This window comes from Lolium perenne, chromosome 3 (assembly GCF_019359855.2).
Source record: "Lolium perenne isolate Kyuss_39 chromosome 3, Kyuss_2.0, whole genome shotgun sequence".
NCBI lineage: Eukaryota > Viridiplantae > Streptophyta > Magnoliopsida > Poales > Poaceae > Lolium > Lolium perenne.
In genome coordinates this window covers 21,469,021-21,540,895 of record NC_067246.2, presented here as the reverse complement: position 1 = coordinate 21,540,895, position 71,875 = coordinate 21,469,021, and the positions used below count along the sequence as shown (strand labels likewise).

The 71,875-nt window shown below is 48.7% G+C and overlaps 2 protein-coding genes and 1 pseudogene across 2 annotated transcripts; 2 read left to right on the top strand and 1 right to left on the bottom strand.

The window, feature by feature from the left end:
- The first annotated feature begins 21,380 nt into the window (after positions 1-21,380).
- LOC139837486 (uncharacterized) lies at positions 21,381-22,402 on the top strand. The gene is made up of 2 exons (XM_071826915.1): positions 21,381-22,248; positions 22,356-22,402. The coding sequence occupies exons 1-2, from the start codon at positions 21,381-21,383 to the stop codon at positions 22,400-22,402; spliced, it is 915 nt and encodes a 304-aa protein (XP_071683016.1).
- A 4,105-nt stretch (positions 22,403-26,507) lies between these two features.
- On the bottom strand, positions 26,508-27,086 carry LOC139837813 (uncharacterized). The gene has a single exon (XM_071827100.1). It carries the CDS (start codon positions 27,084-27,086, stop codon positions 26,508-26,510), a length of 579 nt encoding a protein of 192 aa, XP_071683201.1.
- A 26,559-nt stretch (positions 27,087-53,645) lies between these two features.
- Positions 53,646-60,195, top strand: LOC127339140 (receptor like protein 24-like; annotated as a pseudogene).
- Positions 60,196-71,875: the final 11,680 nt, after the last annotated feature.

Below are 71,875 nucleotides of genomic sequence, written 5' to 3'. Positions count from 1 at the left end.
ATGATTTGAATTGAGTTTGATTGTTTCCAAAAGTGCTAAAAGGTGTTTAGTATCCATTTACAACCAATGGTGCAAACCAAAATGGTCTAGGTTTGAGATTTGCAAAAATGGCATAGGCCATATGTGTGTGTTGGATTTATTTTTATTATTTCTTTTCTAAATTCTTTTTCTTTGTTCTTGGATGATCATGAGATCTTGGTTAGGGTTTTTAGAGTAGAAGAGAACACTCAACCAAGCATCAAGGCAAAAGCACACTCAAACAATAAAAAAAAGGGAACTATATGCATAGACCTATATGATGATAAAAAGTTTTTGTTGGCTCTGAGTTTTGGATTCTTGAAATCTCTCTCTTGTTCTTCTTATTCAAAAGTTGGGATGTTACAAACCCTTCCCCCTTACAAAAGATCTCGTCCCGAGATCTAAAGAAAAACTTAGGTACTAAAGAGATCTGGGTATTCCTTCTTCATGTCCTCTTCGCGCTCCCAGGTGGCTTCTTCTTCGGTGTGATTACTCCATTGTATCTTCAGGAACTTGATACTTCTGGTGCGGGTGGTCCTGAAAGCTTCTTCAAGGATGCGAATAGGCACTTCACGGTATGTCAAGTCCTGGTTGATATCAATAGCTCAGTGGTCGATGTTCTTGAACACTTCGGTCTTCTCCGGCACTTCTAGGCACTTCCGAAGTAGTGAGATGTGAAACACATTGTGCACCGCGGACATTTCTTCCGGTAGTTCAAGTTGATATGAAACTTCTCCTCGGCGACTCAGCACTTTGAAGGGTCCGACATATCTGGGGGCGAGCTTTCCTCTGAGTTGGAACCTCTGCATTCCTTTGAGGGGTGAGACCTTGAGATACACAAAATCTCCGATTTCGAATGTCATCTCTCGGCGTCTCTTGTCGGCGTAGCTCTTCTGTCTTGACTGAGCGGTCTTGAGGTATTCACGGATCTTGTGCACCTTCTCTTCGGCTTCTCGGAGAACATCTGGGCCGAAGACTTGGCTATCTCCGATTTCCGACCAGTTCAAAGGGGTACGACACTTTCTTCCGTATAGGGCTTCAAAGGGGGCCATCTGTAAGCTGGCTTGATAACTGTTGTTGTAGGAGAATTCTGCATAAGGTAGGCAGTCTTCCCATTTGGATCCATACTCTAGCACACAGGCTCTCAACATATCTTCTAGTATCTGGTTGACTCTCTCGGTCTGTCCGTCAGTCTGTGGATGATAAGCTGTGCTGAAATTCAGACGGGTTCCTAGTCCTTCATGCACTTTCTGCCAGAATCTTGAGGTGAATTGGGATCCTCTATCTGACACAATTGACTTTGGGGTTCCATGCAGGGCGACGATTCTGGAGATATATAACTCAGCTAACTTGGGGCCTTGATAGGTGGTCTTGACAGGGATAAAATGGGCTACCTTAGTCAATCTATCGACTACTACCCAAATGGAATCATTTCCTCTGCTAGATTTGGGCAATCCAGTGATAAAATCCATTCCTACTGAATCCCACTTCCATTCCGGAATCTGTAACGGTTGCAACAATCCTGCGGGTCGCTGGTGTTCTGCCTTGACTCTCTGACAGATATCACACTTGGCGATGTAGCTTCCAATCTCTCGCTTCATTCCATGCCACCAGAATTGTTCTTTCAAATCTTGATACATCTTGGTTCCACCGGGATGAATGGAATATAGGGTGTCGTGAGCTTCCTTCAGAATGACTTGCTTCAACTCTGAATCTGATGGTACACAAAGGCGTCCGTTGTACCAAAGAACTCCTTCTTCATCAACGGTGAATCCAGGTGCTTTTCCTGCAGCTATCTGACTCTTGATTCCGTCAATGCTGGTATTTCCCTTCTGGGCTTCCTTTATCTGACTCATCAATGTGGGTTGGAGCTCAATGCTGGCTAAGAATCCTTCGCTCACTAGCTCTAGTCTGAACTGTTCAAACTCTTGATACAGGCTGGGTTGTTCTATTGCGAGCATGGAGTTCAACTGGCACGGCAGTCTGCTCAAAGCATCCGCTACCACATTGGCCTTGCCGGGGTGGTAGTGAATCTCCATGTCGTAATCCTTGATTAATTCTATCCATCTGCGCTGTCTCATATTCAGCTCCTTCTGGGTGAAAATATACTTCAAGCTCTTGTGATCTGAATATATCTCGCATCGATTACCCATGAGGTAATGACGCCAAACTTTCAGGGCTAAGACTACGGCTGCTAACTCCAGGTCATGAGTTGGGTAGTTCTGCTCATGTTGCTTCAGTTGCCTTGACAGATATGATATCACCTTGCCGTCTTGCATTAACACACATCCAAGACCAATCTTGGATGCATCACAATAGACGTCAAATGGCTTAGTGATATCGGGCATGATCAGGATTGGGGCTGTGGTCAATCTTCTCTTGAGTTGCTGAAAACTCTCTTCACATTTATCAGTCCATTCAAACTTCTTATCCTTCTTCAACAGTTGGGTCATTGGCCTAGCTATACTTGAAAAGCCTTCCACAAATCTGCGGTAATATCCGGCTAATCCAAGAAAAGCGCGGACCTCGGTCTGGGTGGTTGGGGCTTTCCATTCGGTAACGGTCTTGATCTTAGCGGGATCTACGGCAATACCTCCGGTAGACAAGATATGTCCCAGGAATCCTACTTCCTTCAACCAAAACTCACATTTGCTGAACTTGGCATACAACTGATACTGTCTAAGGGTTTCTAGGATAATCTCCAAATGTTGCTCATGTTCTTCTTCGGATTTGGAGTAGATAAGGATGTCGTCGATGAAGACCACAACAAACTTATCCAAAAAGTCCATAAAGATCTTATTCATGAGATTCATGAAATAAGCAGGGGCATTGGTCAATCCAAATGACATGACATTGTACTCGTACAATCCATATCGAGTGGTAAAGGCAGTTTTAGGAATATCTGTGGCACGGATCTTTAGTTGGTGGTAACCAGTCCTAAGATCAATCTTAGAGAACACTTTGGCACCGGCCAGCTGGTCAAACAGGTCTTCTATCTTTGGCAGGGGGTACTTGTTCTTGATGGTCACATCGTTAAGCTTACGGTAATCAGTACATAAACGAGTGGCACCGTCTTTCTTATCCACAAATAATACTAGGGATCTCCAGGGCGAGGCACTTGGTTGTATCAAACCTTTGGCTAGCATATCATCCAATTGCTTCTTTAGTTCGATTAACTCTGCGGGGTTCATGCTATAGGCTCTCTGGGCTATCGGTCCGGTTCCAGGGATTAACTCAATGATAAACTCGATATCCCGATCTGGGGGCATACCAGGTAATTCATCCGGAAACACATCAGGGTATCGACAGACGACCCTAATCTGATCCAAGGTTGGCTGGGCTATACTTTGGTTGCAGGTAAACTTTCTGGGCAGCCTTTCAGATACATGTTCTACTAATATTCCGGTGCTACTAGTCATGGTGATGGCCTTCTTGGCACAATCAATTAATCCATGATGTTTCGACATCCAATCCATACCCAGTACTACTTCCAAACCTTTTGTTCCTAGAACAATCAAATTTGCATAAAAATCTACTTTATGCATTCTGATAGGCACATCTTTGCAAATTTTTCTAGCTTTTGTAGTCGACCCGGGTATTTGGACTATCATGACATGCTTCAAACTGATTGGTTGAATTTTACTTGTGCATGCAAAGTCTTCAGTGACAAATGAATGTGATGCCCCGGAATCAAACAACACTCTTGCTGGTATTGAGTTAACAGAGAACATACCCAGCACCACGTCTGGTGCTTCCTGGGCTTCCTCGGCGTTCATGTGGTAGAGGCGACCGTTGCGGTTGTTGGGGTTGTTGGGGGTGAACTTCTTGCCGGTGGAGACACGGCGTTGCTGCTGAGCAGGTGCAGCGGCGTTGGTGGCATTCTTGGCTAACCTTTTGGGGCACTCATTGGAGTAGTGTCCCACGACTCCACACTCGTAACAAGTGATGGTGGACTTGTCCTTGGGGGTGACAGGGATGGCGTTGCTCCCAGTCCTCGGAGCGGTGTTGGTGTTGCTGTTGTTGTTGTTGGTGTTGGGGGCTCTTGGCGGAGCGCGGTTGACGTTGTTGTTGTTGTTGTAGTTGCTGTTGTTGTGGTGGTGGCCTCCTGTCTGGGTGTCCTCCACTCCGGTTCTCAAAACCCGGACGTGAAGTCCGCATCCTGGGCTTGTTGTTTCTTGGGGCAAAACCTCCGCTTGAGCTGGGGCGATACTTCTGAGGGTTACTGGGCCCACTTTGGTGCATCATGCGGCGTTTGCGGTTCTCGTTGGCTTGGTGAAGTTTGCCTTCCATCTGGATGGCTGAGTCCACCAGGGCTTCTAAGTCAGCAAAGGGAATGTTGACCAGCACAGTCTGCATCTCATCATGCAGTCCGTTCAGGAATCTTTCCTTCCTTTTCTCGGTGGTGTCAGTTTCATCGGGGGCGTACCTTGACAGGGTAAGGAACCTGTCGCGGTATTCAACCACCGACATCCGGCCTTGCTTCAATTCACGGAATTCATCCCTCATCTTCTTTATCAGACCCGGGGGTACGTGATACTTGCTGAACTTGAGCTTGAAATCTGCCCAAGTCATCATCTGTCCGGCGTTCATAGCACGGGTGCTTGTCCACCAGGCTCTGGCTGGTCCGGCTAGGTAATGGGTGGCAAACAAGACTTGTTCTGCAGGTTCGACTCCCGCAACTTCCAGATTGTTCTCCATTGTCTGGAGCCAGTCATCTGCATCGAGAGGTTCTTCAGTTTTGCTGAACACAGGGGGATTGGTGTTTTGAAAGTTCTTGAGTTTTGACCCAGGGTGATCATGGTTTCCATGGCCTTGGTTATTGTTGGCTAGCTGTTGCAGTGCAGCAAGATTGGCCTGTCTTTCGGCTCTTTCATTCTCTCGATCTTCCATTAAGGTCTGCAGCAGTTGCATCATGGCATCTTGGCTGTTGTTGCGAGTTGGAGGGGCCATCTGAACATGGAAATAGCTCATAAGATGAGAGGGAAATTTCTATGGCTTATTTTGAGTTGGTTCAGAAATTTAAATCTTGAATGCTTGGGATGGTAAACACAAACACACATTCATTCATTCAAACATCACATATTACAAGCTAATACCTCCATGGTTTTAAGAACCATTTACTCACGCTACGATACAAAGGACGGGATACAAACTCACACCTACTCAAGTGACCAAGTGCAACTACTCATCATCCACATCGATCGGTATAAAGTCATCTTCTCCGGCCTCCAGGAATTCGTAGTCCTCCACGTCAGTGTTCTCATCCTCTTCGAAGTCATCATCATCGCTCATGAAGGCTGCTCCTCCCTGAATGTCTTCACCCTCTTCTTCCATTTCCCTCAACTGGTTCTCTTGGGTCTGAACAGTTGCCTCCAAGGATGCTATCTTTGCGCGGAGGCGCGCAATGGTAGCGTCCTTCTTGGCACGCTGCTGGCGGAGTGACCTGCGGTCCTTTGCAAGTATCTTGATAGCATCGGCATGTTCAGCTAGGTGGAGGTGAGTCTGGTTGGCGTAGACGCGGGAGTTGTCCAGCTCCTTCTGGGTCTCGTGCAGCATAAAGTCCAGGTGCTCCACGTGGTGCTTCAGCTCGGGGTGTGACTGTAGGTCCATGGGCCCTCCAATGGCGTCATGCCTTGCAAAGTGCGCGAAGCAATGACCTTGGATTGCCACCACATTCTGCCCGCACAGACGGGCAAGTGCTTCCTGAAGAGCACGAGCGAGTCCATCCAGCCAGTTGCTTTCTCTGATGGAAAAGAGGATCCTCTCTGAGGTAGGAGGCTCCATCTTGCCCCTCAGGTCAGCGGTGATAACCCATCGAAGCTCCCCTCCGGCTAGTCGTTGACTTGGATTCCGTGAAACTCCGGGTGCGGGCGTCCCAGAAACTCAGATAGGGAATCTAAGTCCCTTTCGAAGATCAGACTCCCGCCATTCCCCAGCTGGTAAAACCTAGTGTTGATTGGCTCCATCTGAAAGCGAAATGGATGAGTATGTTAGAGATGTGCGAGTGGATCAAAATTTTATGTAGAATTGCAAGGTGAAGCATGAATTTCCTCTTTTGATAAAAGTCTTCAGGGTAAGAGAGTAAATAAGTTTTTTGTAAATAATCCCTTTATTTGTTTTTGAAACTAAGTTTTCAGACGTCCATTCTAACTAGGGTCTCCTAAGGTCAAACAATGGCTCTGATACCAACTTGTCAACACCCGGATTTTTAAGTCCAGATGCCTATTATGCCATACATCGCAATCCCAGGAAGATTGTTGTTGCGAGACATAACAGCTGATATCACAAGTCATCATTCATTACAAACCATAATCGTCTTACAAAAGGGGATCACATGATCCAATATTACACAAATAGTTGAGCTACTGCTCAATGCACACATTACACAGCGGAAGCGAAGTAGTAGTGGACTAGTCTAAATCCACAGGCCAACGCTTGACGTCAGAAGAACTCCTAGTTGTTGTAGCCGTCCTGCTGGCCATCATCTTCATACTGCTGCTCCTCTTCATAGTCTGGCCATTTGAATAGCCAGGGACACAGCCGTGAGTACTTTAAAGTACTTGCAAACTAATACTAGTGTAAGTACTACCAATTTTAGTAATGGGGTGCTAAGTTCTAGGTTCCTTTGCATAAAGCCTGTTTTATTTCATAAGCATTTATCAAAGGACTCTCCACATGCTAACTAACTCACGGGGGAACATTAGTGTCATTCCCACGACTTAGTTGTGATTCAAAAAAAAAATCAAGTCAACCTTCAAATCATCAACCCTTTTTCAAGAAAACTTCTGACAAAGGAACAGTATGGCCTTTCCAACCGTCCGTAACCGTGGACGCGGCTATTCGAATAGGTTTACACTCTGCAGAGGTTGCACACTTGTGCCACAACATTTGATTACATCCGTCAGGGATAACCCTGAATCATCGTAACTCAGTACGCGGATCATCAACCATAACCTTTCACTTACATACCCTAGTATAGGCACCTCTCCCCATGAGCTTGGCCTCCCAGTGAAGACCAACTGTCAACCTGGGAACTGCACAGGGCTTGGCCGTACAATTCACCTCAATTCACATCATTTCTCAACAACGGAGGCAGCCTCGGCATAACCCCTATGATGCTTGTTCAGAGGGAACCCATACTAAGATGTATAAACTTCTAGTTAAGCCCTACCCATAATCAGGTATTGTGGGGGTACTCAAAAATCGGAAAGGTATCGCATTCAAACCAATATCAGTTTTATATATAAAGAACAAAAAATCACTATCTTCTCTTGGTCACTTTCACCTTCAAAATTCATTCAATGGAATGAATCGTCATTCCAAGGTTTCAAATTCAAACACCAGTCACCTGTTCCCATCTAGAGTAGCTACTTGTTATTTGTTAGTACCAGCAACTAGTCTTGATGAGTGCTACTTAACTCATAAGCTTCTTAGGCTAAGTTTGATACTCTTGTACTATTCTATACTTAGACCAAAGTTAACTATAAAAGTAAGCTTTAATAAATAAAGTAAAAACTTTGCAAGGATAAAACTTGGGATGGGATCAGGAAACATAAAGTAGTATGTGAATGTGCCTTGCCCTGATAGAGCTTTGCACTTTGCAAGAATATTAGCTTGCCTTGGTTGGTGTACTGATCAAAGTGGTCTTCTTCTCCTTGGAAGTATGCCTCCTCCTCCTCTTGATACTCTTCCGTACTAGCGTCTAAAATACGAATACGGGGTACACAATCATCATACCAAACTTAAGTACTCAACTAAGCACACTCAGGATTCACACCACTTAACTAGCATCACACCTTACTAATAAGTTGGTGGTGGGGTTTCTCATTAAATAAGAAAAATAATTTCCTCTCATACCAAAATAGGTGTTATTTTTAAAAGCTTAGAGAAATAAATTCCTCTTATTATCTTATTAAGATTTAATTTCCTTCATGAATAATATATGACCTAGGTTGACCAAAGTCAACCTCTTCATACTTATCATTTAAGAAAAAGATTTAAATGAGGTGAGCACCTCATGCATTTTAATCCTAATCAAGGGAAAGATTTAAATCATCAACAAATCATATGAGACCTAAAGGACCAGAGTCTTTATCTCCTTTTGAGTTGTTGGTGACAAGATTTAAATGGGGTAAAATTCCCATGAGAAATTTAAATAGTTTTGGACAATATCTTTGACCCTAAATAGCCATATAGTCCTTTAATTCAACTAAGCCATGATCATTCAAAGTAAGCATGGCATATTTTTGCAGAAACAATTAGTGCAAGTGAAATGTGATTTATAGGAGTTGGAATCAACTCAAAAGCATTTTTGGTTGATTTTTAATAATTTTTATAAGGCAGAAAAGTCCCTGCCTTGTTTATTTTCTCACTTTAATTCTATAAACAAAATTGAGGTGAGGCCAGTGGGGTTGGATAGAGCTTTTCACAAGCTTTCCAAATATATAAAATTTGTAAAATTTGGCCGGGTAGATTTGGCCCTATTAAATTTTGAAAAAGAAACCAGCAATGAATTTTGGAATTAACTGAAAATTCGAATTTGAATTTAAACGGCTGGCGGGAAAAAGATGGGCCGGCCCAGCTCCGTGCTGGCGCGCGGTGGGCTGCCTGACAGGCGGGACCCACCTGTCAGCGCGAATAACTTACCGAAACGGTACGCTGCTCGCTGGTCGTTGGATCAGGCGCGGATCGGACGGGCGAGCTTCGTCGTCGTCGTTGGCGAGAGGCGGGCGCTGGCACGGCGGAGGTAGGGGGTCGGAGCGGCCGTCGGAGCTCCGGCGGTCGTCGGTGATGTGCGCAGGGACCGTGTCGTTGACGAGGAGGCGCCTGGAAGCAGTGGCGTCGCCTGAGGTGGTCTCCTTCTCCGGCGAGCTTCGGGTACTGGCGGCGGCGACGATCAAGCAATTGGTGGACTCCGGTGGCTAATCGATTCAATTGAGGTGGCGAGGAGTGCTGTGGGGATGAGGGGAAGAGATTGGCGTGCTCAAATCAGTGGGAGAGGCCCTCCTTTTATAGCCGAAGGAGGTGGCCGTGGGGCGGAGCTAGGGTCGCCGTCGTCGTCGCCGTTCCAGGGCTGCGAAGAGGCAAGGTATGGGCGCGGCGTGTTGCTGGTGTCCTGGCGATGACGAATCGCTTGATCGTGGCGCGGCAGGGGCTCAGTGGCGATGGGAAGCTTGACAGGAAGGGGCATGGCCGTGGCGGGTCTCGTCGACGGTGACGACGACCACAGCGTTCCCGCGGCCAAGTGGCCATGTCTGGACGGTGCACGGTGACGTCGTGAGTCGATTTGTGCAGAGAGTCAGGGCGGAGGTGACGCGGGTGAGTGGGGCGACGTCGTGTCCTGGCGTGCCCGTGGCGTTCGCCGTGCGCGCTCTGGCGCGAGCGTGCGCGTCACTGGCACGTCTGGGCGTCGCGTTTTCTGGCGAGTGTGGTGCACGATTTCGTCGAGGGCCGTGTCGGGCATGATCAGGGGAGTGAGGGGGGTCTGCTAGACATGGTGGTGCACACGGGATGGGAGAGGAGGAGAGGATGGCATGAGGGTGACATGGTGGCCGGCATGGCGACGATCTTGGCCATGGTGGCCAAGTGGGGGTGGTGCAGGGGCCTGGCACTGGTGCTGAGGTGGTCAGGGGAGGCAGAGGTGGTCAGGTGGACTTGGTCCACTTTGGAAAATTCAGTATGGGCACCATTTTGATTACTGCCCACCAGGTGCTCGACATAATGCCCGAAAGAGAAATATTTTCGAATTTTTGAAAGAATTTTGGTGGAGTTGATTTGAATAAAGATAGGAGTAGAATGGTGGTGGTGGTGGTCAAAATGGTGTAGGTTTGCAAAATCACAAAAATGTGGTCATCTTCACTTTACTCTCACATAGCATCTGGTCCTCTTTACCATGGTCAACCTAGTCAACTCTAGGGATGATGGTCAACACCAAAATTGTTCATCATCACTTGGTCTTGGATGAGGTGATCATGGTTTACCAAGTTTGGTTGAGGATCCAGAAGATAAAAGGGGGCAAAGTGGGGAAGAAAATAAAATGTGACCAAATGGCCAACATTTCATGTGAGTTCATATTTGGTTCAAAAATGATTTGAATTGAGTTTGATTGTTTCCAAAAGTGCTAAAAGGTGTTTAGTATCCATTTACAACCAATGGTGCAAACCAAAATGGTCTAGGTTTGAGATTTGCAAAAATGGCATAGGCCATATGTGTGTGTTGGATTTATTTTTATTATTTCTTTTCTAAATTCTTTTTCTTTGTTCTTGGATGATCATGAGATCTTGGTTAGGGTTTTTAGAGTAGAAGAGAACACTCAACCAAGCATCAAGGCAAAAGCACACTCAAACAATAAAAAAAAGGGAACTATATGCATAGACCTATATGATGATAAAAAGTTTTTGTTGGCTCTGAGTTTTGGATTCTTGAAATCTCTCTCTTGTTCTTCTTATTCAAAAGTTGGGATGTTACAGTTTCCATGGTATCACCCCGGAGAAGCCAAGTTATCCATTGGGAAAGATCAATCTCGACGTTCAGTTTGGAACCCGAGAGAATTACAGGAGAGAGAAATTAGAGTTCGAAGTTGTGGACTTCCCGTCACAGTATCATGCTCTGCTAGGACGACCCGCTTATGCCAGATTTATGGCGGTACCACATTACACATACTTATTGTGGAGGCTCCCTGGACCCAAGGGCCCAATCACAGTAAAAGGCAGTTTCGCGCTGGCAGATAAGTGCGACAAGGATTTTCATCGGTTGTCAGAGACTTTCGGGATGCAAGCAGAATATATGGCGTCAAAGCTAACAACTGATTACGATGTATTACCTGATGGAGGGAGGCCGCTGAAGGAGCCAACCTTTGACACCACCAAGAACTCGAAGGAAGTACAAATTCACCCGACAGATCCCAAGAAGACGACAGCTATCGCAACAAATATGGATAGCGCATAGGAAAGCGCGCTCGTCGAGTTCCTCCGTGAGCACTGGGAAATCTTCGCATGGTGTCCAGCCGACATGCCAGGAGTACCCAGGGAACTTGCCGAGCACCCTCTTAATGTGGATCCAGTGGCTAGGCCAATTAAACAACCTTTGCGGCGTTTTTTGGAACCAAACCGCAAAGCTATGCTGTCGGAAATTAATCGACTTCGAGAGGCAAACTTCATCAAGGAACTGCATACAGAAGCCACATGGGTTGCTAACCCAGTCCTGGTCCTGAAGAAAAACACTGACGTCCTTCGCATGTGCGTCGACTTCACGTGTCTCAATAAACATTGTCCAAAGGATCACTTTCCCCTCCCGAGGATCGATCAAATTATCGACTCCACAGCGGGATGCGAACGTCTTTCCTTCCTGGACGCGTATTCTGGCTACAACCAGATCCGCTTAAAAGAAGAGGATGAGGTCAAAACAGCTTTCATAACACCTTACAGTGTGTTCTGCTATAAAACGATGCCTTTCGGGTTAAAAAACGCGGGAGCTACTTATCAAAGGATGATGCAAAAGTGTCTTGCCGCGCAGATCGGCAGGAACGTCCAAGTATATATCGATGATGTCGTAATTACAACAAAGCAGGGGTTATCTTTAATCGATGATCTCAAGGAAACCTTCGACAACCTCGACAAGTTTCGCCTCAAGCTAAACTCGACGAAGTGTTCCTTTGGCGTTCCTGCGGGAGAGCTCCTTGGATACTTGGTATCAGCCAGAGAAATTGAGGCGAATCCTGAGAAGATACAAGCAATTGTGACAATGAGAAAGCCGACAAAGCTCAAGGAGATACAACAGCTGACAGGACGTGTCGCGGCTCTGAGCAGATTTGTCGCCAGGCTAGGAGAAAAAGCGCTGCCCTTTTATGCGCTGATCAAGTAAGGAGAAAAGTTCGAATGGAACGAAGAAGCAGATAGGGCATTTGAGCACCTCAAGCGCACAATCTCGACACCTCCAATACTGGTGGCGCCCAAGGAAAAGGAACCTCTCCTGTTATATATCGCGGCCACACCTCAGGTGGTCAGCACGGTACTTGTGGTAGAAAGAGAAGAAGAAGGGAAACTTCATGCAGTCCAAAGACAGGTATATTTCATCAGTGAAGTTTTATCGCCTTCAAAACAGCGGTACCCGCACTATCAGAAGTTAGCGTATGGAGTGTTTACAACCGCAAGAAAGTTGCGACACTATTTTTCGGCGCATCCGATAATAGTGGTCAATGAGGCGCCTTTATCAAACATCCTAAACAATCCAGAAGCTACAGGCCGTGTCTCCCTTTGGGGAATAGAGCTTTCCCCTCGGGACATCACGTATGAAAAACGAAAAGCAATAAAGTCGCAAATTTTGCCAGACTTCGTCGCAGAGTGGATGGAGCTGCAAAATACGGGACCCCCAGATTTGTCGAGTACCTGGACCATGAACTTCGACGGGTCCAAGAGGTTAGAAGGAGCTGGAGCAGGCGTGATATTAGTGTTACCTCAAGGAGATAAGATGAAATATGTGCTGCAGATGACGTTTTCCAATGCATCCAATAATGAGGCGGAGTATGAAGCGCTCATACATGGGATGAAGATGGCGAAGGCCTGTGGAGCAACCCGATTAAAAAATTTCGGCGACTCCCAACTGGTGGCTCAACAGGTGATGAATCAGTGTGATGCAATCAATGACAGCATGATAGCATACAAGGAGGTATACAATGAACTCAAGAAACTCTTTGATGGATGTGAAGTAAACCATATTAGTAGACTCAGCAATGATGAAGCCGATGTTTTGGCAAACATCGGATCGCAATGCTTAGCAATACCACCTGGCGTATTTTGGGAGGAGATAAGCGAAAGATCAACTAAAGCAAAGAAACCGTCGAAACAGTCAAAGAAGAAGGAGAAGCTTGAGAAAGACTCGGGGGATCCAGCAGAATCAGAAGCAAACACATGGGGAGTAGAAGATTAATCACATGAGGTGATGATGGTACAAGTTCCTTGGATGCAGGTTTACGTAGCATATATCCTAAGGAAAGAGATACCCGAAGATCCGGTAGAAGCAAGGAGGGTTATTCGACGATCCAAAGCTTTTACTGTGGTCAAAGGAGAGTTGTACAAGCGAAGTATATCGGGAGTATTGCAGAGATGCGTTACACCCGAAGAAGGAAGAGTTATCCTGAAGGATGTACACAAGGGAGTGTGCGGACACCACGCAAGCAGTCGAGCAATAACAGCCAAGGTTTTCAGGGCAGGATTCTATTGGCTAACTACAATAGAAGATGCGAAGGACATAGTGCGCACTTGTGATGCCTGCCAAAGATTTGCGGCAAAACCTCATTCTCCGGCAGCAGAGCTGATGCCAATACCTCTATCATGGCCTTTTGCACAGTGGGGTCTCGATATGGTGGGGAAATTACATAAAGCGTGGCCAGGAGGATACGTATATATGCTCATGGCTGTCGACAAGTTTACTAAGTGGATTGAGGCAAAACCAATAACTTCGCCAGATGCAGCATCGGTGGTAAGCTTCGTTAAGGGCATCGTCTTTCGATTTGGCGTCCCTCACAGCATTGTCACGAACAACGGCAGCAATTTTACCTCCAAGGAGTTCAAGGCATATTGCGAGGAGGTAGGCATCAAACTACACTTTGCATCAGTTGCGCACCCGCAAACCAATGGTCAAGTCGTGAAAGCAAACGGCATCATCTGAAATGGTATCAAAAAACGATCGCTAACACCTCTGGAGAAAGCTCGACACACTTGGCCAGAGGAGTTGCCTAGCGTGTTATGGAGTATACGGACAACACCCAATACAGCAACGCAGGAAACTCCGTTCTTCTTGGTCCATGGAGCCGAGGCAGTGCTCCCGGTAGAAATAGAACACAATTCTCCGAGAGTGGCGGAATACGATGAAGAAACTTCAAGAAAGGCGCTAGAGGACGATGTCGATGCACTCGACGAAGCTAGAGATGAGGTGCTGTCAAGAGTTACCAAGTACCAGCAAGACCTGAAAAACTATCATAGTCGACGTTTGCGTCCAAGGTCTTTTCAAGTTGGCGACCTAGTTCTTCGACTTACCCAGGACAGCCATGAAAAATTCGAGTCACCATGGGTGGGACCATACATCGTCACAGAGGTGATCGCAGGAGGAGCGTACAGAATAAAGGACAAGAAGACAGGGATCGCAGAGCCAAACCCATGGAACGTGGCGCAGCTTCGGCGTTTTTACGCGTAGAAGTCAAAATAGAAATATGCATGTAAACATACAATGTACTGAAAAGCCCGCGAGTTTTCAGGCGCACTCTTTTCCTTTCAGGGCACCGAGTGGGGCTGGAAGGTTTTTAATGAGGCGGGCTCGCGATGCTGCAATATAGTAAAGATATTGGTGATATACATCTTTTTCTTCGACAGGCTCGGGGGCTTGCAACTCGCAAATTGAACAATATATACTCGGTCCTTACAATATAAACTCAACTCATTTGCTTTGGTTTAAACACCTCGCAAATAACATACATACGCCCACCGAAACACTCAGGGGCTAAAGGAGGAGAAAAAATAAATACAACTAGTTTTGACTATACATAGTTCTCGCAATATACACAAGATCTCTCTTTGATTTCAGGAAAAATCCGATAGCAGGGAAAAGGTTTTCACGTATCCTTTATCAGGTCATCTATATTGATCCTTTCATCTTCCGCAGAAGCACCCATGGAATCAGCGTAATGGTTCTCTGTAAAGTATGCAGCATCCATCCGAAGAAGATCTTCAATCATCTTTTCGGCTACGGGTGTCACCGCATCGTTGATCTTGTCGACGTTCCTCCTCCGTTTTCTTAATCGAGCGTGGCAAAGATCAACAACATTGGACATATCAAGTTTCGGGTAGCAGATTTGGAGCATGATCATACAGAACCTAGCACCAGCCATTAACTGAGCCTTCACAAATCCATGGATCCGACGAACACTCTTAAACTTGTTCATCAATTCAGGAAGAGTTTTAGGTTGAAGATTCCGAGAAAACATGGCATTGTAAACCATGGCCAGTGTTTTTGTGCAGAAGTCAAGATATTCCGGAACCTGAGAAGCACGATCCTGAAATCGTACAATCTGTCGGGTCCGGTCCGGGGAAGACCAAAAGCTGGCGTTGTTTTGCTGAGCAAGTCGAATAAGAACCTCGGATCTCGCATCAACGCGTTGGTCTTCGGCAGTAGCATCCAAGAAGGAACCTAACCGAATCAGGAAATATGATGAGGATAGAAAAACTTATACACAGATAGGAAAAGAATGCAAAGGGCGAAACTTACCCGCCATATCCAGACTTGCGTCAGTCATTAGTTCAAGCATATAATTTTCTCGAGAGGTGGCTTGTAAGGCCTCGGCAACCGCAGCCTCTTTCAATTCTAAAGCCTCTCGAGCCTGCTGAAGAGCCATCTTTTCCCGCTCAGAAGATTTGTGGGATTGGTCCATGACAATAAGGGATTGTTTTTTCATGGCTTGAAGTTGTTATCGAAGTTCAGCTAATTCTAGTTGATTCAGGTTCAAAGATGAGGAATCGTCCAGCAAAACATCGTCAGCTATCCGTTTAGAGCGAGAAGTGGCAGGAGAAGCAGATGACGGTCCAGCAGTCTTAGAGTAATTATCAAACACCAACTGGAAGAAAAGAAAAAGTCGACATCAATTACCACAAAAGGATTCTTTTTCATTCATAAATTGGGATATTTACATAAGTCGGGATCCATTACAAAAGGTCGACTCCTAGTGAGTCGACAAGTAGTCATACATCATGAAGATATTGGCAACTACCAAAAAAGAAAGAAAACGAATGGAGGGGTAAGTTGGTCTACTTGACCTCCGGCTTGGCGGTGCTGGAGGAAGCAGCTGGTTTGTATCCAAGGAAGGAGAGAATCTTCTTAGAGTGCGGCTTGGCAGCCTTCACCAAGGACTTCCACTTCTCCTTGTTTATTCCCTTCGTTTCACCAGCTTTCGCCCAGTCGACGTTTTGCTGGCTTTCGGCAACCAGGGCTATGGTTCCTTCGACCCCAACCTTCAAATTTTCCTGCCGAAAAGCCAATCCAAGATCTTCCTGGGGAAGGAAGCGCCTGGCAAGCTCAGAGAAAGTAGTTGGTTGTGTTTGCTTGGGGAAGAAGTAGGGGAAGCGGCGCGTGAACGCGGTCCGCGCATCGACAATACTGTTGCGCGCCAGATCCCCGTGAAGTTCAAGGATGGAGAGGGCGTCGAGAAGACGATCATCCTCAGCTTCCTGAAGGGCAAAATCTTCACCCATTTTTCCTGCTGAAACAAGATTTGGGTTCATCAAAAAATATGCGGAGAGCCAATCCTAAAAGAAGCTCGAGAAGTGATCAAAGAACTTACTGACGAAGCGCCGATTTTGCGACTCTAAGCGGCCTATGATGGCCTCTTCACGCGCAATCTGCTGAGTCGTCGACTCGCTCAAAGCATTTTCAGCATGATGGAGCTTCTTCCGAAGATCTCCAACAGAGGCGGCGTCTTGCTCAGCTTTTTTGCGAGCCTTTTCACTTTAATCAAGTTTGACAACAAGATCGTCAGCACGTTTGTTGGCTTTGGCAAGAGCCTCTGGCGGAAGGAGAAGATGCAGGAATTTTAAGTCAAAATACAACACAGTTTAGTCAAGGAAAATTAACAATATCCTATCTGCAGGAAGCAAGATTTACCTTTCAGATCCTTGACAGTATCACGATACCCAATAAATTGAGTACCGAGATTCATGAAATGTTTCATCAGAGGCTGCAAAAATAAAGTCGACAGACAGGCTCAGAAGGGAAAACCCCGACAAATAATAAACAATATAGTTGCAAGAAAAACTTACATCATCCAAGGGAGGAGTCGTCGAACTCCAGGCCAAAAAATCGTGGCTCTCGCCAAGCCCAATCCTTGGTCTTTTTGGCGAAGAGGCTCGGGGGCTGGCGACAGGAGTCGACGTTTCCAGATCTTGGTGAGGGGGAGGCGAGTTTTCCTCCACAGCACGGCGCGCTTCTGAAAGAACTAAAGTATTTGACGTGCTCATTGGAGCCGTCACGTTAACAGCGGGTTCTTCTTCTTCGTCTTCGCCACTATCAAAAAAGAAACATGAGAATATTTACAAGGAATGTGCAAAAGTAAGGGACAGCGTAAACTTACGAGCTAATAATGGCATTTTCATAAGGACAGAAGCCACTTTCTTCCTCGGGAGAAGTTTTCTCGGTAGGTGACCCACTGGGTTTGGAGGTGCCGCAGTCTTCGACTTCATCCCTTTTTCGCTTGTTCTTTGGAGAAACAGCGGAAGGGGGACAACGCACGGATTCAGAAGCTTCTGATTCCGTGTCTTTTTCAGAGGAAGCCGCGGATTTGTGAGATCCCGCGACTTCTGCTTCGGGGTGAGAGGATTCTTGCGACTCATCAGTAATGACGGTGCGCTCATCCACTTCTCCACCCTCAGGAAGGGGAGGAAGAGAAGAAAGAGGTTGATGGTTCTATCGAATAAGCAACAAGTAAATATAAGGATACAAAAAAACAATATGGCAGTCGAGAAAAGTAACAGAGCACAACTCGAAGGAAAAGATTACTTACTTTGGGAAGGGCGTGGCTGCCGCTGTATGGCTCCACGCGACAAGAGGTTGGAACCTTGTCCTTCTTGCTTAGCGATGAAAAACGTCGGACAAGTTTCTCCAAGTCTTTCACAGAGAGGTCCTTGGATAAGCGGTCGACATCTTCTTCGCCAGCATACATCCAGAGGGGGTTTTTGCGAGCCTGTAAAAGCTGCACCCTGATCCTAAGGAAGTGGGCAGTGCTTTGAACACCCGATAGTTCTTTACCGCGGGTGTTTTGAAGCTCGTGGATGCGCTTCATAAGAGCATTTGTCGCCGTTTTTTCTTCCTCGGAAGCTTCAGCGTCCCACGACCGGCGCCGAAGGATTTTCGCGGCACCATCAAAGGGAGCGATATTGTATTCTTGCAAGTCGACATGCTCCTCCTGAATGTATAACCATCTCCGGCGCCATCCTTGAATGGAGTCAGGGAATTTGACGTCGAAGTAGTCAACTTCGGGTCGGACGCAGATAACAACGCCGCCCACGTTGTAGGCGACGCTGCGAGAGTTGTTGCGCTGGAGATAAAAGATGCGTTTCCACAGGCCCCAATGAGGATGGGTCCCGAGAAAGCATTCGCAAAGCGTGATGAAAATCGAGATATGGAGGATAGAGTTGGGAGTCAGCTGATGTAGCTGAATCCCATAAACAAAGAGCAGCCCACGAAGAAACTCGTGGATGGGGGTGGACAAGCCGCGAATAAGGTGGTCAACGAAGGTTATCCGGTATCCAATGCGAGGCGCAGGGAAACTTTCATCGCCGGGGAATATTAGTGCTTCTTCCTTCTTCAGCAGCCCCAGCGTCTTGAGGGTCTTCAGATCTTGGTTGGAGATCTTAGATCTCTCCCACCCAGAAATCTCTGCAGGCTCCATCGATGGATTGGTTCCTGGAGCAGTGTGTCTAAGGAGTTTCGTGCGCGGTGGCATCAAAGCGAACCTTGGAGGAGGGCAGTAGCGCGTGAGCTTGAAGCAACAATGGTGATTTGGGAGAGAGAGAGGAAAAACGAGCGGCGCGGCGAAGGGGATGAATGAGGATGAAAAGGGGAATTTATAAACAATTCGCCGAACCGTCGCGCCGTTGGATGAAATAAAAATGGATCTTATGCCCTACACGTGTCTACAGGGGTAAAAATGTATATTTACTTTGAAGTCGTGGGACAGGCGGTACAGCGCGCGTGCCAGAAAAAGCGGAAGACGTGTGTCCCCCACTCCCACGACGTGTCAAAGGAACAGAGGTTTGGACCCACATATCAGAGACATGACTGGACTCGCGCCTTCCCAATACAAAGTTCGTGGCTATCGTCAGCATCGACGTCGTCATTGGAAAATTTCGAGAACTGTCGAGGTTTCCAATAAGATAACTTCGAGAGCCTTTGATCAAATACAAGTATTTGTTCAAATGCTCGGGGGTTACTCTTATCCGAAGTTGAATGATAACTTCTGATAAGAGGATGGCACAAAAGGCATAGGTATATGGTTGTTCAATGGAGATGCAAAGTTGAGCCTACATCCAAGTATAAATACTTGACTGTAGCCTCGGGGGCTACTCCCATCAGGAGCGCTGGTCGCGCACCCGATAAAATAAAGGTGGAGCAGAAGTCGTGATTTTCAAAATATAGAGTGAAGCAAGCAGTGCAAGTTGAGCCTACAGCCAAGTATAAATACTCGACTGTAACCTCGGGGGCTACTCCCATCGGGAGCGCTGGTCGCGCACCCGATAAAAAAGTGAAGCCGACAATATAACGACAAGATAGCAAAAAGGTGAGCCTACAACCAAGTACAAGCACTTGGCTGTAGCCTGGGGGCTACTCCCATCGGGAACGCTGTTCGCGTACCCGATGAAGTTTAAAGGAGCCATATTGAGTATATTCGAGTTAAAACATAACTCTTCATATACTCTCATCGGGAAGTCAAGATAATAAGTCTCATATGACTCGAGTAAATATGCCATTCCAACAGCCGAAAAAGGCACTCGACAATATATTCTCAGAGCGCGTCCGTCGCGAATAAATCTCTGAATGCCGTAATACTTTACGAAGGTAAGACCCTGGGATCCGTCCTGCGTGGCGTGGTATCGCACATGAATGCGCTCTGCTACTTTTTTCCGTATCAACAGATGCGAAGAAAAATCCTAACGGACGCGTTAGGTACCCGATAAAATATGACTGGAGTTCGGCATATGGTAAGACCTTAAGCGGCACATGTCGAATTACACCAGTATACCGAGGTCAAGTCCAGGGACTTGACCTTGAAGTAGGTTTTTGCGGGATTGCCAAGAGAGCAGTTAACTGGTACCTGATCCGTCAGATGAACCAGCCCCATCTACCATTTTCCCTGTACAATATATGATGAAAATTATATATAGTGACTCGAAGAAATCATGTGTTAATTATACTGATGGAGATTTTATTTGACTCTTCGATTCAAGCAAAATCTCGGGGGCTGCCGAAGATGGTACTCGGGGTTTATTGAAGGCCCAGAACCCGAAGAATACGAAGCCCAGAAGCCTACTAAAGCATCGACTATGGCAAGAAGAGATAGATTAGGAATAAAAGAGATTTGTAACTTTACGGGTCAAACTCAAAGAGTCTCCCGGAATTTGTAACTTGTACATCACGAAACCCTCGGCTCCGCTTCCTATATAAAGGGGAGCCGAGGGAGAAAGAGAGGATCGATTCCATTGTCAACATAACCTTAGTTTTCTAGCAGTCGAGTACTTTTCCGGCTGAAACCCTCGAGATCTACTTGCCCTCTACTTCCACGAAAATCCTAGTCTACAACTTGTAGGCATTGACAAGTTAATACCTTGTCACTAACCCTAGATCGGATTAATCCCGAGTAGAACAAGAAATTGAGTAGGGGAAAGGGAAGAGAGAGGGAGGCGGCATCCATGCCGGCCTCCACCTACCGGCGATGCTCCGGGAAGTGGCCTCCGCCTCCGCCTCCGGGTCGAGGACTCAGCAGCTAGGGCATCGTGGCCAGTCCGCTCGCCGGCGGCGCGCCCACCCGCAAGGGGAACTCGCGCACCGGCGAGAGGATCGGCTACGGCGCCGCCCGCCTCCCCGCGCGACGGCCAGCTCCGGCAGCCACCGTCGCTGCTCCTCGAGCTGCCGTTTTGGGTGAGTGAGGGTGAGTGAGAGAGAGGCAGAGAGAGGAGAGAGTGAGGGTTAGGGTTTTCGGGTGTCTCCCGTCCATGTTTTGTCTGGCCGAAAGCGGCGCACAACCGTCTGATTTGATCCGATGGCCAAAAGCCATCCAGCCCCGTCTCGGGCCCAAAAGGAGAGAAAGAGAGGCCGGGCCGGTTGCTGGGCTCGGCCCATGTAGCGACGCGGGTCCATTTTTGGCCTCCCAGCGAATTTCCTTTTAACAAAGAATCAGAAAAGAGCCCATCTGGGTTGCTTTGCCTATTTTTTCCAGTAATAGTTTTCTGTTTTAATTTCTAGAAATAGTTTAGTAAGAAGAATAAAAGTGAGATATGGAATTTTTTCCTGTGGGTTAAAATTCGAAAATTAAGTTAAGTTTCCGCTGTGCTAGTTAAGTTGAAGTCATATTTTTTTTTCTATTTTAATTGGAACCAACAGGAAAATTGAATTAGGAAATGAGAGTTTTTTATTGGGTATGATGATTTTATTTAATGACCAACGTTGTTAATAAAATTGTATTCCGCAAGATTCAGTATTATCATTATTGGTTCTATTTCTTCCCAACGGTGATGTAGAATTAATATTGAGAAGTGCCATGTTTTAATTTGACCAACGTTGAATTGACTCATTTTGATGGAAATTTTGTTTCAGGAAATCCTATGAGTTTCATCTCGGCTATTGAGCCCCTCAATGGAGGGAACTATGGCTCATGGCGAGAGAAGGTTGAGATGGGGCTTGCTTTGCTTGACCTCGACTTGGCACTGATAGACACTTGTCCCATAGAACCTAAGGACCCCGTGAGGGGCGGCAAAGAAAGTGAAGTTGACTTCAACAAAAGGGTTCAGGACCATGGACCAATAAGAATGAAGTACGATCTTGACCGTGCTAAGTGGGACTCGTCCAACAGAAAGTGCTTGATGGTGATCAAGAGATCCATTTTGGAGGCAATAAGGGGAGCAATCCCACAATGTGACACCACCAGTGAGTACCTGAAAAAGGTAGAGAGCCAGTTTACTGGGTCTTCCAAGGCCTATGCTAGCACTCTCATAAGAAAGCTTGTCACTACAAAGTACACTGGTGGTGGAGTAAGGGATCACATATTGAGGATGAGCAATATGTCTTCCAAGCTCAAGTCTATGGAGATGGAGCTTCCAGAACAGTTCATCATCTATCTAATCTTTGCCTCACTCCCAAAAGAATTTGAGACCTTTGTTGTGAACTACAATGCACATCCAGAAAAGTGGGCTATTGAGAAGATGATTGCCATGTGTGTGCAAGAAGAAGAGAGGATCAAGGGCCAATCTGGTGATTCTGTCAATTACCTAAGCCCAATCAAGAAGAGGAACTTTCAGAGTTCCAAGCCACAAGGGAAACCTCAGTGGAATCCCCCTTCTTCTAAGCCGCATGGAAAGGCTCAAGATCACCAGCAGCATGAGGAGGTGGCCAAGGACACTTGCAAGTGGTGCAAGGAAAAGGGCCACTACCAGAAAGACTGTGTGGCATTCCTGAAACATCTGTGCAAGAAAGGTGAGGATTTAATTACATTTGTAGATGAATCCTTATTTTTAAGTTATGCAAAATCTACTTGGTGGATTGACTCAGGTGCAACTGTTCATGTTGCAAATTCATTACAGGGATTCTGTATGAGACAGACCCTGCAAAGAGGAGAAAGATGTATTAAAGTTGCAAACGGCGTCCAAGCTGAAGTCGAAGCCATTGGAGAACTCCCATTAGTATTAGAAAATGGCTTTGTACTTTTATTAGTAGATGTACTTTATGTACCCTCTTTTCATTGAAACTTAATAAGTGTATCGCGCTTAGATGATGATGGTTTTGCTTGCCATTTTGGTGATGGTCAATGTAAGATCAAGTTTAATAATGAGATTGTTGGTCTTGCCTTCAGACAAGACAAGATTTATTGGTTGTCACTTTGTGATGAGAATGTGAATGTTTTAAGCGCTGATAATGAGAATGCCTCCACGTCCCTGAATGAAAATAATAAGCGGAAGAGAATTGATGAAGTCTCTTCGAAATTATGGCACTGTCGTTTAGGCCATATTTCGAGGGGGGGGGGAATAGAACGCTTAGTAAAAGAATCAATCCTTCCGCCTATGGAATTTTCGAATTTAGAACAATGCATCGATTGCATTAAAGGAAAGTTTGTAAAGAACATTAAGAAGGGCGCCAAAAGAAGAATAGGAGTTTTAGAAATAATTCATACAGATATATGCGGTCCGTTTTCTGTGAAATCTGTGGATGGCTATGATTCCTTCATAACATTCACGGATGATTATTCACATTATGGTTATATTTATCCAATTAAAGAGCGTTCAGAAGCATTGGATAAATTCAAGATATTTAAGGCTGAAGTAGAAAATCAACATAGTTTAAAGATTAAAATAGTAAGGTCTGACCGTGGTGGGGAGTACTACGGTCGGCACACCCCATATGGCCAAGTTCCTGGACCCTTTGCAAGGTTTATACAGGAACATGGCATAGTTGCCCAGTATTCTACACCGGGCGAGCCTCAGCAGAATAGAGTAGCTGAAAAACGAAACCGTACCCTGATGGATATGGTGAGAAGCATGTTAAGTTACTCCACTTTACCGGTTAGTTTGTGGATGGAGGCGTTAAAAACCGCTATTCACATACTTAATCGAGTTCCTAGTAAGTCGGTGTCTAAAACACCATATGAGTTGTGGACTAGTCGAGAACCTTCACTCAATTATTTGCGAGTGTGGGGCTGTCCAGCTGAGGCCAAACTCTTCAACCCAAACATTGGGAAATTAGATCCTAAGGCAGTAAGTTGCCATTTTATTGGCTATCCAGACAAGTCAAAAGGTTATCGTTTCTATTGTCCAAACAGACTTACTAAGTTTGTAGAAACAAAACATGCAGTGTTTTCTGGAGGATGAGATGATTAGGTGGAGCATGGTATCCCGAGAAATCAACCTTGAGGAGAAGCGGGTGTATGCACCCACTCCGATGATCCAAGAACCATTTTTCTTGATACCTGCTGCTGCTGCACCGACACAGGACAATGTCACTGCGACACCTGTTGTTAGTTCTCCTGTGGCAACAACGAATGAAAATGGAGAGAATGTTACCACACATGAGGAAGAGCTGCAACAGCCCCACATAGAAAATGCGCCAGATGTTGAGAACCTTAGAAGGTCTCAAAGACCAAGAAAGCCAGCTATTCCTGGCGATTTTGAAATCTATGTCAGTGAAGAAGTTCAAATGGAGGGTGATCCCACCACATTTGAAGAAGCCTCAAGAAGTGCTCACTCATCGAAGTGGCTTGAAGCCATGGTTGATGAAATGAGATCAATGAGTAGCAACAAAGTCTGGGATTTAGAAGAAATTCCTAAAGGAGCCAAAACAGTAGGTTGTAAATGGGTTTACAAAATAAAGTGTGACTCTAGAGGGAATGTTGAAAGATATAAAGCACGACTTGTTGCAAAGGGTTTCACTCAAAGAGAAGGAATAGACTATAATGAGACATTTTCTCCGGTCTCATGTAAGGGTTCTTTTAGAATCATAATGGCTTTAGTGGCACACTATGATTTAGAATTGCATCAGATGTATGTGAAGACGGTTTTCCTAAATGGAGACTTGGAGGAAAATGTTTACATGGCACAACCCAAGGGTTTTGTCGTGGAAGGAAAAGAACATATGGGATGCCGTCTGAAGAAATCCATTTATGGATTAAAACAAGCCTCCAGGCAATGGTACTTGAAGTTCCATGAGACAATAAAAGTTTTGGATTTAATGAGAATAGAGAGGACAATTGCCAGGTGGGTGGTTGTACCCCCAGCCCACCAGAGTTCAAACCCCAGGTTTGACATCTCTGTGTCTCATAAAGGTGGAATATTCATTCAGTGGGAGGCGACGTTCCCGTCGACAGCGAGGCGCCAGTGGTGACTTCGTCGATTTCAAGATCCAATCCGCCGGCTCAGTCTTTCGGAGGTGCTCATAGGGGTAGGGTGTGCGTGTGTGCGTTCATAGGGGTGAGTGTATGCACGTGTATGTGAGCGCTTGCGTTTGTACTCTGTTTCTCAAAAAAAAAAGGACAATTGCGTATATGCAAAGTTTAAGAACGGGAAATTCATTTTCCTTATCCTATATGTGGATGACATTCTGCTCGCTAGTAGTGATGTTAGTCTACTATTGGAGACGAAGAAGTTTTTGTCCTCGAACTTCGATATGAAAGATCTTGGTGAAGCTTCATTCGTTCTAGGAATTGAAATTTACCGAGATAGACAAAGAGGGGTTTTAGGACAATCGCAAAAGGCATACTTAGAGAAGGTTCTAAAGAAGTATGGTATACATGCGAGTAATTCCACACCTGCTCCTATAGTCAAGGGCGATAGATTTTGGAACTTTCAATGTCCCAGGAACCAATATGAGATCGATCAAATGGAAGCGGTTCCATATGCTTCAGCTGTCGGAAGCCTAATGTATGCTCAAGTATGTACGTGCCCTGACTTAGCTTTTGTTACCGGGGTACTTAGCAGATTCCAAAGTAATCCAGGAATAGATCACTGGAAAATGTTGAAGAAGGCATTGCGTTATGCGCAAGGCACAAAAGGCTTCATGCTAACATACAGAAGAACTAATTCCCTTGAGATAGAAGGGTATTCAGATGCAGACTATGCGGGAGATGTAGATGAAAGAAAATCCACATCAGGTTATGTATTCACTCTCGCAGGTGGAGCTATATCGTGGAAAAGCTTCAAGCAAACTATCACGGCACCCGCCTTCACCTTAGGCGTCTTACAGTTGCTCAAGTTTGATATGTAATTCGCCTTTTTTTATCACTACAGACTTTTGAGACTTTTAAACGGCTGTGTGCATCTTAACTATGCAGAGGTCGGGTGTAATTCCTTCCTTAAGTAATAAAGCGCCCATTATTTAAAAAAAATGTCTAATAGAAGATGGTTACATGGCCGTGTTGATTTTGCGGAATAATCAATTTGAAGGTGTGCTGCCTAATAATATCAAAGATCAATGTTAGCTTCACACATTAGACTTGAACAACAACAAGATTGAAGGGAATCTTCCAATGATATTTACCAAGTATTTGCAGCTTGAGTTCCTTGACTTCGGGAATAATCACATGGTAGGTACTTTTCCATCATGGCTAGGGAAGCTCCCCGGACTCTGTACCCTCATCTTGAGATCCAACAAATTCTATGGCCCCATGGTTGGTGATCTTTTTTTCGAGAAAACGCAATGACATTGCGTTTCTTTTCATTGCAAAGAAGAGTTTGATACAGACATGTGCCTCGAAGGAGGCTTATCCCAGTCTGTTGGCAAGATGGCACGAAGGCCAAGTGCTCCAGCTCTAGCCCAAAGCGTCGCCTCAACCCTGAACTGCCCGTTCACGCGTTGGACCGAAGGCCTTTCTCCGTCGAAGACGCAGGAGTTGGGTGTTTCCAGATCAGCCAGGGAACAAGGAGCATCGTGGTGGCAAGACCTTTGCGCATTGGCTTAGGCATCGCCTGCCTCGCGGCGATCCACCAATCACTGAGGGAGGGTTCGCTATCGGGAGGTCTGCAGGTGAGCCTTAGCGAAGCCAGAGTGTCGTTCCAGACCTGCCTCGAGAAGGGGCATGCCAGCACCAGGTGCTGCATTGATTCAGGCTCTTGGTCGCAAAGGAGGCACCTGGGGTGGTGCTGCAGGCCGCGTCGTTGCAGTCGCTCAGCAATCCAGCAGCTGTCCTTGAAAGCAAGCCAGTGGAAGAACTTGACTCGCGGCGGCGCCCAAGTTTTCCAAATCAGCTTCTAAGCACCGCAGGGTCTGGATCCATGGAACAAGCTCAGGTAGCAGGATTTGGTGAAATAGGTGCCGCTGGCGTTCCATCGCCAAATTATGTGGTCAGGTTGGTCAGTTAGAGCGAATTGCTCCACCTTCCTCCAGAGCACCAGGTACTGACCAAGGTCGCGAATGCCGATGACGCTGTGGATATCGTGCGCCCAGCAATGCGCGTGTAGCCCATCCACGATCGACGTTGCCTTCTGACGCCTCTTAGAGACGCAGGCATATAGTTTCGGGGCAATCTGGCTGACAGAGCAGCCATCGATCCACCGGTCTTTCCAGAGCCTGTCGGTTCGCCCATCGCCGGCGATCATGAAAGTGGAGGCGAAGAACAGGCAATGATCCTGCTGAGTGAATTGCAATTCAAAGCCACTCCAAGTTCTGTCTTGGTCCGTTCGACTATACCAAAGCCAGCGCAAACGCAGAGCCAGCCCGGCCCTCTCCATGTCGCGAACGCCGAGACCACCGAGCGAGATTGGCTGGCTGACGGTGCACCAGTTGACGTGGCAGTGTCCACCGCTAGCCTCGGCACGCCCCTCCCACATGAATCCGCGATGTATCTTCTCTCGCAGCTTGAGTACTCACTTTGGTGGTTGCAGCACAAGGATTTGGTGTAGGGGAATCGCAGCCAGAATAGCCTTGACGAGTGTGAGCGTCCCAGATCGGTCCATGAGCCTAGACTTCCAGGTAGGTAGTTTTGCCGCGATCTTGGCCACTAGAGGCTGAAACTAAGCTCTGGTAGGGCGCCACAATGTGAGCAGTATGCCAAGGTAAGTCAGTGGCAGGTCCGCCAACTGGCATCCCATAGTGTTAGTGTTCACCGCGGCAGCGTCAGGCTCGCAATTGATCATGGTTGCCGAGCTCTTGTCGTAGTTAGCCAGTAGGCCGGATGCTCTACCGAACAAGTGAAGAATCGACTTGACGGCGTTGAAATCAGCTCCAGTGGGATGACAAAACATCACCACGTTGTCGGCGTAGAGGGAGACCACCGGGATTGCTTTAATCAGATGCAGCGCCTGCAGGATGCCAACATCGGCGGCGTGCTTGATCAGTCTCCCAAGGGTGTCGACGGCCAGCACAAATGACTGCGGCGAAAGGGGGTCCCCTTGCCGCAGCCCGCAGCGGTGCCAAATTGGCGGCTCAGGGCAACCGTTCAGCAGGACGCGTGTGCTTGCAGATGACAGCAAGATTGCAATCCAATCCAAGAACTTATCGCCAAATCCATACCGCCGGAGGACCTCAAATAAGAAAGCCCAGGATATTGTGTCAAAAGCCTTGGCGAGATCGAGTTTCAGCATGACTCTCAGCGTGTGCAGCTGATGCACCAGGCGCATGGACTAACGGACGAGCACGCAATTGTTGTGCAGGCTGGGGCCTCCGATGAAGGCGTTCTAGTTCCTGCTCATGAGGCCGTTAAGTTTGGCGCCAAGCGCAGCGACAGAACCTTCGCCACGACCTTTCCAATTAGGTGCACCAGGCTGATGGGGCGGAAGTCGCCAAGTGTCTTGGCATCTGGGCGCTTTGGCAGTAAGGTGAGCAGGGCTTGGTTGAGCCTGTGGAATTCTCGGCCACGGAGGTCATTCAACTAGTGGAAGATGGCGAGCATGCCTTGCTTCACCAAGGGCCAGCAAGCATGCAGAAACTCGGCAGTGAAGCCGTCGGGTCCGGGCGCTTTGCGTGCAGGTAGGCATTTGACGGCAGCCCAGATCTCCGCCTCGGTGAATGGTTCATCGAGCTCGGCTAGGTCGGTAGACGGTGTAATGAGCTGCTCAAGGTTGACGGTGCGATCTCGCGCGCTCTCAGAACCTAGCAAGGTGTCGAAGTGGGCGAAGGTCACCTCAGCCATCTCCGTGGGTTGGTCAAGCACATGATTTCCCACCATAATGTTGTGTAATTGATTCTTCTACCGTCGGAACGAGCACTGCTGGTGGAAGAACGCAGTATTGACATCACCATCCTTCAGGTTTTCGATTCTAGCTCTTTGACGTGCGATCGTGCGCTCAAGGGACGCAAGGCCAAGGTGAGAGAGCTTCAGCTCATGTTGCGTTAGTGTGCGGCACTCCCTGGCTTTGTCAAACCGTAGGATGAGCTTTCTGCAGATTGCAAGTTTGTGGCGCACGCTTCCAACCGATTTAGCAGCCCAACTTGTTAGCTTCCTAGCCGTTGCCTGCATCTTCAACAATAGCCGCTCGAAGGGGTCGACGCTGTTCATAGATTTCCACGCCTCTGCCACCGCTTCCTTGAAGCCATCGAGGCATAGCCAGAATTCCTCAAAGTGGAATCGGCGGTGCACCGGAGGCGTGGGGGGGGGGGGGGGGCAGTCCAGCAGGAGGGGACTGTGATCGGAGACGATGGACAGTCCACAGAACGCAATCGAGCAGTACCAGCGTCGGTGGGTCTTGTCCGTTGGTCCAGGTATAGCGACGACCAATTAGGTACACCTCCTTTAGCGCGAGATCATTGATGCAGCGCCTGAAACAACCCATCATGCGTCTGTCCAGGCGGTCGTTGTTCTTGTCCTCATCCCGATAGATCAGATTGAAGTCGCCGCAAAGCATCCATGGGCCGGGGCACTGGGGATGAAGGTCGTGCAATTCTCGAAGGAACTTGATCTTGTCAGCATCCTCCTGCGGTCCATAGACCACGGAGAGCCATCAGGGCATGGTGCGGGTGGTAGAGACCTTGGCGGAGAGGGTGTTCGTGGTGAATATGGGATCAGTGATGGACACTGTCCTACTCTGCCACGCTAGAAGAATGCCGCTGCGGGTTCCATCCGCAGGTAAGTAGGTAAAATCGTCGAAGCTAGGCCCTAGCGTTTCCAAGATCAAGCCCGAGCAGAAAAGGTTGATCTTAGTTTCTTGGAAGCATACAATGGAGGCATTAGTAGTTGCAAGCAACGCCCGGATGGCCAGCCGGCGTGCCTTGGAATTCAGCACGCGCATGTTCCAGATCATGATCTTGAGGTTCTGATCTAACATGGGGAATGAGATCGACGTCGTGTGGAGCGGTGCGCGGCTACGCCTGCAGCGGGCAGCCAGGCAGCAGCGTGCATGCATGGCGGCGCTGCAGGGTCTACGTACGGGGATCTCTCTGTCGACAATGGCAGCAATGGCGCGCAGGATATCAAGCGGGATTGGCATCGCAAACACCTTGTCGTAGGCCCTTATCGTCTCGTCCGTGATCTTCTCGTTGAGGTTCGAGCAAGCCCAGTGTGCGCAGGACTTGGACATGGGCGCATGGTTCTGCCGTGGGTGGCGCAGTGGTGCACGTGGCGCACTTGGAAGCTGATCGGCCACGTCTTGGGGAGAAGACAAGTGGCCTGCATGGTCGCCGGCCTCCCAGGGGTGGGCAGAGCAGCACCCAGCTTGCTGGTAGCGGCGGTGAGGAATTCGCCTAGCGTCTAGGATATATGATGGCTGTTGCTGCTGCGGACGCATGCGTTACCGTGGAACACGACGCACGCATCACCACATGTGGGGACTTCAACTTGCTTGGCGTCGCGCTGTTTTGGTGCAGATCTCCTGGCCCGTCCGCCTCAAGATGGGCCGGTGGGTCATGGGCCTGAGTTTCCTCCACTAGAGAAGCTAGGAACCGTGGCCAGAGAGCAAGCAACAGCGGCAGCGGAGGTCGTTCATGCAGTCGCGCACGGCGTGCCCCGGCTCCAGGCAGCAGAAGCAGAGGCCCGCTTCTGCCTCCGGCGAAGGGCCGCGGCGTTGATGTTGCGCGTCGGCGTCCTGCCGAGGACGGTGCCGCTGATGGTTCCTGCGCCGTGGCCGCTCCCAACCCTCCGCGTCCGCGCCGCCAGGTGCTGCATCGACATCGCGATGGACCTCAAAGCGGGGGCCGAGGCGGGTGGAGGCGGGTGCGCACCGAGGCTGTGGCGTGCGAGCCACCTCGCTGTAGCTGCGCGAGCCGCGGCTGGAGGAACCGTCGTCGGAGGACAGCCACCTGTCGTCGATTCTAGCTGCTATCGCCGGAGGACATGGCACCGGAGGAGGGAGGGGAGGGACGGGAAGGAACCTACCGTCAGTGCTCGTCGGCGGCGTGGCTACAGGCTGCGAGTGCGGGGGCGCGGGCTGCGTCTAGAATCGTGCAGCATCTCTCCCGTCCTCTTTCATAGAGTAACTTCTTCTGGGTGGTGAACTTCACGGAGATGACAAATATGGAGAAGCCTTCTCTACCTTGCAGATTTTTGATCATGCCTCGAACAATTTCTCTGGCAATTTAAGTTCAAAATTGTTTGTGGGGTTGAAATCAATGATGGCAGAGTCCAATACCACGGGCGAAATTGTCGGTGCTTTCAACAGGACAAAATATCAAGATATTGTGGCGATAACATATAAAAGTATCTATAGGACATTCGGTAAGATCTTGACAACTTTGACGTTAATTGACCTATCAGATAATGCATTTGATGGATTTAGTGGCGGATATTCCTAGAGTAACTCCTGAGGAGAATATTATTCTAACTGCTACCTTCATCAAGAAGGAAGTGTTAGATGCTATTACGAAAATGGAACATAATAAAGCACCAGGATCAGACGGGTTCCCAGTTGAATTTTATCAGTTCTTCTGGGAGGTAATTAAAATCGACCTTATGGCTTTGTTTGTACAATTGCAACACGGAGAGTTGCCGCTTTACAAACTAAATTTTGGAATCATTGCGTTGATACCAAAAAAAGACGATGCAATACAAATTCAACAATATAGACCGATATATCTGCTCAATGTAAGCTTTAAGATCTTTATGAAAGTGGGCACTAATAGAATTACGAGTATTGCACCCAAAGTCATAAAACCTACCCAGACATCGTTTATGCTAGGGCGGCATATATTAGAAGAAGGAGTTGTAGTGCTGCATGAAACCATCCATGAGCTTTATCGGAAGAAAATGGATGGTGTGCTTTTCAAGATTGATTTTATGAAAGGATTCTCCCAAAAATGGTGTCAATTGATAAGTCAATTTGTTGAGGGAGGGTCTTGGGAATAAGGGTTAATGACGACATTGGTCATTATTTCCAAGCTATGAAAGGACTGAGACAAGGCGACCCTCTGTCTCCGCTTCTTTTTAATATAGTCGCAAACATGTTAGCCATTTTAATTGCTCGAACGAAAGAAGATGGCCAAGTAGGGGGACTTGTACCTCATTTACTAGAGGGAGGAGTCTCATTACTACAGTATGCTGATGATACAATTTTATTCATGGAACACGATCTAGAGAAGGATGTAAACATGAAGCTTATACTTTGGATCTTTGAGCAATTGTCTGGGCTAAAAATAAATTTTCACAAAAGTGATTTTTTTTTTTGCTTTGGTAAGGCCAAAGAGGTGGAAGAGCAGTACAGAAAGATCTTCAGCTGTGAAACTGGATCACTTCCTTTCAAATATCTCGGCATCCCAATTCATCATAGACAACTTTTGAACAAGGAGTGGAGTTCCGTCGAAACTCGTTTTGAACGAAAATTGGGATGCTGGCAAGGCAAACTTCTTTCATATGGAGATACGCTTGTTTTGATAAATCCAGTGTTAACAAGCCTACCGATGTTCATGCTATTTTTTTCTTGAAATATCTAAAGGGGTTAGGAAAAGATTAGACTTTTATCGATCTCGTTTTTTCTGGCAGAACGATCAGCTAAAACGAAAGTACAGATTGACTAAATGGAACATCATGTGTGGACCCAAGGAGCAAGGAGGGTTAGGGTGGAAGTCTTGGAACTAAAAAAAATAGATGCTTGTTAAGTAAATGGCTATATAAACTTTTTAACGAAGAAGTTTGGCAAGAATTATTACATAATAAATATCTTAAAAACAAAACTTTTTTTTTTGAAACTAAACTTTGTCATAGGTGATCGCGAAACGTACAGACTCTCCCTTTTGGAAAGAACTCTTGGGAGCACGGGCGGACGCCCCTGTTACCCGGCGCTTGCCCGGGCTTCATCGCCGTCTTGCTTCGTGCGCCACAACGCTCTAGCTTGCAAGTCTCGATCGAGCTGGGGGCAAAACCGATTGGCGTGGTCGCGGGTCTGGGCGTGGTAGGCTTCAACGCATTGGGCCTGAGAGGTCGCCGGTTGGGCCGTAACTAGCTCGCACTGTCGCACCAAGCCAGCGCTCGGTTCCGTCCTGCAAACAGCGACCGCATCTCGTCGAGTCGTGTGTTGGTTCTAGAAGCTTGCAGTCATACACACTCAGCTAGTCTAAACTTGAATCGCACCTAGCTATAGCTACACGGAAGCAGCTGGATGGATTATGGACTGTACGTGAATCATGCTACCCAGCCCTTACTTGAATAACCTATTATAAAAAAATGTATTACAAATAAAATTTTAAAATATCAAAAACATTACAAATAAAATTTCGCGTGCATATCCGGGCATACTATGTTCGCACATAAGTTTTTGGGTAAAAAAAACATTTTATGTGGCATGTGTACAAAATATTTTTAAAAAATACCCCGTAAATAGTCATGTTGGAGCATAAAAGATGACTTTTTTTGCACGAGACAATTTTTTTTTCCAAATTGGATTTCCCTCGCTTGAATCAATTTTCTTGGCGTGAACTCTGCGACACAATCTTACGAACAACGAAGGAAAACACTCGTCGGAGACAAACTTTTTGATTGAGGGTCTGTCCTGCTTCTTTACTTCTTTGATTAAATTTTCGTTGTGTTACAAGCAAAAAAGCGACGTCGGTGGTGAGCTTCCTAGGGTGGAGCGCGCAGCCGCATCTGGTGGCCACAAGCGCCGGTGAGGGGTGACACATGATGCTACGGGAAGGACGCTCGACGGGCTATGGCCGAGCACCCGCGAAGCCAGGAAATACACACAGTGGGGGCCGCACATTGCGCATAATCTTATAAAGAAAAGCATGTATAAAATATATAGGCGGTAACCATGGTTGTAGCAAAATATGCAGTGTTATATCCCATGTTTGAAGCATTGACTAGTTATTGATAGCATCTTTCAAATTTTAGGACCATACAAGATGCTTATGACAACCACAACCGTAACCGAATGTGGTAAATTAGGAGGAGGAGCATGAGGTGGCAAATGTGTTTAACCTGGATGAGATAATGTGTGATCCGAAAGAAATCAATGAATATCATCCTGATATACAAGACCAAGTGAAAAGAGCATACCTTTTGAAGGTCTAACCCAATGGTATTATATCTCAACGGGTTCAAGCCATAAAGAAGAGGAGGAAACATTTACCTCGTAGGCCTAGGGCTAATTAGGACATCATTGGTACTATCTCGCGTGAGAAACTTTTTAGTTGCCTGATGCGCCCAGGCTTCGATAAATTCCTGGATCCATGACTGGTCTCTTCTGCTGCCGGAGGCGCAACGAGAGCCTATGCATGCTGGATGCCGCCGGCTGAAAGCGGTGACACAGGCTATATACAGCCAGGCTGGTTGGCAGCCTACTAAACGACTTCAAGATGCATAAACATGTCTCTTTTCTATTCCGTTGGCTAGTTCATGTGTACACGTTGTATGATCCGTGAGTTATAAAACTTGATGCTTTGATACTTTGGGTAAAGTGTGTTGTGTGCATCGATTGATGCAGAGGCCGAGGCCAGTTTCCCATTTCAAAAATGAAAAACCACTTGCAGTAGGCAATCTTAGTAATTTGGGGAGTTTGGAAATAGAATCATCTATCCAGAACAGCAACTACGCTAAAGAAATGGTATAAAAACCTTCAAAAGGAGGCCAGGCTGCAGGAAGACGTTGCCACTGAAGTCATTTTCCAACTCGACCTTGCCCAAGAAGAAAGGGAGTTGTCAGCTTATGAAAGGTTGCTCAGACAATTCCTAAAGGCTAGATTGCTTGGCATTGCTGCCACTCAAAGAGCAAAATGGAAACGAAGAACCAGACTTTCATGGATTAAAGTTGGAGATGTAAACACAAGAGTTTTTCACCTTAGAGCAAACGGAAGAAGGAAAAAACTACATTACCTCTCTTAAGACATAATGGAATTGTTGTGACTGATCATGATGCCAAAGCACATATTCTTCATCAGCACTTTGCAATTTGCTTGGCAGTACTGGGTACAGACAAATGGGCCTAAACTGAAATACTCTTCAAATTGATCCAGTCAACCTCTCTCATTTGTGTTAGATGTATATTTGTATACTTGTATTTTCTCCACTTGTTAGGGGGCTTTCTGTATATTTGCACCTGTACCTGTACTATATATTGTGGCCTTTGGCCCCCTGGTAATACAAGTTGTCTATTACCAAACTGACTGCTCAGTCTGTTGAGTGTGTTTTTCTCGGATACAGTGATGAACATAAGGACTATCGCTGTTGGGACCCCGTTGGTCGTCGGATGCGCATCTCTCGTGACGTCACATTTGATGAGACGCGTCCCTTCTATCCTCGCCCCACCTCTGGTACCTACCCGGTGGATGATATATCTTTTCTTCTATTTCCTGATGCACCTCCCGCTGTCCCTTCTCCTCGACCTCTTAGTTCTGATGCGCCCCCTTCGACCTCGGCGCCATCCTCTCCTCCGTCTAGTTCCCCTAGTTCTGCTCGTTCTCCGGCTTCGGACCCTTCCTCTGCTGTTCCTTCTTCCTCTTCTTTCGATGAGTCGTCCTCCGCCGATGAGCTTTCCTCTTCACGGCCTGTTCGTCAGCATCGTGCTCCAGACCATTACTCTCCTATTCAGTATGGTCTCTCTGTTGCCTCCGAGCCGACTTCTTATCGGGATGCTGAGCGTCATCCTGAATGGCAGCTTGCCATGGCTGAGGAGATTGCTGCGCTTGAGCGCACTAGCACCTGGGATCTTGTTTCTCCCCCTCCTGGTGTTCGTCCTATCACGTGTAAGTGGGTCTATAAAATTAAGACCCGCTCTGATGGATCTCTTGAGCGCTATAAAGCGCGTCTTGTGGCTCGTGGCTTTCAGCAGGAGCACGGCCTGACTATGATGAGACTTTTGCCCCTGTGGCTCATATGACCACTGTGCGTACTCTTCTTGCTGTCGCTTCTGTTCGACACTGGTCTGTGTCTCAGCTTGATGTTCAGAACGCTTTTCTTAATGGCTAGTTGAGTGAGGAGGTTTATATGCAGCCTCCTCCTGGGTATTCTGTTCCCGATGGGATGGTTTGTCGTCTTCGGCGTTCTCTATATGGCCTGAAACAGGCTCCTCGTGCCTGGTTTGAGCGCTTTGCCTCTGTGGTGACTGCTGCTGGTTTCTCTCCTAGCGCTCATGATCCAGCGCTGTTTGTTCACACTTCTCCTCGTGGACGCACTCTTCTCCTTCTTTATGTTGATGACATGATCATTACAGGTGATGATCCTTAGTATATTGCCTTTGTCAAGGCTCGTCTTCGTGATCAGTTTCTTATGACTGATCTTGGTCCTCTCCGCTATTTTCTTGGGATTGAGGTCTCATCCACTTCTGATGGCTTTTCTATCTCTCAGGAAAAGTATATTCAGGATCTTCTTGCTCGTGCTGCTCTTGGGGATGAGCGCACTGTTGAGACTCCTATGGAGCTTAATGTTAAGCTTCGTCCTACTGATGGTGACCCTCTTCCTGATCCGACACGTTATCGCCATCTTATTGGGAGTCTTGTTTATCTTGCTGTCACTCGTCCTGATATCTCTTATCCTATTCATATTCTGAGTCAGTTTGTCTCAGCTTCTACCACCGTTCACTACAGTCATCTCCTCCGTGTTCTTCGTTATCTTCGTGGCACGATCACTCGTTGCCTTTTCTTTCCTCGTTCCAGCTCTCTCCAGCTCCAGTGCTACTCGGATGCTACGTGGGCGAGTGATCCTACGGATCGTCGTTCACTTTCTGCTTATTGTGTGTTTTTTGGTGGTTCGCTTGTTGCTTGGAAGACGAAGAAACAGGTAGCGGTTTCTCGTTCGAGTGTTGAGGCTGAGCTGCGGGCTATGGCCTTGTTGATTGCTGAGGTGACCTGGTTACGGTGGTTGCTTGCAGATTTTGGGGTCTCTGTTACGACACCCACTCCACTTTTATCTGACAGTACAGGTGCTATCAGTATTGCACGTGATCCGGTCAAGCATGAGCTTACCAAGCATATTGGTGTTGATGCTTTTTATACACGTGCTCAGGTGCAGGCTCAGGTTGTTGCGCTTCAGTATGTGCCTTCAGACTTGCAGTTGGCGGATTTCTTTACAAAGGCACAAACCAGAGCGCAGCATGACTTCTTACTCTCCAAACTCAGTGTTGTGGATCCACCATGAGTTTGAGAGGGGGTGTTAGATGTATATTTGTATACTTGTATTTTCCCCACTTGTTAGGGGGCTTTCTGTATATTTGCACCTGTACCTGTACTATATATTGTGGCCTTTAGCCCCCTGGTAATACAAGCTGTCTATTACCCTAACAATTTGGAGGTTCCTTTCTCCTTGGATGAGCTTAAAGACAGTAGTTTTTGGGCTAAGCTCCGAGAATGCGCCCAGGCCAGATGGCTTCACTGGGATCTTCTACAAAAAAATGTTGGGATATCATCCACTCGGATCTGCTAGAGGCTATGAATCAGGCTTTTGTGTTTCAGGGCAGAAATTGGAATCTGTTAAATTCTGCTAACATCTCACTTATCCCAAAAAGCAATGACTCCGAGAATGCCATGGATTATCGCCCCATCAGCCTCATGACCAGCTTTGCAAAGATTTTTGGAAAACTTTTGGCTACCAGATTGGCATCCGAGATTTGCAAGATGATAAGCACTAGTCAGAGTGCGTTTATAAAAAGAATATCAATCCACGACAACTATGTCAGAGGAGTCATTAAAGAAGCTCAAATCGGGAATAATCCGCTGCTATTTCTAAAGATTGACTTTGCAAAGGCATTTGACTCTACACTGGGATTATTTGCTTGAGGCCTTGCAGGCCTTTGGTTTCGGAGATCAATAGAGGAGAATCATTTTTCTGCTGCTTTCATCAGCTTCCTCAAGAGTTCTGCTGAATGGTACCCTTGGCCGACCTTTTGACCATCGTCATGGACTGAGGCAGGGCGATCCCTTAGCGCCCATGCTTTTCATCTTGGCTTTGGAGCCGTTGCATAGAATTCTTGCTCGAGCTGCAGACTCCTGAATTATTTCTAACATCTCTTAGCGAGCCGATAGGATGCGCATAAGCTTTTACGCAGATGATGCAGCTTTATTCCTCAACCCTAGTAAAGATGAGGTGAGAAGTGTGTTCGAAATCCTATCTTTCTTTGGACAAACTTCTAGGCTACGTATCAACCTGAGTAAATGCACCATCTTGCCCATTTGATGTGAGTTGCCTGATCAGACAGAGCTGGTTGCTGACTCAGGCTGCAGTATTGGTGCCCTCCCATGCACATATCTGGGCTCCCTCTCAGCTGTAAAAAACCAAGAAAGTTGATTGTCTGAAATATATTGACAATATTGCTAGCAAATTAAAGCCCTTGAAAGGAAAGCTTATGTCTAGAAAAGGAAGACTTGCTCTGATGAATTATGTCCTCCCCTCCTCCATTACATACTTTCTCACAGTTTTCGATCCTCCAAAATGGATGTCCAAGAAGATTGACAAAATTCGAAGAAGTTTCCTTTGGTGTGGAGACGATAATGCTTCTGGGGCCAAATGTATGGTGAATTGGAGACAGGTTTGCCCTCACAAATCTCTTGGTGGGCTGGGAATCAAAGACCTTAACCTGTTCATCAAAGCATTAAGGCTTCGCTGGCTTTGGTTTGACTGGACTGATGCTGATCGGCCTTGGCATGGCCTATCACTTCCTGTTAGCTCTAACGATCTGCTTCTCTTCCATGCTTGCACTGCTATAAAGCTTGGAAATGGAGCGAAGGCTTTTTTTTGGAAAGGTCCATGGCATGAAGGTGTGGCATTGCAGCACAAATTCCTCAGCCTCTTCAAGCTGGCCTGGAGAAAACATTTAACCGAGATGATCTTATCAATGGCATGTGGATGAAAGGACTGCATCGAATCAATTCGCCTGAGCTTATTGACGGCTTCGTCTCCCTATGGCACTCCATGCAATCGGTGAACCTCTCGTCTGATGAGGATTCAATAACTTAGACACAAGCTTCAGACAGCTACTATACTGCTGCCTCTGCCTACTCTGCTTGTTTCTTCGGAAGAATCCCACAACCTTTGCTTGTTGCTGCATGGGACGTTGAGATTGAAGGCAAAATCAAGTTCTTCCTCTGGTTGCTGCTCCAGAACCGATTATGGACTGCAGATAGGCTGCAGAAAAGAGGCTGGACTCATCAAGACCAATGTTGCCTTTGCGATCAAACAATTGAAACAGCCAATCATCTTTTCCTTGCATGCCCTTTTGCAAAGGAAGTCTGGCAAGGTCTCTCGACCTCTCACGCTGCTGTGTCCAACATTGGCTGCCGATTAACCTCTATCCTTTGCTGGTGGAAGGAAGTCTCTAGATTTAGAAGAGAGCAAGTCGCGCAAAGATCAATCCATGGTGGCTGTCTATGCTTTATGTCACATTTGGAAGGAGAGGAACAGGAGAACTTTTTAGAACATCAATTCCAATCCGAGGACCTGATTTTCCAGATCAGAGATGGGCGCTAGCGAACCTAAAAGCCGCTTACAGCGAGTAGTCACAACTTTTGTAGTTTTCTAGCTTAGTTTTGTTTTTTCCTTGTCCTAGCTTTTGCCATTGTAAAGTTTCCCCCCTACTACAACGTCGAGGGATACTTTTTCCCAACATGAGTGGCAGCATAATCTAATGATTGGGCCACCTCTTCCATCCTAGGCGTCTCTACATTTGCTCATGTTTGATATGTAATTCGTCTTTTTATTTTCGTTTTTGAGACTTTTTTGCGACGTTTGAACGGCTGTGTGCATCTTAGCTATGCAGAGGTCGAGTGTAATTGCTTATCAAAAGTAATAAAGTGCCCATTATCAAAAAAAAAAAATTAATGAAAAAGGAGAGCTCCTTTTGTTTGCGTCAAAAAAGAAATAGACTCATCCGAGATTGCTAGACCAATACGCTATGAAGTTGGGCTGCTCAAGAAATTGACATTATTGCGTATTTGAAGGTGTAGTATTTCTACTAATTCAATATCTAATGAGAGTTCTGACGGGCGGGGCTCTCGCGAGTGGGTGATAGGGTGACGCCGCGCTCCCCTCGTGCCCACCGGTCGCCTCCCCGGCGGCGGTCCCCCCTCCCTCCGGCCATCGGTCCCCACGACCGCGGTCTCCCTCCCTCCCGTGGTCCCCCCCTGCTCGCCCTATGTCGGAGGGTACCCGCAGATCCCGCCGGTGGTCGGACATGGTGGAAGAGGAGGAGGCGGCGGAGTTAAGCTCGTCGGAGGTGTCCTCGCGCCGGTCGTACTCGGATGTGGTTCGCGACGGGTCGTCGAGCCCAGAGCGGGTGGTTTCGCCGCAGGTTCTCCCGCAGCAGGGTGGTGTGGCTGGTGCGCGCCCACCACCTGTTCGTCAGTTTGCCCGGGTGGAGCCGCCAGTTCCAAGGGCGGCGGGCGGTGGTGAGCGGCGTGGATGGGGCGGCAGGCGTGGCCGCCAGCCTAAGCGCCAACATCGTCAAGGTCCGCTGCCATCGCTCTCGGTGTCGGCGGGTGTGCCGGCTGGTTTTGCCGGCCTGTACTTCAATTGCGCCGATCGTGGGTATGTCACCGGCATGTGCGAAGGGCCACGGCGCGGCCTCATCTGCAAAAGCGAGGTCCACGTGGCTCGCAACTGCCCCAAGGCTGCCGTCCCCGTCGCCGGCGAGGTGGCTCTGGGCGCGCCGCCTCCGCCGCGGGGTGGCCCGCCCCGGCTCGGGCGCCTCCTCCTTCTCCGTCGGCTGCCCTTGCCCCGGTGGCCGTTGCGGGAGAGCCTGTGGAGCGCTACAGGGTGCCAGCGCGCCAGCGTGTAGGGCTCGGAGAGGTTCCTCCGCCGCCGCGGCCATCCATCAAGGACAAGTTGGGTGACCGAGGTGGGCTTGGCGGTGCGGTGCTTCAACCAGTGGATTTGCCTACTCAGTTGGGGCACGAGGACCGTGGTGGTGAGACGCCGTTCGAGCGGGGGCTACGCAGGGAACGGGAGCTGCGGGCCACAGCGCCGCTGCGTCCAGAGGAGAGGGCACATGGCCTGTCTTTGCTCGATCGGGAGGTGCGTCGGGAGCAGGAGCTCTGTGCCGCTGCTCTCTCGGCAGTGGTTGCCCCCACGTCGGCTGCTAGGGAGCTGGATGTGGTGATTCCAGTGGAGGTGGATGCGGCGCACCCAGCCCAGGAAAGGGGCATCCTTTATCGGTCCCCGGAGGTGGAGAAAGCAGAGAGGGCGCTTCGTTGGGGCCTGGTGGCGTTCGTCACTGGAACGCGGCGCTCGGTGAGCTGCTCTGCTGCGTCTGCCGCGGTCCTGGAGTGATTCCCTGAGCTTGAGGGTCACTTCTCCACGCATGGGTTCTGGCCTGTGGACCTGCTGCTCGTCTTCGACACTAGGGCCAACAGGGATGTCTTGCTATCAGCCGCCGCTAACCCTCTTGATGGGAGGGACTTCTCTCTCAGGTTCGGAATGTGGAATCATCAGTTGCAGGCGATGCGGCGTAAGTTCCGCTACCACGTCCACCTAGAAGTGGTGGGCGTGCCGCCGGTGGCGTGGAGGCTCGACACGGCCAAGACCATCCTAGGTTCCTCTGGTTGGGTGGAGCGGCTTGGCTCGGAGAAAGCCAGTCGTGCGGACATGGGCAGCTTCCGCATCACGGCGTGGACGGACGATCTAGCGACGCTCCCCAAATCCAAGTGGCTCTGGTTGGCGGAGCCGCTGCTCTTCGAGGAGGACAGTAACGATCTTCTCCTTCCCGTCGAGGCACTGATCCCGGAGGAGGTGGCTTTGCTGGAATATGAAGCAACCGTGCACGTGGTCAAGGTAGAAGACTCCGCTGCCGCCACCGCTCGCCCCCTTCTTGGCGGTGATCATGCCCGTGGACCTGGTGGGGGCGCCATGAGGAGGACGACTCCAGCGACGATTGGGGCAGTGGGCCCTCCTCCCGTGGCCATCGACGGTCGCCGCACTCGCACCCTCGCCCGCAGGCTGCGCCCATCTCTGGTGTTGGTGCGCCCTCCCGTCAGTGGAGAGGGGGTGCTGAGAGGAGGGTGGCGCTGGGAGCCACCACGGTGTTTAGGCCCTGGCCGGACTATGCTGTTAACGTGGATGCGGCCCCAGTGGACAAGAATGGGGCTCCGGCGGTCCGCCATGGCTTCGAAGTGGACGTGGTCACCACGGTGGCTGAGATGGTTGTGGCTACCGCGGGGGTCGTGTCGGTTGGGTTGGACGTGGTTTGCCCTGTCGGAACGCCGGCGTTCCCGACGCCTCAGTTCGAGAACCCGCGCTCCCTGGCAGCTAACTGCGAGTCCGACAGCGGGAGCGAGTCGGCTTTCTCTGGCTTTCACCCGGAGGGGTCACCAGCGCCGTCTGAGGCTCGGGCCAGGATAGTCCTTGGACGAAGGCGAGCCCGTTGCCGTGGCAGCTAGATGTTGAACCTGCGTCCCCTACAGGACCTCTCTCGCCAGCTTGCTCGGTGGGATCGCTGGACTCTTGGAGATCGGGCAAGAACTTCGGCCCGCTGTCTCCGATGTCGTTGTTCACGGTGGAACTCTCTGAGCGGAACCCGCAGCGCTCGACCTAGGTGAAGGAGGTGGAGGAGGGGGAGATTGTGGATTCGGATGGTGGGACTCCGCAGGGGGTGGCGAGTCTGCCGGCGGGCGTAGGCTTGCCTATTCCTGACCCACCCTATGCAGCGGCGTCGACCGATTTGGAGTGCAAGCTGGCCTCCTTCAGGGATCGATGTCGGTTGAAGAAGACTGCTCTACTTCCTAGACCGGCGCCCAGGAATCCGAGGAAAAAGAGGCCCCCCTCAGTGGTCCACCGCAGTGCGTGGTGGGCCAGCCGCTTCGCTCAAGGGACGCCGATCAAGCAGCAACAGAAGTGGCTGATGGTGCAATTGGAGATTGCTCGGGAAGGCGAGGTGATCAGTGATGAGGCGCTCCATGCCTATCTCCGTTACTTCGAGGAGAAGCCTATGTTGCCGGAGCACCTTGCGGCTGGCCTAGCCTTCTTTGGTTGGCAAGCAGACGCCCTACCCGTGGCCGATAGTGGAGATGTGGACATAGTGGTTTAGTTGGTGACGGCACTTTTTAGCTTCTGTTTGTTCTTCTGACATGGCAGACTTGTTTTTCTCGATATTGGTATGGAATGTTCATGGCCTTAACTCCTTGTCTCGTTGTGATTCGATCTTTCAAGTGGTCTCGCTATCAGGCGCTAGCGTGGTGTGCTTCCAGGAAACAAAGCTTCAAGTAGTCACACGCACGACCGTGGATCGCTGTCTTGGTAGGGAGTTTGATGGCTTCTTCTTCCTCCCCGTCGATGGCACGCGTGGCGGGATCCTTTTGGCCTAGAAATCCGTTGTGGTCTCTCTCTCCAACCCCCATTATTCCAGCAACTCCATTACCGCCAGGGTTGGGGGTCAGGGGGCGCTTGGGTGGTGGCTCACCGGGGTCTATGGCCCCCAGTCCGATGCAGACAAATGTCTATTCCTACAGGAGATCAAGGATGTTAGGGACCTCCACCCTGGCCCATGGGCGGTGGCTGGTGACTTTAACCTCATTGTGGACGCCGCTGATAAGAACAATTCCAACCTCAATAGGCGCATGATGGGCAAATTCAGGCGCCTCCTTTCGGAGTTGGATCTGAAAGAGCTCTACCTGAATGGGCGTCGCTAAACGTTATCGAATGAGCGGGAGCGGGCGACGCTGGAGAGACTAGATAGAGTCTTTTCCTCTGTGGACTGGGAGGTGAATTTCCCCTCCTCCTTCTTGACGACGCTGAGTTCTTCCACGTCGGACCATAGCCAGTTGCTCTTGAGCTTGGCTACGGAGATGAGGCCCATGCGGCGCTTCCGGTTTGAGGCTTTTTGGCCCAAGGTGGATGGTTTCCTGGATGTTGTGGAGGAGGCGTGGTCAGGTTGGCCGACCATTGACAATCCGTTCAAGCGCTTGGCTGCTAAGCTAGCCGCCACTGCCAAGGCCTTGACCAGCTGGAACGATCGGTACATTGGCAACATCAAGAAACAAATCCTGATTGCCAATGAGCTTATCTTGAGGCTGGACGTGGCTATGGAGTTGAGGCCGTTGTCGACCGAAGAGAGGGGCTTTAGGAAGCTGCTCACACACAAGCTGTTGGGCCTGGCTTCTTTGGAGCGTTCCATTGCTAGGCAGCGATCACGGATCACGTGGCTTGTAGAGGGTGAAGCCTGCACTAAATTCTTCCATCTACATGTGAATCACCGTCGGCGCAAGAACTTCATTGCGCATCTGAAAGTGGATAGCGTGCTTGTCTCGGACCAGGATGAGAAGGCTGATGCCGTGGATGCATTCTATGGTGATTTGCTGGGGTCTGCGCCGGATCGCCCACACTCCCTCGACCTGGACTTCCTCGGAGTGAAGTCTCATGACCTGTCTCAGCTGGAGGAGCCTTTCTCTGAAGAGGAAGTCTGGGCTGTCATTTGCTCGCAAGAGCTGGATAAGGCACCTAGGCCAGATGGCTTTTCAGGTAGATTCTATGTGGCTTGCTGGCATATCATCAAGAGGGATGTGATGGAGGCCTTCCAGGTGTTGTGGAATGGCGATTGCAGGGAGCTCCACGCGACCAACCAGGCCCTGGTCTCTCTGCTGCCGAAGCATGCTGAGGCGATTGAGGTGAAGAACTTTCGGCCTATCAACCTGATTCATAGCGTGGCGAAGCTGTTGGCCAAGGTCCTTTCTTCCCGCCTCGCCCCACGTATGGCGGAGATTGTGGGCTCGTAGCAAAGTGCTTTCATCCGTGGGCGATGTCTCCATGACAACTTCCAGCTGGTGCATTGCACTGTGTGGAAGCTACAAGCGCTGAAGCACGATTCCATCCTCCTCAAGCTCGACATCACAAAAGCTTTTGACACAGTGGATTGGGCCTTCCTGCTGGAGGTATTGGCCAAGCTCGCTTTCGGGCGGAGGTGGATTTCCATGATCTGTGGCCTGCTCGGTTCCGCTTCGACGCGGGTGGTGGTCAACGGAGTGCCCGGCGGCTTGATCTTCAATCGCCGCAGGCTTCGTCAGGGGGATCCCCTCTCCCCTCTGCTCTTTGATACCATCATGGACACCCTCCACCTGATGCTTGAGCGCGCGACCAAGGTTGGCCTGCTGACGGGGTTGGCTGCCAGTGGTGCCAGGCACCGCACTTCGATGTACGCCGACGATGTGGTTACCTTCATCCGCCCTTCGAGGATGGATTTTCTCACATGTGCAGCCATTGTGGAGGACTTCGGGGTGGCTTCAGGACTGCGCATTAACCTGGCCAAGTGCTCCCTCCGCCCCATCCGCTGCCAACATGAGCAAGTGGAGTTGGCGCGCTAGATCATTGGCTACGAGGTGGGTTCCTTCCCCTTCAAGTACTTGGGCCTGCCGCTTAGCCTGAGAAAGCTCATGGCGGATCAGCTGCAGCCCTTGGTGGACAGTGCGGCCAGCAGGATGCCCCCATGGTGCGCTAAACTCCTGAACCGTGTAGGTAGGACCATCTTGGTTCAAACCACCCTCAGCGCAATCCCAGTGCATGCTATGATGTCACTGGATATCCCCCCAAGGTGTTGGTAGCGCTCCGTAAGATTTGTCGAGCCTTCCCGTGGAAAGGGCGGCAGGAGATTCATGGTGGTCACTGCTTGGTGGCTTGGGACACGGTGGCCTCCCCGAAGAGCTGGGGCGGCCTTGCAATCCCCAATCTCAAGGTCCTGAACGTCGCCCTACGTTGCAGATGGGCCTGGCTCAAGAGAGTGGACCCGGCAAAGGCGTGGGCTTGGCTGGACATCCAGCTGCCCGGCCCGTGCTCAGCGATCTTCGAGGCCGCCACCTGCATTGTGCTTGGCAACGATAAGCGGGCCTGTTTCCGGAAGGATCATTGGCTCAGCGGAGACAGGGTGGCCGACATTGCCCCAAACGTGGTCAAGCTGGTTTCCAAGAGGAGTGCGAGCTCTCGCTCGGTGAAGGAAGGTCTATCGGGGCCATGATCGGGGCGGTGGCTGCACGACGTCGGACCGGATCTGGGGACTGACGCCCTAGTGGAGTTCTTCCTTCTGTGGCATAGGCTCGAGAACATCACCCTCATCCCAGAGCAAGAGGATATCCTTGTGTGGCGTTGGTCAGGAGATGGGCAATACTCCTCCAAGTCAGCCTACGAGGCCTTCTTCGCGGGCGCTGTGAAGGCTCCTGTCTCTGGCGAGATTTTGCGCTCGCGAGCCCCCTACAGCTGCAAGTTCTTCGCTTGGCTGGCTTCGAAGAACCGCTACTGGACGGCTGATAGGCTGGGGCGCCGCGGTCTCCCTTGCCCGTCCGCTTGCCCCTTCTGTGATCAAGAGCCGGAGACGCTTCGACACTTGCTTCTTGGATGTGTGGTGGCAAGGGAGGTCTGGGCCTGGGCGCTTAGGCGATGGGGTAAGCTGGAGTGGATGCCGGAGGCTGACTTAGATCTAGTTGAGTGGTGGACCTCTCGCCCTTGCCCCGTGGCGCTTAGGCGAGATCTGTGGACGGCGATCATCCTCGTGTTCTGGTGCATTTGGAGGCACCGTAACGATGTAGTCTTCAACGGCACGGCGCCCGCCAGGTGACCATTAGGGAGAGCATCAAGTTAGAGTTTGCGTCGGGCGAAGCTTTTTCGCGCTGAGGCGTTCTCCTTCCCCGATCCTGTAGATTCACAGGGAGCTGCCACCCCTTGTTGGCAGCACAACTCAGCCTTCTTTGACTCTTTTCTATGTGATTGATACACCTTTTCAAGGTGTATTCTCGAAAAAAATTCAATATCTAATTTGACTCGCCTGATTGTATTAGATCTTTCATCTAATGTTCTTAATGGTAAGGTTATATTTTTCCGATTCCCATATAATTTTGTTTTTGTTTCATGGGTATTACAATGATTTATGTGACATGGAAATGATGTCACTAGATTTATTTATAAAATATTTACTTCTGACTGTACTTTAGTATCACATATATAATATATTACCAGAGTAGCTTTTGGTCAAACGCTTGTCTTGAAATACACCTTATATTTTTAAATGGAAGGAGTAGTATTGTATAAAGGATTCGAGCTTGTTAGTCTAAGTAGTACACCAGAGCACGTAACATGCTTTACTCTCTATGCAGGGGAATTTCCAGAATCTGTTTTCACTATTCCGGTATTGCAATGCTTACATATTCAGTGGGACCAAATATCTGGCTCTATACATGACTTCAATGCGACGTCTTCACATTTGGTATCAGTGGATCTAAGCACCAATAAATTGACAGGAAATATTCCCAGGTCATTCTTGCTAGGAAGACCGATGGCTAAATGGTCGATCAATCAACGAGGTTGCGCCTCTGCTATATGCATGCATCCGAAAGAGGAAAAGAAGGGCAAGGACCGTACCGTGGCTGATGGCCTGCTCGAACACAGCTGCGCTCGTAACATTCACTGCGTCCTAGGATTGCGCGAGATTGGCCAGGATGCTCTGGCAAAAAATCGAAGGCACGCAGCTAACCAACACCCCAAACAAGCTGATCTGGAAATGGACCTCCAATGGCAGCTACTCCGCTCGCTCCGCCTACCTCGCTATATTCCAAGGCTTAGTGACTTGCCCGGCTTGGAATCACATCTGAAAGACCTGGGCGCCTCCACACGTCAAGTTCTTTCATTGGCTTGCCTTCCAGGACCGCTGCTAGACAGCCGATAGGCTTGGAAGAAGGGGCCTGCAATACCATCCTCGCTGCCTGCTATGTGATTAAGCGCCTGAAACCATGTGCCACTTGCTCATCGAATGCCCATTTGCCAAGAAAATCTGGCATGATGCTTTGGCCTGGCTGCGCCTATCTTGCCGCACCCCGCATGACGCAGACGAATCCATCTTCACCTGGCTCTTGAGTGCAAAACTTAGTACCCCCAAACCCCTTCGCAGGGGTCTCGGATCGACGGCACTGCTACTGCCTTGGATGCTTTGGAAGCACCAAAATGATTGTGTGTTTGAGGGCACACGCCCCTCTGTCACCAATGAATGTACAAGAATGTCGCCTAGAGTGGGGGGGGAGGGGTGGTGGTGAATAGGTGAGCTATAAAAAATTCTACTTGAGTGCTTAACAAGGCGGAATAAAACTATGTTTTACTTGTTAAGCACGGTTTGCCTATGTGCACCAACAACCTATGCTAAGCAAGATAAGCAACAAGCTGATAGCAAACTAGATATAGAACATCAAGCACGAAGGCTATCACAATGTAAAGCACATAGGTAAAGGAGCTCGGGTTGAGAAGTAACCGGTGCACGAGGAGACGACGATGTTTTCCCGAAGTTCACACCCTTTCGGGTGGTACTCTCCGTTGGAGCGGTGTGGAGGCACAAGGCACTCCAATAAGCCGCTAGGGCCACCGTATTCTCCTCGAGCCTTTCCCACCAAAGGGAAAGCCTCGATCCACTAAGGAACCCTTGAGAGTGGTCACCGAACCCGTACAAGCTTGGGGGAAACACCCAAGTATCAAGCTTGAGGCAAACTCCACAACACCAGAGGCTCTCAAGTACAAGGCCACAAAGGCTACAACACGCCACACACGCAACAAGACCACAAAGGCTCCAACGCCACAAAGGCGACAACGCCACAAAGGCTACCACGCCACAAAGGCGACAAGGCCACAAAGGCTACAACGCCACAAAGGCTACAAGGCCATGAGGGCTACAACACCACTAAGATCAACAAACCCTCTAGGGTTCCAAGAACCCTAGAGGGAACACACACACGAACTCACAGGAGACCGAAACCCCGGAGAGAACCCAAACCGATGCACCTAATGCAATGGCTAAGAACACCACTAAGATGCCCAAGTTCTTCTCTCCCAAATTCCAACAAAGCTACAAAAGCTATTGGGGTAATAATGGAGGAAGAACAAATAGGAGGAGGAACACCAAATTACTCCAAGATCAAGATCTAGCAAGATCCCCTCACATGGAGAGGAATTCACTTGGTGGAGCACTAGATCTAGATCTCCTCTCTCCTTTCCCCAAAAAAGATGCAACAAATAGTGGGGGGGTCGAGTGGATGAACGAGCTCTTCAAGGTCAACAATGGAGGAGAGAGAATAGATGTGGAAGAGCTAACTTGGGCTGGGGAAGAAGGCCCCCTTTTATAGGGGCCCCAAAATCCAACCGTTATGTGCAGTTCCCGCACAACCGGTACTACCGCTCATGGGAGCGGTACTACCGCTCTGGGACTTAGTCTGGCCTGCAGATCTGACACGTGGGGCTCAAGCGGTACTACCGCTTCCGGTACCGCTCAGGTACCGTAAGGGTCTCTGCGAGCCCCGGACACTTCCCCGGTACCTCAGCGGTACTAGGGCGGTAGTGCCGTATCGGGAATTACGGTACCTCGGCGGTACCAAGGCGGTAGTGCCGCTTGGGAGCGGTACTACCGCTTCTGGTATAGTTAAGGTACCGCAATGCCTACTGCAAGCCTTTCCTCGTGCAAAGTCAGAGCGGTATCTGATACCGGTACCAGTAGGGATAGCGGTACTACCGCTATTGGTACCGGTACTACCGGGCATGCTGGAACTGCGATACGAGAAATGCAATAACTCAAGATTGGGAACTCCGATTGGGACGAAACCAATTTTGTTGGAAAGAGGACGACAAGAGCTATCCCTACAAAAAGTGAAAATATGGAAACAAGTGGGGGATGATTTTCTTATGAAAATAGAGGTGGAACCTCTCAACGCGGTAAACCGGGAAAATCATCCAACTCGAACACGCAACATGAGATGCATCCGGAATCCATTTCCGATGTTCTAGAGCTTGTCATGAGAATGAACACAAGCTCTAAAACATCTCATGGATAAGAACCAACAACAACCAAGAAACACGATGCAATGCATGCAAGGTTTGACCTCTCTCCGGCGATGCGACCAACTATCCTACCGAGCACAAACCTTGGCCTTGCGCGTTCCACTCGAGGCGGCAAGCTCCGTCTTCATCCTTCTTCAACAATGTACATGCCACCATCTTTATCTACCTTCTCCATCATACACGCCACCATCTTCATCCACCTTCTTCACCGTCTTCGTCCCTCTTCATCTTCTACACCGTCACCATCCCTCTTCGACACCGTCTTCAACCGTTTTCTTCATTGCACTTGATCTTCTTTGTCTTGCAACCTTGAGACCACCATATGGCTCAAGCATTGCCTATGGACATGACCTAAGAGAGAATCTCAACACAACCATTAGTCCATAGGGATTGTCATCAATTACCAAAACCACACATGGGGGCTTCATGTCCTTTCAACCAATCTGATGATCAAGATCAAGGAAGAAGTGTCCCTCTGGTCTCAGGCCAGTGTCCTATGCCTTTGCGATGCCCTGCCGACGACATGGGACTACATTAGGAGTTTTTTTGAACTCCTTGTAATCCATTTCTCCTAAGAGGCTTGTAAAATACCCTATCTTTTCAATGAATGAGACGCAAAGGTCCTATGCATTTTCTTGAAAAAAATCTTTCAACTCACAAGTTTGGTTTATCTCTATATTGGCTGTAATAACTTGGTGGGTTCGGTGAATGTTTCCTTGTTTTTGAGGTTGGGATATCTCATTTATTTGAGTCTTTCTAACAATAATCTATCAGTCAAAGAAAGTGATGGAGAAGGTAACGACTGTTAGCCTGAATGTAATCTTGTTATGGTGTGATCTGCACACATAGTGTGAATAGCACACATAGGTTGTGTGCTTGCTGTGAGTGAACATGGCAGATGAGTTATGTTCTCAGTGAGTGAACAGTGCACATAGGTTGTACTGAATAGATAGGCATGCTGTAGTGTGTTTGCTGTTAGAAGTAATTGAAGGGGTTCGCAGCAGAAAATAAAAAAAATTAACTAGTGTGCATCGATTGCCCAAATCTATCTATGAGTAATATTGTAATGGAGAGAGTTTTGGTGATGAACCCTCGTATACCGAAAGCGGTTAACGCTCCCCCCGAAACGTGGATGATGTAGTCGTACTTCGCCGCCGACCTCATTGTAACGGCCCAGAAAAATACTCCTATTAGATTTGCCTGGTGTTTTTCTTTTTGTGCATCATCATGGCATCATGCATATTCTCGTCCATATTTTTTTTTACTAAACCCTATTTTATTGCTAAAATTAACCTCTCTCTTTTTATCACAAATTAAAATATATTTCTTGCTTATTTTCTGTTCATAAAATCTATTTGAAAATCGTTTTAAAACAAAACAGGAAAATAATAAAATAAAATGTTTTTTAAAGGGGAAGAGACTCCCAACCGGCCTGGCCCAGCACAAGGCCCAGCCGGCAGCCCATCAGACCCCCCCAGCCGAAACCCTAGCTACTCCAACCGGTCTCCCCTGGCCGTTTTCCATCCACCCCCCATGCCACCAGTCTTCTTTCACCGAGATCAATGTCTTCTTTTTCTTTTCTATTCCGGTCCTCATACCTCTCATCACTCCCCCCCCCCCCCCCCCGCACGCAGACCCCGACCCCGACGCGTCTCTCTGGCCGCTTGTCCTCTCCATCTTCCCCTGCTCCACTCTGGCCGGCGCCACCTCTTCCTTCGCCTAGCTCCGCGTCCTCCTTCCCAGATGGCACCTCGCCCCCGGCGTCCCGCAGCTCGCCGCCGGCCCATCTCCGTCCTTGCCCCGTCTCCTCCCTGCTTCGTCCTAGCGCTGCGCGCGTCCCCTTCGTCTCTGGCCTAGCCCACTGCTCTGCTCCGTTCGGTAGGCGACTCCGTGGTGCTCCTCTGCGCGAGCGCGCGGCTTGCCTCGTCCCCGAGCCTCCCTCGTCTCTAGCCGCGACAGTCCTCGAGCTCGTCACGGTGTTGCCCGCGCGGCCTCCTTCGACCCTTGCGCGCTCTCTGCTCGTCCGTGCGCTTTCTGCTCGTCCGCGCACGTCCCCGAGACCCCGGTGAACCCCTTCGTCCTTGGCCTCTACCAGCTCCATGTTGGTTCGGTTGGATGTGCACGTCGTGATGTTGGTTCTGTGGTGTGGTGTTTGGCGTGGGCCACTCCCCATGTTTCATTTCAGCTCATCTCTCCGATGTCATGGTGTTGGTGTGGCGATGGCAAGATGATAACCATCTGAAGACATAGAACATGCTCGTCTCCAACAAGATGGAAGGTCTGGCCGCATCAAGGTGTCCACCAGCTTCCAAGATCGAACAGAAGGCCCCGACGCCGAACTAAGTTCGCCACCGACAACCGAAGCTAGACCATCAAGTTCTCCTTCATGGATCCAAAGACCGAGACCCCGGCTTCATCTTCTTGCTCTCCGAACCCGAATCCAGAGATATCTCTTGGACCCAAAATGTGAGAAAGCAACCATGAGCCCTATTTTCTAAATGTCATTTATCTTGTTGCATCAATCACCATGCTTGCATTGCGTATGTGGTTTCGGGTAAATAGTGAATCACCTAATATTAAATATGGAATGTGCAGGAATGTTATCTCATCCCGGTTTCATTTAAATTGTGTAGCTCACATGTGCCATGTCTTGCCATGCTAATCAACATTTAATATTGCTGGTAGATAAATCACTCGAACCTAATAATTGTTTGTCGGGATTCCGATTTCGATTAAATTGGATAAGTTGCATTGCACCATCGTTGCCATGCCATGCATATCATATCTTGATCATGCCGATTCTTTTGCTGTAGTAGTAAGTTGTGCATCCGATGTTTGTTGTAGCATTTTGCTTCTTCATGGAATAGGACGTTGAGTTGATGCGAGTAACGACAAGTTCTCCGGCTGTTCGTGAAGATCCAATGCGACATGTCACTTAGCACCTTCAACAACACCCTCTAGCCAAGCGTAGTTCCCCCTCCCGTTCCGTAGGCAAGTGTTACTGGGTGCACAACATATAACATCGCGAGAGTTATATAATACACACAATCATGAATGAAAAGTATAAATCATCTTTATTCAAGACATAGAGTTTCTACGGTTTCCCCATGACTCCCTAAGAACAAGGGAAACTACTCACTCATAGAGGTAATGAACATCATCATCATGGTATGAATAATGGTATGATTAATGGATGAGTATTTGTGTAAATCCACAATAGGTTTAGAGATTACAACAAGATGTATGAAGGAATAAGGTGAAAATGGTGATGTTGATGGAGATGTTGCGGTGATGATGAAGATGACACCCAATCCTCCAACGATCTTCGTAGTCTCGAGGATCGATGCCCATGTGCTTGTTCCCCGTCCAAATCCCTTCCGAAGGTGAGGTTTCTGCGAATTTTGGTGTCTCTGGATCTCTAATCCGTGATCCGTCTTCATGGGGCGGAACTATTTAAAGGGGCGAGGCCACCGACAGGCCATATAGGCATCCGATACGGGTGGGCTCTACCCGTATTGATGCTGGTTAAACTCCCTGGAGCTTCTCTTCGTGAAGCTCTTCCACCCAGGTGCGTAAATAATTATTTTGGAGGCTTTTGTAGTCTTTAATTTCCGTATTTCTACATAAAAAGGCGTGCTAAGTCTCCTTTCCAAATGGGTCTTCCGAATCTGGAATCCTGCTAAAACAAACACAAAAGGTGCGTGCAAGCGCGGTAAAATGCTAAAATCCTATCGCTACTAGTGCAAAAACATAAGGTAAAATATGCTGCAAATTAAAATCATCAATTTTGAAGCTTAATTCTTATGATCTCCCTTTTAGTCAGTTGCGATATCTCGATCTCAGTTCCAATGACCTTCAGGATTCCAACAACAGTTTCTTTTCAGTGCTTCCAAACTTCACCCTGTATCTTGGCTATGGGTTTAGAGTTTCTAGGAACAACATTACTATACATATACCTAACTCTGTTTGTGATTCAAGTATCACCGACCTTGACTTATCATTTAATAACTTCAGTGGGCACAAAGCCACATACCTTCATGTCTAATAGAAGATGGTAACATTTGCGTGTTAAGTTTGCGGGATAATCAATTTGAAGGTGTGCTGCCTAACAATATCAAAGATCGATATCTGCTTTAAACATTAGACTTGAAAAACAATAAGATTAAAGGGAAGCTTCCAAAGACACTTACCGAGTGCCTGCAGCTGGAGTTCCTTGACTTCGGAAATAATAACATGGAAGGTACGTTTCCATCATGGTTGGGGAAGCTTCCCAGACTTAGTGTCCTTATCTTGAGATCCAACCAATTCTATTGCTCGTTGGGTGGTTATCTTCACATGGATCACAAATCTGTAGAATACTTCTCTAGCCTGCAGATTATTGATCTTGCCTGGAACAAATATTCTGGTCATTTGAGTCCAAAGTGGTTTGAGGGGTTAAAATCAATGATGGCAGACCCCAATACCACAGGTGAAATTGTTAGAGCTGAAAACGGGAGAAGCTATCAAGATAGTGTGACAATAACTTATAAAAGCGTCTATAGGTCATTTGATAAGATCTTGACAACTTTGACGTTAATTGACCTGTCAGATAATTCATTTGATGGTACCATTCGTGAATCACTTGGGAAGCTTATTTCACTACTCGTACTAAAACATGTCTCGCAATGCCTTCACCAGTGTTATTCCGCGAGAATTTGGAGGGATGACTCTACTAGAATCACTAGACTTGTCTCAGAACGAACTTGATATACCAGAGGAGCTAACAAATCTCAGCTTTCTTGGTATCTTGAAGTTGAGCAACAATCAGCTGGCGGGAAGGATACCTCGGTCAGGTCAATTTTCAACATTCCAAAACAGTTCATTTGAAGGGAATTTGGGGCTGTGTGGACCCCCATTGTCCAACCCATGCGAAGTTTCCCCTGCTCCACCAAATGCGACACATGCGGAGAAGTCCTCTCCCGTGGATGTCATATTGTTTCTCTTTGTCGGGTTGGGCTTCGGCATTGGATTCGCAGCTGCCATTCTAGTGAGATGGGGCCAGATCGGCAAATGGTTTGTTAAATCTGCAAGAGCTCCGCGGACCTGTTTTTTTTTTTTGAAACGGAGGCAAAAGATTTATCTCATCCATTAATTAAGAAGGGGTTGCTCAGTTTTTAGGAGAAAATTGGACGAAAACCTACAACAACCAGGCCAAGCTCACACAAACATAACACCCACATAGACATAGACCACAGAGTGACACTAACAAACACTCGAACACGACACCCCAACGCATCGCCGAAAAAGATAGGCCACGACATTGGGAGGCACCCGTCAATAAACTGCGGATCCAGTGAAGGCAACAACCAAGGTGGCGAGAAAGTCGCAAACCTTTCTAGCGACGACAGCTCCGGACACCGTTGGCAACAACCCAGACTTAGCAACCCCATCACCAATAGAAACCATCTGTCTACCGGACTCATGCGAGGGAGAGTCTGCAGCGTCAACACCTGACCTGATATGGTTGTTGGAGAATGCTTCCAAGTTTCAAGTGCAAGCATGCATTGCTGGAAAGAGTTATGCATCCAAAGGGTATATATGGTGCACCCCCATGGGGCTCTCACAGACGATTGTGGCCGTCAGATCGTGGTCCCTCGGCGCATCTCGGCCGTCGGTTTGCGATAAGTCGGTTTTTCCCTCGTGAGCAGTACAAAGGTATTTTGCTGCCTGCACTTACCATTGTACCCGGTCCCACATGTCATCCCCTGATGTATTCTTTTCCAGTGCATTTATGGGGTGCACAAAGATTGAGCCGGTCACAAATATCCCTCCGCTCGTCGAACCCTAGCCCCCAATCCCCGGCCTCTCTCCTCCCCAATCACCGCTCGTGCGTGCCTCCATGGTCCCGACGCCTCCGCCGCACCTCGCTCGTGGGCGCCTCCCGGCATGCGCCCCGCCCCAGTTCCTTCCTCGCACATGGAGCCGCCGCTGCTCCAGCTCGCTGCCGTCCCGCGCGTGAACTCGTGCCCGTGACCTGACCTGGCCGTATCCGATGCGCGTCTCCTCCCCCAGTCCACTACAGCGTCTCCTCTCCCCAATCCCCTCTATCTCCCTGGAGAGCAGCTGACATGGGTATACTGAATTGGGTATTCAATATTGTCATCCCTAGATAAAGGTCCAAGAAGGAATCCGCGACAACCCAAGAGGCCCAGAAGAAGTACAGGCTCGGGAAGTACATAGAGTTTTAGGCAAGTTGTAATCGAATCGGGTAAACCGACATAAACACTGTAACCTCCCCGGATGTGGACTCTGAGACCTAGCCCACTATATAAGGACTAGGAGGAGCCACCGGGGAGGGTATCCAGAAGCTCTTGTACTACGCAAACTTGTAAACCCTAGTTTTGAATACAATCTCGGCGATTCTTTTACTCCACGAAAATATACGTCGGATGCCTAGTTCGTCTGACAAGTCTGCAGATCTACTAGCGCACTCTTTTCCCCGAAACCCTAAGTCCATAACCATGGCCATTGCCGAGGTTCCCCCTTGTCAATTGGCGCCGTCAGTGGGAAGCTTGCGCGCTGGAAGCATGGATCTGACGACTCCCTCATCAAACAACAATTCGACGGTATCGGGTGGTCAGGTGCGTTTCGGTTCAGTCCATTTTTTGCCGCACCCGCCCTCCCTTCTCCCGGCTAAAAACAACTTTGGCCGAAGGGTGGATCTGGCGATCGGAAGCGTCGACTTCCGCGTCGGGCCTCAAGGGACTCTACGCCTTTCGGATCCGATCTACTCGGATTCGTCGGCAGAAGAATCCGCATCAGCAGCAACGTCATCAACATCCTCCGTCAGATCTACAAGCGAGGTAAACTCGCCGACCATGGTCCGGGGTAACATCGGCTCCGCGGCAAGCTTGGGGGATCTCACCGATCTATTCGACGGTGTCTCCTTTGGCTCCGGCAAAAATTCATCTTCGGATGAGGAACTCGAAGACGAAGAACTCGAGGATTCCTTCAACGACACGCTCAACTACAATAGCGTCAGCTTGGACACCAGTAAAGTTGACTCACAACTTGGTTATCGCACTAATTAGAATTACCTAGCATGTCATCTGGTTTACATGGTTCGTTTAAACCAAGAGGTAGATGGAGAAGATCATGATGAGGACGAAGGCGAGCGGACAGATAATGACTCCAATGGTAACCCGCGGATAGATCCCGCGCGTCTTCAACGAAGGATGAAGCGAGCAGAAAACGAGAGAAGGGCAAGGGAACATCGCCCACTTGTTGCAAACGGTGATCAACACCAACCACCACCCGGGGGAAACGGTGAAGCTCATCGGCAGCGGCGACAATAGCCACCCGGTGCGGAAGGCGAGAATCTTAATGGTGGCAACACCAGCGGAGCCCATGCCGAAAGTTCGCATAGTGCATAGTGGACCGTACTTCAGATCCCCCAGGCTGTGTGGGACAAAGTCCGCGAGGTATTCGCCGGAAATTTCCTCATGGGAGATGATGCATATCGCGACGAGCTCATGGCTTATCAGTACCTACTTCATCGACAAAAATGCGAGTTGCTCAAGATGAAGAGAGATTTGGATGCCCGCAAAGAAGCAGCCAACGCGTCAAGTCTCCGACGGATGCAGTTAAGTTCCACAGGAGGAGCAAGCGCTGAAGGAAGGCGTCGATAGCAGAAGTCGACATCTAGGTTAAGTGTTGTCCCCGCAGATCAACGGCAAAACTTGGTCCAAGATCTTGGCTCGTCTTTCATGTCGATGGACTCGAGGGGAAACATGCAGCTGAAGACACCAGAAGCAGCACTCTTGGCTTGCCAGACATATCTGTTGGCCACAACACCTACACCCGACGATCCGAGACTAAGCGCGCATCGCTGCGCTCTCGCGGGTTTAGGCATGGTAGGCGCGAAGCTGATGGAAAAAGATAATACTCCCCCAGCAAATCCAGCTCCACGGCAACCGAATAATCCCCAGCAGGAGGTGGAAACTCGAACACCATGGCAGCCTAGAGCCCATAATCAAGGACAGGATGCTCGGAATAATATCGCCCAGCAGCGGGTCGATAGAGCTCGATCTGCGCGAGAGCAGCGAAGGGAGTTTTAAGCCAATGATTACGATTACGATGATGATCATGAACTTAGCGGGGCGAGTTGCTTTACCCGACGGGTTCGCAAGACTCCCGTACCCGCAGGTTTCAAACTGCCTAGCGACATGCAGAAGTATGATGGTTTGCAAGAACCCGAGGCGTGGCTAGATGATTACCTTCAGACAATAAAAGTACAGGGTCGCTCGAAAGGCATAGCCATGTAGAGTTTGCAGCTACACCTAGGTGGATCCGCATGGTCTTGGCTGCGGAAGCTACCTGAGGGATCCATCGGTTACTGGGAAGAGCTGAAAGAGGAATTCATCCGCAACTTCCATTCTACCGCAAATCGATCGGCCTCTATCGAAGAGTTGCGGTCATGTACACAGAAGGCAGGAGAACCAATCAGGGCATACATCCAGCGGTGGAGCACCATTAAAAACTCAGCCGAAAATATCTCCGACGAGCGAGCAATCGATGCTTTTAACAATGGGTTGCGCCGTCAGGACCTTGTTGAAGAGCTGGGAAGAGTTAAACCCAGAACAATTTCTGATATGATGGATATAGCCAATAAATGGGCTGATGGTGAAGACGCAGGAAAAAACAAGAGATGGCGATCACCCGACGAGGATCGCTACATGCGCAACAACGACCGCAAGCGGCGAACAGGACGCGGCTATGATGATTACGACAGACCCAACCAAGTGGCGGCTGGTTTCACCAATAGAGATGATCGAGGATAAAGTTACCACTACAGTGGATACTGCGGGAACAACAGAGATGAATCGGGATCTAGCAGGCAGATGTATCGATCCAGGCCTCGGATCCAGCGGGAATATGATCAAACGCCAGACCAAATCCTCAACGGGCCCTGCAATATGCATTTTTACACCGACTCTGAAGTAAAAAGGCAATCGAACCATCTCATGAAGGAACGCCGAACTTTTCTTCAGGGAGATTTTAGTTCGCTTCAGAGTGATGCGAAGAAACAGAGGGTTCACCGGGGTGCCTGGACAGCTTGCGCTTCACGCTCCTCCTCCACCGCCAACGGACCTGAGCCCAACACTAGCAATTCAGGCGGCTCCAACCAATCACAATAATCAGCAGGATGGATTGCCCCTACCTAGAGGATCGGTCAACTTTATTTAGAAAGGGCGCCCGTCAAATAGAACTCAGAAGTTAATCATGCGACGAGTCAATTTGGCGATTCAGTCACCACAACCGACAATCGAGTACCTCGACTGGTCCGAACAGTATATCGGGTTCGGCCGGGAAGATCATCCAGTCAAAGTCCCTCGACCAGGCCACTCGGCCCTGATCGTCGACGCTAGAATTGGCGGATATGATTGCAGCAAAGTGTTCTTTGATGCGGGCAGTTCTATCAACTAGATATATGCGAAAACCTTGAGTGCAATGAATATCTCCATGACAAACCTGGTACCCTTGGATATTGGATTCCACGGCATAGTCCCGGGAAAGTCAGAGATTCGCATGGGAAAGATAATGCTCGAGGTGATCTTCGGAACACCGGAGAATTTCAGAAAAGAAAAGATAGAGTTCGAAGTGATAGACTGGCCATCGCAGTACCATGCAATATTGGGGCGACCCGCATATTCTCGGTTCATGATGGTGTCGCATCATACTTATCTGGTGCTAAAAATGCCAGGACCAAACGGAGTCATCGCAGTCAAGGGAAATTTCGCACGGTCCGACGCATGTGACATGGAATTTCATAAACTGTCAGAATCCTTTGGGATGCAGGCAGAATACAGGCAGCTGCAAGAGTACACGGACCACGACGTATCACCCGAGGTAAGACGATCCCTGCCAGAGCAGGCTTTCGACTCCTTGACTGACACAAAAGCCGTCCAGATCCATCCATCGGACCCGAAGATAACGACAACCGTGGCTACAAACCTCGATGTCGCATAAGAAAGTGCGCTCATCAAGTTCCTCCGTGAGAGCTGGGAAATATTTTCCTGGTGTCCAGCGCACATGCCAGGTGTTCCCAGGGAACTCGCCGAGCACGCACTCAATATATACCCCGGCGCAAAACCAGGAAGGCAGTCCCTTCGTCGGTTTGCGGAGCCGAAGCGTAAAGGTATTGGGAAAGAACTTCATCGCTTGGAGGACGCAAAGTTCATCCGGGAGGTACACAACACGACTTGGGTATCTAACCCAGTACTCGTGCCAAAGAAAAATACAGATGAGCTCAGAATGTGTGTTGACTTCACAAACCTGAACAAGCAATGCCCAAAGGATCACTTCCCGCTCCCGCGAATCGATCAAATTATCGACTCGACGGCTGGCTCCGAACGTCTTTCCTTCTTGGACGCATATTCAGGGTACCACCAAATAAGGCTCAAAGAGGAGGATTAGGACAAGACAGCTTTTATCACACCATACAGTGTATACTGCTACCAGACAATGCCTTTCGGGTTAAAAAAACGTAGGGGCTACGTACTAGAGGATGATGCAAAATTGTCTGGGAGAGCAGATTGGCAGGAACGTCCAGGTCTACATTGACGATGTGGTAATCACCACAAAAGTCGAGTCGACCCTTGTCGATGACTTGCGGCAAACATCCGATGACATGGGTATGCCTAATGGGCATGCCGTATATATATCCCTGGTTTATGCTTTTAGGTATCGAAGGAGTTCAAGGCCCATGGATCCGAAGGTTTGAAAGCCCATGAAGAGGAGGACGTGCGGCTTAAGGAAGCATAGTCAATATAGGAAACACTTGTAATAATATATGGAAAGGTCCAGTCTGGCCCGATGTATGTGTACTTGTATGACATGGAAAGCCTTGGCTTCGCCTCCTATATAAAGGCGAAGCTGAGGCCGAAGAGAGGATCGATTATTGCCAAACCCTAAACCATCGTATTACTTTGAGTTGGACGCCTTTGTTCGTCTGACAACCTTTGAGTTCTACTTGCCCTCACGTTCCACGAAACCTTAAGTCTACAATCTGTAGGCATTGACGAGTTAATCCCTCGTCAATTGGCGCCGTCTGTGGGGATTTGAGGTAGCAAGGTCCTGATCTCGATGGCATCATCATCATCATCGGCAGCAAGCAATGCGGTGGAAGGAGGTAAACGGATCCAATCTGATCTTGTCGATTTTGTTCCTCACCCTCCCGCATGTTTGCCTGCATACGCCAATCTGGGAAAAGCGATGGACATGACGTTCGGGAGTTTCCGCTTCATCGTCGGAAAAGAAGGAGCGCATCGCTTTTTGGCCCCGATTTTTTCGGGACCGTCGGCGGCCAGTCCAGAGTCTTCAGGATCATCCACACCATCAAGCGACTCAGGCGATGAGGAGACTTCACCGCTACACATCACCAAGCCCGCTGATAGCGGCAAACTCGCCGATCTGTTCGGTGGGTTAACCTTCGGGTCAACCGCCGAAACCGATCTGCTGTGGAGCAACGACTCCGACAACTTCACCAACTTCGACTTCAACAACAACATACACTTCATCGACAACGAGAGGATCTTCACCGATCTATACGACGGTGTCACCTATCCCGTACATAACGCGCGGACGTCATACCCAACACCACGTGGAAGGAACTCGATGATTCAAAATCACGAGCTTGAGGATAGCGCGGACTCCACGCGTCACCAGATATGCGTGATCACAGCGTCGAGTCGCGAAGTAGAGGAAGATGCGCAATCGGAGGCTTTTGACCCATTGGGAAATCCCTTTGTCGATCCCTTAGATGTCACCAGAGGAACATGAAGTAAATATCAAGGACGTGAACCAAGAGAACAATTGCAACTCTCCCAAGCTGCATGGGACAGAGCTGCAAGGGCAATAAGTGGTGCAGAACCAATGACAACGCGAGCAGCAGCAGAAGAGCTTATGGCGTATCAATATAAACTCAGCCACACAAGACGTGAATTGGAGAAGTTATAAGAGAAGTTAGATGCAAGGAAGGCTGCAGCCGACGCATCCAGCGAACGTAGGGCTAACCTGAGTGCACACTCGGGGAATTCAGCAAACAACAACAGTGCACCTGGAGGAAGAACACGACCTCGAATGGCAGGCATACCCGAGAATCAGCGGGGAGAGCATCTGGTCCAAGATCTCGACATGACCTTCATGTCAATAGATTCGAGAGGGAATATAACACCCAAAACGCCAGAGGCAGCATACATGGCGACACATGCATACATGATGGCAACCAGGCCACCTCCTAGTGATCCAAGAGCGTCTTTATATCAAACTGCTATGGTAGGCATCGGCGTTATGGGAGCAGCAATAGCTGGCAGAGAAGTCACTTAGGAACCTGCAAGAAGTCCAGGTCAAGTGGGGACCCGCAGATCAAGGTCACCACATCGGCAACGTAGCCCTTGGCAGGCAGCGGTGACAACTCGAAACAACCAAAGAGAGGATGAGGCAAGGAACAACATAGCTCAAGCACGAATCGATAGAGCGCGGGAAGAGAGAAGCCGTGAAGATAGAGGCCGAGAAAGCCACCAGACAGCTGAAGAAAATGAGGAAGAGTTATGCGGACTCCCTTGCTTTACCCGTAGGGTCCGCAAGACGCGAGTACCTGCTAGTTTCAAACTACCCGACAACTACAAAAAAATTCGATGGGCTCCAAGATCCAGAGGATTGGTTGGTTGAATACGTGGAGACTGTAAAATTAACTGGAGGCACAAAAGCAACAGCAATGCAGAGCATCCAAGTCTACCTCAGCGGAGCCGCAAGATCGTGGATGAGGAAACTGCCGGAGGAGTTGATAGACAGCTGAGAGCTTGTACGCAGAAATCAGGCGAGACAATGAGAGCATACATCCAGCGGTGGAGTCTCATAAAAAACACGGCTGAGCACGTGTCTGACGAGAGAGCAATCGACGCGTTCATCGGGGACGTCCGTCGAAGAGACCTAGTCGAAGAATTGGGAAGAGCGAAGCCGAAAACGGTCGCGGAGCTCATGGATATAGTAAACAAATGGGCCAACGGCGAAGACGCCGTCTATAACAAGCGGGCCCGTTCACCCGAAGAAGATCGCAACAGGAACAACAACCAAAACAGGCGAAGATTCCGCAACTTTGCAGAATACGACGGTCCCAGCCAAGTTTCGGCTGGCTTCCGTAGCAATAATGGCGACAATCACCGCGATGATTACCGCAGGGCAATGGACAGTGAAGTGAAAATAGAGATGCGCCTAGTTCCAGCAGGCGGAACAATCGATCTAGGTACAACATGTCACCAGAGGAAATCATGAACGGTCCATGCCAGATGCACTTTTACATAGACGCCGATGGAAGGAGACAGTTGGGTCACCTCCAAAAGGACTGCCGAACATTCCAGGCTTTGCGAAGAATCACGGAGAACTCGCAAACTGAAGCAGTTAACCGAGGATACGCACAAGGGCTAAGAAGCGAGGTGCACGTACCACCACCACCACCACCACCACCAGCAATCAACAACGGGAACCCGCAACAACAGCTGCAGATCACCGGTCCCCCTAATTCTAGTGGCGGGTACATGCAGACAAAGGGAGCGGTGACGATGATCCAGAAGGGCAGGCCAACGAACCGGAAACAGAAACTGATTACCCGACAGGTAAACATGGCAGTGCTGTCGCCACCGCCAACTGTCGAGTACCCCAATTGGTCCGATCAGCCAACATGATATAGCAGGAAAGATCATCCACCCCAGGTGCCACGACTAGGACATTCGGCGTTAGTACTACCCGCAAATATCGAATGATACGAGGTTCCTCGAGTGTTCGTAGACGGAGGCAGCAGCATCAATCTAATATACGCAGATACGTTGAGGAAAATGCATATTTCGCTGGCTAACCTGATGCCAACGGACACACGTTTTCATGGGATAACACCCGAGAAACCAAATTATCCCTTGGGTAAGATAGCTCTCGATGTACAGTTCGGGACATTGGAGAATTACAGGAAGGAGAAGCTCGAGTTTGAGGTTATGGATTGGCCATCGCAATACCACGCCATCCTGGGGCAACCCGCATATGCCAGATTCATGGCAGTACCACACTACACATACCTTATGTGGAGGATTCATGGACCCAATGGGCCAATAACGGTCAGCGGAAGTTTTGCCTTGTCAGATAAATGCGACAGGGACTTTAACAGAATCTCTGAGTCGTTCGGTATGCAAGCTGAGTGCGAGGCAACAAAACTCACCACCAACCATGATGTGCTGCCAGACGGAGGTAGATCCTTGCAAGAGCAAGCATTCGACACCTCCAAAGACTCCAAGGAAGTGCAGATCCACCCAACGGACCCCAAGAAAACAACATCCATCGCGGCCAACTTGGACCGCGCATAGGAAAGCGCGCTCATCGAGTTCCTCCGTGAGCGCTGGGAAATCTTCGCATGGTGCCCAGCTGACATGCCAGGAGTACCCAGGGAACTCGCCGAGCACGCACTGAATCTGGATCCAAGAGCAATACCAATACGACAACCCTTACGCCGCTTCTCCGAACCGAATCGCAAAGCTATGTTATCAGAAATTCATCGCCTTGAAGACGCTGGATTCATCAAAGAGATAAAAACTAAAGCCACTTGGGTCGCCAACCCAGTTCCGGTTCCGAAGAAAAACACTGAGGTCATTCGCATGTGCGTCGACTTCACGTGTCTCAATAAACACTGTCCAAAGGATCACTTTCCCCTTCCTCGGATCGATCAAATTATCGATTCCACGGCAGGTTGTGAACGTCTTTCCTTCCTAGACGCATACTCTAGTTACAACCAGATTCGATTAAAAATAGATGATGAAGTCAAAACAGCTTTCATAACCCCTTATGGCGTGTTCTGCTACAAGACAATGCAGTTCGGGTTGAAGAACGCAGGAGCCACATACCAGCGGATGATGCAGAAGTGTCTTGCAACTCAGATCGGAAAGAACGTCCAAGTATACATCGACGACGTGGTCATCACGACAAAAATAGAGCAATCCTTAATCGATGATCTCCGCGAAACGTTCGATAACCTTGACAAGTTTCGCATCAAGCTGAACCCGACAAAATGTTCCTTTGGTGTTCCTGCGGGAGAACTCCTCTGATACTTAGTGTCGGCTAGAGGAATTGAAGCAAATCCAGAGAAAATACAAGCCATCCTGACGATGAAGAAACCAACTAAGCTCAAGGAAATACAACAGCTGACGGGGCGTGTCGCGGCTTTGAGCAGATTTGTCGCCAGGTTGGGAGAAAAAGCGTTACCTTTCTATGCGCTTATAAAGCTAGGAGAAAAGTTCGAGTGGAATGAAGAAGCAGATAAAGCATTCGAGCACTTGAAGCGTACTATTTCGACACCACCAGTTCTAGTGGCTCCCCGAGAGAAGGAACCCTTACTACTATATATCGCAGCCACACCACAGGTGGTCAGCACTGTCCTTGTCATAGAACGGGAAGAAGAAGGGAAGATCCATAGTGTCCAGCGCCAGTATATTTCCTCAGTGAAGTTTTATCTTCATCCAAACAGCGATACCCACATTATCAGAAGCTGGCATATGGAGTCTTTATGTCCGCAAGAAAATTAAGACACTACTTTTCAGCACATCCGATCGTGGTAGTCAATGAGGCACCTCTCTCGAACATCTTGAACAATCCCGAAGCTACATGACGTGTCTCCCTTTGGGGAATAGAGCTTTCCCCTCGGGACATAACGTATGAAAACAGAAAAGCAATCAGGTCGCAGATCTTGCCGGACTTCGTAGCAGAATGGATCGAGCTTCAAAATACAGGACCACCAGATTTATCCAGTACATGGCACATGCATTTTGGCGGGTACAAGAGAACAGAAGGAGCAGGAGCTGGGGTAGTCCTTACTTCTCCGCAAGGCGATAAAATGAAGTACATATTAAGGATGACCTTCCCAAACGCATCAAACAACGAAGCAGAATATGAGGCTCTACTACATGGGATGAGAATGGCAAAAGCATGTGGCGCAACGCGCATGAAAATCTTCGGGGACTCGCAGCTAGTAGCACAGCAGGTGATGAACAAGTGCGACGCGGTAAATGACAATATAATAGCATATCGAGACGCATACAACGACCTAGAAGGAACCTTCGATGGGTGCGAAGTAAATCACGTGAGCAGATTTAGTAACGATGAAGCCGACGCTCTAGCAAACATCGGGTCACAATGCCTGCCCGGACCTCCGGGAGTATTTTGGGAGGAAATCAGCGAAAGGTCAATCAAGCCGAAGAAACTCGTAGCACAAGGACAGCCGAAGAAGAAGGGGAAGCGCAAAAAAGGCTCGGGGGCTGCACCAACCCTAGAATCGTCGACTTCAGATGAGGATGAGGAACCAGAGGAAGTACTGATGATACAGATTCCGTGGATGCAAGCATACTTGGCGTACATTGTAAACCAAGAAATTCCAGCAGACCCAGTCGAAGCTCGCAGAATCATCAGGCGGTCCAAAGCATTCATAGTTGTCAAAGGTGAGTTATATAAACGCAGTATCTCAGGCGTTTTGCAACGATGTGTCACACCCGAAGAAGGACAGATCATACTCAAGGATATACACGAAGGAATATGCCGCCATCATGCGAGCAGCCGAGCAATTGCAGCCAAAGCTTTCCGAGCGGGTTTTTATTTGTTATCAGCCATAGAGGATGCAAAGAACATTGTGCGCACCTGTGAAGCTTGTCAAAGATTTGCGTCCAAACCACACGCTCCAGCGGCTGACCTAATGCCGATACCTTTGGCATGGCCTTTTGCCCAGTGGGGACTCGACATGGTAGGGAAATTGCACAAATCTTGGCCAGGAGGCAACGTATATTTACTCGTAGCAGTCGATAGATTTACTAAGTGGATCGAGGCGAAGCCAGTAACAACAGCAGACGCAACGACGGCGGTAAACTTTATCAAGGGGATTGTTTTTCGCTTTGGTGTCCCAAACAGCATAGTAACAGACAACGGCAACAACTTCACCTCTCGGGAATTTAAAGATTATTGCGAAGGACTGGGTATCAAGCTACAGTTCGCATTAGTGGCGCATCCACAAACCAACGGCCAGGTTGAAAAAGCAAACGGCCTCATTTGCAATGGCATTAAGAAACGCTTGTTAGCACCACTCGAAAAAGCAAGGCACGCTTGGGTCGACGAATTACCCTCCGTGTTATGGAGCTTACGAATAACACCAAATGCAGCAACTCAAGAAACACCTTTCTTTCTGGTCCACGGGGCAGAGGCCGTGCTTCCAGTAGAGTTGGCTCATGATTCTCCAAGGGTAGCAGAATACGATGAAGAAGCGTCGCAGAAAGCACTCGAAGATGATGTTGATGCAGTCGATGAAGCTAGAGACGTTGTATTATCTCGAGTAAGTGCATACCAGCTGAACCTGAAGAAATACCATAGTCGTCGACTCCGTCCCTGATCCTTTGAGGTCGGTGATCTAGTCCTTCGACTCAAGCAAGATAGCCATGAAAAGTTGGAATCTCCATGGGTAGGGCCCTACATTGTCACAGAGGTCATCCCAGGTGGAGCTTATCGCCTCAAGGACACGAAGACAGGCAAGGACGAAGGGAACCCGTGGAACGTCGCACAGCTGTGATGTTTCTACGTGTAGAAAGGAAGCTATCAAGGCTGTACTCGGACGACCATGTAAACATACAATGTATCTGAACATCTCGCAAGTTTTCAGACGCACTCTTTTTCTTTCAGGGTACCAAGTGGGACTGAAGGATTTTTAATGAGGCGGGCTTGCTTTGCTGAAATATAGCATGGTTGAATAAACATCGTGGTATCAAATATTATTTTTCTTCTCGCAATCAACGCCCGGGGGCTCAACCCACAAATCAAATATAGTGCAATTCAACAAAACACACTCGTTTTGACTTAACAAAAGTCTCACGGTTAAATCAATATAGTTTATCGACAACAAAGAACTATTGCCACCCGATACTCGGGGGCTTAGCAAATATAGAAACAATAGAGTAACTACAATATAACTTCGCCTTGACCACACAAGGGTCTCGCGAAAACGACAGTATCTCTACAACAAGAAAAAACTATACAAGAGTATATATTCACACAAATCTGTCTATATTCGCGGTGGAGGATTGCATCTGCTTTGTTTCAACGTCATATCGGAAGTCCTTGAAAAAATTCTTGTCCACCTCAAGCAGCTTGTCAATCATTTTCTCGGCAGTTCCAATCACTTCGTCAATATAACGGTCAAGCTTTATCCTCCTCTTTGAGCTTTTCGAGAGGACCCCCTTTACAACTTCTTCGAGATCAATCTTCGGGTGATGGATTTAAGCCAAGCTAAAGCAAATTTTGCCCCAGCAACCAACTGCGCCTTAATGAAGACATGAATATCCCGCACGTTCTTAAACTTCTCCATCAGCTCAGAAAAATTCTCGGGTTGAGGATTGCGAGGAAACATGGCATTGTACACCATACCTAGCATACCATACCTTAAACTTGAACATCGCGGTCTTAAAACTGAACAATAGCACGACAGTGTGCCTCGTTTGCCCAGAAATTGACATTGGTATCAGCTGCAAGACGCGTGAGAATCTCGACCCGCAGATTCACTCTTTGTTCTTCGGCAGCGGTGTCCAAAGAATACCATGTGCGGAAGAAAAAGCAATATGATAAGTCATTACCAGACAAGATTCATTCTAGTCGAAGAATTTGGAAAACAAAGCATACCAGCCATATCTTGACTGGCATCAGTCATAAGCTCAATCATATAATTTTCGCACTGAGCAGCGCGCCTGGTTTCCAAGGTTGCGGCTTTTTTCCAGATCGGCAGATTGTTGCGCTTGAAGAAGAGCAGCTTGTTCGCGTTCGGAAGATTTTTTCGCTTGGTCAAGGGCGGTCACAGCTTGTTTCTTCAGCAATTGCAATTGTTGTCGAAGGTCGTTTATTTCTATTTTCATCGAGTCACCTACCTCAGAAGTTTCTGTCGGTTTCAATGCGCCAAAGGAGGTAGCAGGGTGCTCGGGTTCGACAAAGTCATCAAAATATAACTGGAAAAAGTGCAAAATATTCAACATCAATTTCACGGCAAGGTGTTTTTCATTCATCATGAGAGCATATTACAAAGAAGGTTCAAAAGGCCGTAGCCAATAAAGTAGCTTACAAGACATATAGAAAAAAGAAAAAAGACAGACTTCTGCAAAAGCAAAGGCGCAAGTTGGTCTACTTGACCTCAGTCTGAATTGTGCTGGTGGAAGAGCCAGATGTTGGATCGATGATGGCAATCAGTTTCTTCGAGAAGGCTTTCGCACTCCTCAAAAGACTAGTCCATTTTTCGGCAGTTAGACCTCGAACGGTTGCCACCTTCGTCCAGTCAATCTTCTCACCGCTAGCAATGGCCAAAGCAGTGGCGCCCTCAACCCCAATCTTCAGACCAGATTGGCGATATGCTAACGCAGGATCATCCTTGCCGGACAAGCATCTAGCAAGAGGCTCAAATTTATCCGGCACAACTTCTTTCGGGAAGAAGCGATGGAACAGACGATCCAAAGAAATCCGAGACTGCTTCAAGCAGACTCGTGCAAGTCGGCAATTCATCTCCAGTATGGCGAGAGAATCCAAGAGTGCATCTTCCTCTTGTTCTTGATTCTTCGTATACATCTCACCAATACGCTCTACTGAAAAGAGGAAAAGTCTTTAGTACAAGCCTAGTGCTACACAAAGAAGGGTGGTATGGACATACTTGAGAATTTATCAGACAGCTTTTCGAGTCGCTCCACTACATCAGCTTCGCGTTGAGCGATTTGTTCAGATTTTTCTTTTAATGCCAGCTCTGCGGAATCAAGCCTAGTTTACAGTTCATTTGCACTGGCAGCTTTTGCTTCGGCATCCCTGCGGGCATTTTCGCTGGCTTCAAGTTTCTTGTCGAGCTCTTGCATGTGCTCTTGTGCGGCGAGTAGTGAGCCTGAGGAAAAGAAAGGAGTTACATTACATTATTCAATTCGAGTTTATTGTCACAAAATATGTGGCACTTACTCCTCAAGGTGCCAGCTTCCTCACGGAACCCGATTAAGCGATTTGCTATGCCGAGCATCTCCTTTGTTATAGGCTACAAAAAGTCGAGTCGCATAGGAGGAAGTAAAGATAAGAAAATGAACATGGACAAAGGAAAAGCAGCAAAGGAATTAGAAAAGCAAGAAGAGAAGACTAACATCATCTAGATGAGGAGTTGTTGTATCCTGGGCGATAACAACCTCTTTGTTGGCAGCACTGGTCCTTGGTTTCTTCCTTGGTGACATAGGCATCCCCAATGGGCCTGCCGAAGAAGGTACCCGGGGTTTTACTGAAGGCCCACGACCCGAAGATTATAAAGCTCGGAAGCCCAATAAAGCGTCGATATGGAAGTTAGAGATATATATGGAATAGACTTGTAATTATACGGGACGAACTCAAAGAGTCTCCCGCTGTTTTGTAACTTGTACATCACGAAACCCTCGGCTCCGCCTCCTATATAAGGGGGAGTCGAGGGAGAAAGAGAGGATCGATTCATTGTCAACACAACCCTAGTTTTTAGCAGTCGAGCACCTTTTCGGCTGAAACCTTCGAGATCTACTTGCCCTCTACTTTCCGCAAAACCCTAGTCTACAATCTGTAGGCATTGACAAGTTAATACCTTGTCAATTGGCGCCGTCTATGGGAATTGGAGGCGACAAGGAGCTGATCTCGATGGCACGTTCAACATCGTCGACATCATCGGTGGCAAGCAACGCGATGGACGGAGGTAAACAGATCGAAACTGGTCTCGTTGATTTTGTTCCTCACCCTCCCGCCCGTTTGGATGCATATGCCGATCTGGAGGAGTCAATGGAGATGACGTTCGGAAGTTTCCACTTCTGCGTCGGGAGAGAAGGATCACATCGCCTAGCGGCACCGATTTGTTCGGGACCGTTAGCGGTTGGTTCCGATTTCTCGGGATCATCATCGTCAATCAAGTCAAGCGACGAGGAATCTTCGTCGGCAAGCTACGTCAAGCCCGCCGCCGGCGGAGATCTCGCCAATCTGTTCGGCGGGATGTCTTTCGGGTCGTTCACGAACTCCGATCTGGACAGCAATTCGGAAAGCATCGACAGCTTCAACTTCATCGACAGATCTACTTCTATTCGGGAGGTCTTCGCCGATCATTACGACGGTGTCACCGACCCCGAAGATAAACATACAATGCCAACATACCATCAAGTCTGTGCAATCGGCGACTCAAGTCGTCCAGATGATGAAGCATCAGAGGCTTTCAATGATTTGGGAAATCCATACATCGATCCCGCTGATCTCACGCGAGGATTGGGAAGCAAGTACGTCGGGCCTACACCTCGCCAGAGGTTACAACTTCCGCAAGCAGCTTGGGACAGGGCGACAAGAGCCATGAACGGCACAGAGCCGATGACTACCACGGCCACGGTGGAAGAGCTGCAAGCATATCAATATAGACTCGCGCGTGCTAACCGAGAATTGGAAAAACAAAGGGTGATACTCGAGCAAAGAAAAGCCGCAGCCTCCGCGTCAAGCAGGCGAAGAGCTGAGCAGAGTCGACAGTCAGGAACTTCAGGAGATAACCATAGGGCACCTCGCGATAGAGGAAGGTCTCGATTGGCTCATATACCCGAAGGCGAACGGGAGCATCTGATCCAAAACCTCGATATGTCCTTCATGTCGATAGATACAAGAGGAAATATCATCCCCAAAACACCGGAAGCCGGATATATGGCGACTCAGGCCTATATATTGGCATCCAGGCCACCTCCTGGAGATCCAAGAGAAGCGTTATACAACATGGCTATGGCAGGAGTTGGAGCCATGGGAACAGCGTTCGCAAGTACAAGCGCACCACCTGAAGGTGCCCCAAGGCGAAATAGTCCTCGACCCGCTGCAGTAACGCAAGATCCTCCAAGGACAGGCGACGCGAGAGATACAGGGACGCAAGCACGAGTCGATAGAGCACGACAAGAAAGGAGAGAATGTCGGAATTCACCAGAAGTAGACGAGGAAGATATGTGTGGACTCCCCTGCTTTACCCGACGAGTTCGCAAAACTCGGGTTCCGTCTGGGTTTAAATTACCCGACAACTACAAAAAATTTGATGGTTTGCAAGATCCTGAGGACTGGTTAGTTGAGTACCTGGAGACAGTAAAGTTGACAGGTGGAACCAAAGCAACTGCCATGCAGAGCATCCAGGTCCACCTAAGCGGAGCCGCAAGATCATGGATAAAAAAGTTACCAGCAGGATCCATCGACAGCTGGGAAACTTTTGAGGATATGTTTGTGAAAAAATTTCTATCCACATGCAAGAAACCCGCATCAATAGAGCAGCTGAGGGCCTGCAGGCAGAAGTTTGATGAGCCAATGAGGACGTACATCCAGAGGTGGAATATTATCAAAAATTCGGCAGAGAACATATCTGACGAAAGAGCAATAGATGCGTTTGTTG

What these genes read in the sequence shown, in the direction of transcription:
- LOC139837813 (XM_071827100.1), bottom strand. Translation starts at nt 27,086, where the DNA reads ATGTGGGAGGGGCGTGCCGAGGCTAGCGGTGGACACTGCCACGTCAAC.
- LOC139837486 (XM_071826915.1), top strand. Translation starts at nt 21,381, where the DNA reads ATGAGTTTCATCTCGGCTATTGAGCCCCTCAATGGAGGGAACTATGGC. An exon ending in GAAACATCTGTGCAAGAAAG is followed by an intron (nt 22,249 to 22,355) that starts GTGAGGATTTAA and finishes AATTCATTACAG; the next exon opens with GGATTCTGTATGAGACAGAC.